This window comes from Talpa europaea (assembly GCF_964194135.1).
Source record: "Talpa europaea genome assembly, chromosome: 3".
NCBI classification, from domain to species: domain Eukaryota; kingdom Metazoa; phylum Chordata; class Mammalia; order Eulipotyphla; family Talpidae; genus Talpa; species Talpa europaea.
The window spans coordinates 106,177,430-106,249,518 of record NC_140069.1 but is presented as its reverse complement, the minus strand read 5'-3'; the positions used below and the strand labels follow the sequence as shown (position 1 = coordinate 106,249,518).

The window sequence follows — 72,089 nt, the reverse complement described above, 5'->3', positions numbered from 1 at the left end:
ACACATATATGTACACACACATTTTTTTGTATAAAGGAAAATGTCATGTTAGTATTCAATGGCATTTACATTAAATTAAATCTATACTTTAGTGGAAGATAAAAAATGTGACTAATTGAATTTTCACCATAAAGTTATATAAATCTCAACAAAGTCAATGAAATTTCCTTAGATTGCATTAACCTGCCTTGGTTAAAAAAATAAGAGAGACCTCCATGGTTTTTTCTTTATCTTTTTCCTTTTGATGAAAATATTCAGATGACTAATAAGGGATGCAATTGGCCCATTTGAGAATGGATTTAGATGAGCATTATTGACACAATTAATGATCTTGTCTCACTAACAAAGAATAGAATTAAAATTGACCTTGGCTTCAACTGATTTACATTTTAATTTGGTTATTTGGTCACAGCTGGAAAATGGGACATGCACAAATAGCCATCTGGCCTGCCGTCTCTGTTCATCCTGACCACTCACTACCTGGGCTTAACTACTGCCCCTCACCTTTCTCTCAAAATTGCCTCAAACTCCCTGAGTCAAAGCCCAATACAACCTCAGCTGTGGTGTTGCCTAATCTAGGCTGTCCTGCCCAGCAGCAGCCATTCACCTGTGCAAGCTTGTCATTCCTGGTGCCTGATCACACCCAGCAGCCTTTGCCAGTTCCTGCTACCTATTTCCTAACCTATGCCTCAATAACCCCGAGGTCTTCTGCCATCACACTTTCTCCTGCACTCTTTGTCTCTGCTTTTCTTGGCAGCAATGGGTTCAGTGGTGGCGCTTGCCTGCTCCCACATATTACAAAGTCAAATCTCAGGCAAACTCTTGGCTTCCCACTGTCTTTAGTCGTCCCTTCAAACTTTTGCACAGTTCTGGCCCATGAGCTTCCTGGGATTCCCATTTTGGCATTCTGATCTTTCTTTGAGAATTCTTTCTCCCTTGCAATCTCAGGAACTTATCCCACCTCCCTGCTCTAGGAACTGATAATAGTGTCGATGCCTCTGCTTTGTGGTGTCTTCTTGTTACTGTCTCTGAGCTGGGTCAGCTCAGCAGGTCTCCTGTCCAGCTGGATTCAAATGGTTGCTCTCGTTACCATTTGTTTATTCACCCTGCACAATTGCAGCACTTTTTGGACAGGTTGATAGTGCTTCCTCTGTTCCCCGGCCTAGTCTTTAAAGCAATATACACCTACAGATCAGGGCTGATAGGAGTAAAAGTAAGTGGAAAAAATGAAACTTAACTGTGAGAAAAGAGTTCTGGAAAAAGAGGTGGGATGAGGAAATCTACGTGGAGTGACTGGGAGGAGTAGGTAAGGATAAATAGGAGTGCATATGAAAGAATGAGTGGGGGGACATGAGTATGAGATTGAATATTGAGTGCTATGCTGACAGTGATTCCACCTATCCAGCTTGTGACTGCTAGCATTTCCCACACATTTAATGGACACAGTTTAGTAGCTTATCCTATTTAATTTTTTAAAAAAATCCTAGAAGAATTAATGAGAATAAAATTAAGAAAGGATTTCCCTAATTCCTTAAATATAGTTTGTGAAGTATATGAGAATAAGACTGTTATGTAGAGCAGCAAAGGAAAAATAAAGCTTTCATGTGAGGTTTTAACATAATTTTATCATATCCCCAAGAATGATATTGTTGGGGCCTACGGAGACATAAATCTTGACAAACAATGACTATAAGGTTACATGATGAGGATGGTTTTCCCACAGGAGTAGGTGGTTTCTTTATGAAATAAGATACAGGTATCTTTCTGAAATAAGGCCCATTTGTATCCCTTGCCAAGTGCAATAAATTAGAATTGTTCCTAAATAACAAATTAGATAGCAATAAATTAGGATTGTTTTTCCACTAAAAAAGAAGGGAAAGCCTTTTCAAAGGTAATCATCATAATAAACCATTATTTGTGTAAAGTTATATTTAAAAAATAGACTAGAGGCGAAAACTTATTAATGTTTAGGCAATATTCAAGATTTATTTTCACAGCATTTGTACTTGTGTTGTCTCATTTCTCATCATACCTTTAATCTTACTTCAAGGTAAATGATGTTTTAAAAGGATTTTGTATTATCTAGAAAATATTTCTATGTTATAAGAAATATTATATATTTGATCATACTTAGCAATTTTCCAGACTGATAATTATTATATCTGCAATTAGGTATTAAAAATTCTCTAAAGTGACTGATACTGTTTTTATGAATAAAGGATTGAGGATTTTGCGGTTGTAGCTATGAGCCTCATTTGTATCTGAAAAGCCCACGAATAGTAACTGAAACTGCCAGATAAGCCACAGGTGATTCTAACACCATATGCCCACATCTGTAGTCCTTACAACTTGCCCATTTAGAGGGTTCTTGCAATATGTTCCTGAATCTGCATGTTGAAGTGGATCAAGAAAATGGATTTTATTTCCCCAGGAGAGCAGTGTCTTACTTGGGGCAGGAGCCATCACCAAGGACTCAGAAATAAACAGATTATAGAAGTGAATAAAATGTGTGATGAAGGTGAAATTTGAACCATACACCTACATACGTAAGTTACTAATTTAACTATTAAAATATATCCATATCCCAAAAATGCATATTCATATATTATGTACTTTCCTTATCAAATTATTGTACTAAAATTTATTTTATATAGAAAATGAAATCCTATTAAAGCATATGGCCAAAAATAAATTTTTAGCCTTTACAATTTTTATTGAAATATTTTATAAAGCACTGAAAGTCAGCACAAAAGGATGTGATTCAACTGATTCATTTCACAGATGAGGAAAATGAGAGCCCAGAGACGGTAACTAAATTGCCAAAGATAGCAGAATCCCAGTAGACTGCAGGCCATTAACTCCTAGGACAAGCCTTCTCCACCTTCTCTTGCAGTTGACTACCTAGGTGATCCTCATAACACATGGAAGAAATTTAGGGGAGTTACTTTAATAGTTCAGTACACCTTAATATTATACGAGAAAGTCTGAAAATACCCCTTTTTTTTTTAAACCAGTTTCTATATGGTAAAAAGAGATTATAATCATGGCTGTTTTTAAAATATTGTCTGCTCCTCCTGATTCTCTCCACTAGATGGAAGACTCTTGTATGATCAAATTGCCCAAGAACAAGGAAAAGCAGGTAAGTCTGAGCTGTAGGTCTAAACTAAAACAAATGAAGATTGATGGTGACTGTAGAAAAATGGATGAAACTTAAAAAAACTCTGTAAGTAAAAAGAAGGAAATTGTGTAAGCCCATAGTATGGTGCTATTTTTATAAAAGCCTAAGTACATATTTATATTTTTATGTATTTTGTTTAAAAATACATACATATGTTGTCAGACAAACACCAAATTCATGATAGTGGTTACTTGTAGAGGAGGAGGACAGAAAGTGTGGAGAAGGATTTCATCTGTATCTGAATTGCTTTTTTTTTTAATTCTGAAGTGCTCAGATAAATAAGAAAAATGTTAAATTTTGACTTGTTGGATGATGCACACTGGACATTCATTACATGATTCTAGCAACAAATTCTTTCATTGTTAAAAAGAATGCTGGACTCAAGTTGCCACAAGAGGGGGACTGCATATTTGTACAAATAAATACATTAGACATATAGGAGTATTTAAACAAAATTTTGATCTAAATCTTCATTGACACAAGTCGTATTAAGAATATTAACAATTTGGCTCCATTGAAGACTTACATAGTCTTAATATAAAATGGTATCTATCCAGTCATTGCAGAAATTCATCTAAGAAATCCAAAGCCTCATCCCAGAAGCCTTGGGAGATAATGGGATGGTTGTGGTTGCTATCATTTTACTCCCCTACTCTGAAAATATTGTTTTTAACAAGGTGAAGAGTACCTCTGACATATTTGAAAGCCAGAGAAGGAATTTAACCTACACAAAGGATATATCACTTGCCTGGGTTTTTAGGGTTTCTTGTGCCTTTATCTTCTCTTGGTTAGTATGATAGCTAAGATTCAGCCTTTTCCTGACCCCAATCAGATTCCTTTCTCTTCTCCCCTTCTACAGAGAACTTTGCATTAAATGATATTAAATCATTCCCAAATCTGGGATCCAAGGTTCAACATTACTTCTCCCCTCATCTTAATTTTAATATATTTAAAGTGATGTATTTCTCTTTCTCAAAAGACTGTATCTTTTCCTGATAAGGTGACTTGATATTTAAATTCCATATTCTCACTTGGAGTTCTGTCATCTACACCAAGTTCTGTTTTTAGTTCTTCTATTTATAGTTTGTAGAATCAAAAACATGTCTTTCTTATTTCATTGCTATTTGAATTAAAATGTTTTTCATCTGATACCACCTATTAGTTTCCCTAAGCAGAAAAGTAAATCAGTTATATTGCTAATTTATTTTTAAAAATCAGTGATTACTAGCTAAAATATTTAACTGCATTCACATTTAAGGGCTTTGAACCATTTATGTTAGATTTCTGGAATTCTTTTTCTCTGATGCAATGATTTAGGGCTAGAGTTGAATTTGTCTGAACAATGACTTTCATTCAAAAATTATATACTCAGCCTAGCAAGTAAGAAGAGATAGTAAGAAAAGGTAAAAATGGGATAAGAGATTACAGAAGGAACCAAGATCACAGAAAAAAGTGATATGATAGGTTTGAGTTAGAAAAATTAGACCAAAAGAGGCAGGATGGAGAAGTTTGTCATAAATACTCAAAGTGTAAAATTTGTCTTGAAATGTAAATTGAGATCAAGTTTCTAAATTAATATCAGTCCCAAGGTTTAGAATTATAATTTCAAGTAGAGTTAGAATGAAGATGTCTTATCCAGAGACCAATTCTACATATCTGTGTTTTTCTTCTGTTTGCTAGCCCTTAACAGAGTACAATGGCATCTCTTAAAGGCAGAAGCAACCATCAATTGTAGCTGTCTACCTTTCCAGAAGAACATACAGTATTTCTGTCTAATGGTAACTTTTGTTGTTTTCATCTGAGTTATTTTATTGTAGGACTGTGAAAATGGTAATTCTGAAAACAGCCAAGATGTTATAAATGAAGGAGTTTTGGTTTTGACTAAAAAAGTGGAACAGGAAATGAAAAGTTAAAGGGAAAAAAAAGTTCCCCTGCCTCTCCTGGACAAATCAAATGTCCAGTTATCAAAGAACACAAGAAATATTGCATAGGTGAGCAGAAGGGGTTCTAAATATAATGTCTAAAATGCAAAGGCTGTGTCAGTTCCCAATTAAACATTCTGTAAGCAAAGCCTTGCTCTTCATTTATTTTCACTGGAAACTTCCATCAGATAGTGAATGGTGTGTAATAGTGGGGCCACCCAGTGGCGAAGGTGGTTAACTGCAGCAAAGGTACATTTCATGGTGCATTTTTCTGTTTTCTATTTCACAAATGTTTACTCTTGAAAGTATAATATATTAGGTATCTTTAAGTAGAAATTTAATAATATAATAAACATTAAGCCCATAACTTGAATATTACTCACAATTTTAATCTTCATCTAAAAGACTGAAAAGTTTGTGAGCAGGCAACTTTTAAAAATAGAATAAAAGAAAAAATATTCAATTCTGCCTGAATTTGTTTTTTTTTCTACTTTTTAAAAACATGGGGATATACTCCTTTTTAAATACTGTTTTTTAAGACATTTTATTAATGCATATAAGAACTGGGGTACAGGCCAGAGGTGGGGGGGAAAAGGGGTGAGAGGATTCACCAGAGCCAGAGTGGGGAGCAGAACAGGCGGAATAACCGAAAGACACTGCTGAGGGGAGCAGCAGTGGGCAAGATATGAGAGGTCTGCTGTGCCATGTCGTGAGGGTCAGCTCCCTGGCCGGAGATCGAACTCATACTGCAGTAGCTGCAGATTGCTTCATAGTGCTCATGCTTAAACCCTTGCGCCACCAGGGAGGCCCCTAAATACTATTTTTGATTTAAGAAAAAATTCTTTACAGAGACTAAAACTGGAAACTTGAAATTAAAACTTTAAGTCTAAAAATATCTCCCTGACTCCACCCAAATTGTCAAAAAAACAAAAATACACTGATACTCAAAATATGAGGGCTTTTGAAGAGAAATGGCTGTCCTTGTGAAATAAATATATATATAAATTTAAAAAGATCAAAACTTCGAGGATATAAAAAGGGTTGCAACTGAATCAAAGGAGAAGTGAGCATTTACATATTAAAAATGTTTTTTTCTTATTAAAATAGCAAAACAAATTCATTTAGAAAAACATGGAAAATTAGATAAACACAAAGAAGTATAATTCTCATCACAAATCCACTATTGATATATTTTTGGAAATTGTTCTTTATAGATGTATGCTATGATTTTAAATGAGAAAGGACTTTGCTAAACATAACTTTTGCTATGCTTTATTTAAACAAACTAGAAATCAAATTGGATTTTTAGTTCTCATTTTTTTTTCTTCTTTTTTTTTTTTAATAGAGGCATGTTTTTATTTATTTATTTATTTATTTGTTCGTTTGTTTTGTTTGTTTATACAAGCACTGGGTACAGTCAGAAGCGCGGGAGGGTGAGAGGATTCACCAGAGCCAGAGCGGGGAGCAGAGCAGGCAGAAGGACCGAAGTACACTGCTGAGGGGAGCAGCGGGCGGCAGGAGAGGTCTGCACGCCATGTGGGACCCTTCTCCGGTGGCCGGGGAGCAGCCGGGGATCGAACTAGCGCCTCAGAGGCTGTGGGCAGCTGCGCAACCCAGCTCTCAACCGCTGCGCCACCGGGGAGGCCCTTTAGTTCTCATTTTTTGCTGTCATAAACAATGACCTGAAATCACTGCCTATAGCCCTTTTAAATTTAGGAAGATTTACAGTGAATAAACTAGTTGGTTAATTTTGAGAATTTTAAAACCTGTCTGATAGTTGCTTTTTAATTTTTTTTATTGAAGTAACTGCATTATAACATAGAATTTTTAGGTGTGCATCATTGAAAATCAATGTGTATATATCACATTAAGTTCAGCACCAAAATTCCAGCTCTGTCCTTCACCATACAATTGTTCCCTTTTACCTAACCTACTACTCCATTGCCCCCTTTCCTCTGGTAGCCATTAATTGGTATTATCATCTAAAGTTTGTTTTGTTTTATTTAGCTCATCCATTTGTTTCCTCTATATACCATCCATAGTGTTTGTCTTTCTCCATCTGATTTATTTCACTAAATATGATACTCTCTAGGTTATCCATGTTGTTGGAAATGGCAGGATTTTATCTTTTTTTAATAGCTGAATACTTTCCATTGTGTGTATATACCACATATTCTTTAGCTGTTAGTCTGTTAATGGGCACTTAGGGTGTTTCCAACTCTTGACTATTGTTAACATTGCTGCAGTAAACATGGGGGTTCATATATCTATTCAAATTTGTATTTTTCAGGTAAATACCAGATGTGGACAGTATATGGACAAACATTTTTGAAGACCACTGTTGTAGGCCCTAAGAGCCACCTATAGTCATGTCAAAAGGTGACCCTGCTTCTGTTCCACTTCTCTTTTCCCTTCTACTCCCTCTCCCTCTCCTTCTCTTGTTCCATCTCCTCCTCCACCACACCACCATACATAGATCTGTATCTTTATATATATGAATTAATTATAAGTACCCACATATATAATGATAATTTGAAGACATTATAGGAAATAATAATAGTTGCTAATGTAGGATGGTTAGATTACACAAATTAGACCACAATTTCTTTTTTTTTAAAAAAAGATTTATTTATTTATTTATGCATAAAAGAACTGGGGTACAGGGCCTCCCCAGTGGAGCAGCGGTTGAGTGCTGGGCTGCGAAGCTGCCCGCAGCCTCTGCAGTGCCAGTTCGATCCCCGGCCACAGGGTGAGGGTCCCACATGGCGCGCAGACCTCTCCTGCCGCTCGCTGCTCCCCTCAGCAGTGTACTTCGTCAGTCTGTCTGTTCTGTTCCCCACTCTGGCTCTGGTGAATTCTCGCACCCTCCCATGCTTCTGACTGTACCCAGTGCTTATATAAATAAATAAATAAATCTTTAGGAAAAAAAAAAACTGGGGTACAGGCCAGAGGTGCAGGGGGTGAGGGAATTCACCAGAGACAGAGTGGGGAGCAGAGCAGGCAGACTGACTGAAATACAGTGCTGAAGGGAACAGTGGGTGAGACAGTAGAGGTCTGCTGTGCCATGTGGGTAGCTTCCTGGCTGGTCTACAGAGGCTATGAATAGCTTCACAGTGCTGTGCTTACCCCCTGTACTACTAGGGAGGCCATAGACTACAATTTCTTATAAAGTTGAAATAAGTAAGTTTTAAATAAAAGAAAATCATAACTGACATGAACTCCCCCCCATGAAAAGGCAATCTAAAAATGGATTCTATTGATAACAAGTAAAAATGAGACCATGTACCCCAAATGGAGGATTTTAAATAACTTTGAAAAAACTAGAGAACTAATACATATATGGTAGGGAGCAAATAGGATAATTACTCATAAAAATCTGTGAAGTACCAATTTAAGTTTATTTATGTTCATAGGTTCATTAGGATTCTCATAAATAAAGGTCTGTTATATAGAGTACCTCAAATTTTTCTATTCCTGAAATATTATCTCTGTAAGCTGCAATTTGGAGTGACTGAATAAAAAATTGTGTTAACCAGAGAATGACTTTCATAACTCAAAATAGAAATTGCAAGCATGTAATAATCATAGGAGATTCCAGTGAGATGTGCAATAACAATTAATAGATTAAAATACTGAGTTTGGCAGAGGAGTTAGCAGAAAGGTGCCTGTGGTATGGCCAATCATTACAAGGACAGAGAAAGGTGTACTAGAGATAAGAATTGGGTAGAATGCTGAAATTCCTGTGGTTGTTTTTCTGGATAGATAATAAGTAAGTTTATAGTTAATTGGGGATACTGCTTTTAGCTGCACCAAGCAGCAATCTGAAAAGTGAGCCCCCTCATTGCTTCCAAACTTTGTCCTATGACCAGCTGGTAGTCTTTTTTGTTAAACTGATTGTACATCTCCTGAATATTGACCCAGGTTTCTATCCTGCAGTTCTCCAAGACACTCTATTATCTATTATTACACGCATTATAAAAGTCATAGGGTGGTTAAGCAAAAGTTCTAGAAAAGCAAAAGTTATTAGTGGTGTTAAATAGAAACAAAAAGCACCATAAATATATGGGGTTTTGTGTCAACAATTCTATTAATTACTAACACAATGACTAAAAAGTATTTTGCTTCACCTTGGGCAAAATACTTTTCTACAGCTCATTTCCCTTCCCTGTAAAATGAATATTTTCATTTTATTGCTAATGTTATTATGCAACAGGGATTATGCTGCACAATAGTGATTGAAAAAAAATGGTTAAGGCAAAATGTCTAGCCTGAGGGAGCTCAAAGTCTAGTGAGGGAGACATACTTAAGAAGAGATAAATCACATGGTAAATTCAATAAATTTCATATGGAAGCACAGAAAAAGCATCTAAGGAGCAAGGTAGGTTTGAATGTAGGGGCTCAGGTTTTATCTTGAGATTCAAAGTTATCACTATATAAAAGTACATTTCACATTTAAAATAGCCACTCCACTACTGCTGCTTTGTCTTCATTTAGGAGTGATGTTAGTTATAAATTCTTGCTACAAAAAGGAGCATTTTGCACTGGACAGCATCAAAGTTGTGAAACATGAATCTCTTCAGGAAGATAAAATCCTGCATTCTTTAAGAATGAGTATTTCAAAGACTATATACTCAAGGAGCTGCCCTATTATTCTGTAAAGCCTGGAATTTAACAAGTTTTCTTAGTCAAAGCTAGTCTGATATAGCAACGACAACATAGTTTACAAACCCTAGGGAGTCATGAAGAGTAGTACACAAAGAAAGAATCTAAGAAGGGAAAAATGTGAACTCAGAAAGGAATCTTCTCAGGATTCTCAAGAACTTTGACCTTTTTCTTGACCAGCTATGGATCTATTTAAAAACCATTGTGCATGTTTTTGGAAACATTTTTCTAGATAGAAAATATTTGGAGTGCTACATGTTTAGAATGAATGAATGAACCAAAGAGGGCTGTACTATATAGTATTTGAGTTGCTTGTCATTCCTTCTTTTCTTACTCTTGTCAAACCAATTTTTTTAAAAGATTTATTTATTTATGCATACAAGAGCATAAGAGATGCAGGCCAGAGATGCAGGCCAGAGATGTGGGGGTAAGAGTATTCACCAGAGACAGAGTGGGGAGCAGAACAGGTAGACAGACTGAAATACACTGCTGAGGGGAGCAGCGGGTGAGGCAGGAGAGGTCTGCTGTGCCATGTGGGTTGATCCCTGGCCGGCCAGCAATCGAACTTGTTCTGCAGTGGTTGGCAATAGCTTGATAGCACTGTCTTTAACCCCTGCGCCACTAGGGAGGCCCACCAATCAATTATTTTGAAAATCCCACATCTAGCCTCAAAATTTTAACACAATTCACTAGGGAACCATTCCCAACATGAAGAAACTACTACATTACTGGAAATGATATGGTAGGGATAGTAGAAAGTGTGCTATAAAAGGGTGAGGCTGTCCTTAAGCATGTCATGGTAAAATGATAAAGAGGGAGACATACATGCCTGGCAGTGTGGGGGCCATCTTATCTCCTGTGGCACAGTTGGGCCTCTCCCTAGTGGCTAAATTGAAAGAGTTTCAATTGGGCCTGAGAAAGGGTGGTAGATGGAGTTCTATTTTCTTAATTTTTATTTATTTTTAGGATGGAGTTTTTTTTTTTTTTAATAGAGGCATGTTTTATTTATTTGTTTATTTGTTTATTTTGTTTGTTTGTTTATACATGCACTGGGTACAGTCAGAAGTGCAGGAGGGTGAGAGAATTCACCAGAGCCAGAGCGGGGAGCAGAGCAGGCAGAAGGACCAAAGTACACTGCTGAGGGGAGCAGCAGGTGGCAGGAGAGGTCTGCACGCCATGTGGGACCCTCCTCTGTGGGTCGGGGATCGAACCGGGGATCGAACCGGGGATCGAACCGGGGATCGAACCGGCGCCGCAGAGGCCACAGGCAGCTTCGCAACCCAGCGCTCAACTGCTGCGCCACCGGGGAGGCCCTAGGTTGGAGTTTTAATGAACATATAATCTAGGGAAAATGTGAGAAGTTGAAAAATGCTGAGGAAAGGAAGAATCATGTTAAATTCCTGTTTGCTTTCTGCAGTGGCTCTCAGCCCACTTTGATCTAGCACATCACATATCTTCTGTCATTTTCCTTTTCTGCTTCTGTCTGCAATATAAGCTGACTGGGTATGCAAAAGGACATGGGACACTTAATTTAATTTGTCTTATAGTTATCTGTGTGCTTGTTTTATTTTCTCATATTAACATTCAAATTGCAAGTACGTGTTACTATTAATTGTGTCCTCTCCAATAATGTCTAGTACAAATATTAATGTAAATGGTGAACTTCAAATACTTTTGCCATTGAACTAAGAAACCTTGTGCTTCCCTGCATACAAGAGACTCTGATTCAAAGCAAGCACTGCATCCAGTAAAACAGATACCCATCATTTCAGGGTGTTATCTCCTAACTGTCACCATTACTGACTGAGTTTATCTCAGTGGTAGTATCTCCTTTAACCATATGTGGTCGACAAAGGAGAGCAGCCACAGAGTTTTAAAGGATGTAGGTGCTTTCCTTATTAATGTATTTCTTAGTGTTTTAGTGAAAAGTGTGTTCTTCTGGGCCTTCTCATGAAAGATTGCAGGGTGGGTATGCAGATATATGATACAATTTAATTTTCCCATTTCCCTAGACCCTTGAATTTCTTGGCCTCCATCATTCCAGGAGAACTTTGGTGTCTCATATGCAGGTCACAGTTGAGCCACATTTATCTGCATGAATTAACACACAAATCTGGATACTTTATAAGTATACCCCTATCAGTTATATTGGCCCATTCTGGAATTAAATTTTACCCTATCGGTCTTATGCTCTTTGAATATACTCAATGCATATTCCCTAGATTTCTGCTGATACAGATTAGCAAAGTCTTGCAATTATTTTGGTTTTAAGTTATTACTTCCTGGATAGTAGTATGTACCTGTCTCCATGGAGCACATTAATATTTAAACCTACTTAATCTATGTAGTGGTTATGGTGGGTTTTGAGGAGAATAAACATTCCTTTTTAAAGATTCTACCCCTGGAAAGGTTATCAAAGAGTTGTAAAGAAAAGCTAAACTTCGGAGGGCAAGCTATTTTCATCTATAGGTTTAAAGTTACTTGGCATTTCAGACTGTCATTTTCATCTGGGTCCAAGCAGATATCCTCATCCCAACTGTCAAGATCCCACTGTTAACCATTCAATGCCTTAACTTTTATGTGAATCATTTGATGGGACTTTGAATCCAACTATTGCTGTAATTTAGCAATATAAAAAAAAAAAACCACCTTTGTGTACGATTTGCAACAATCTCACCCTTTGGTGAGATCTAAAACTAAAGGATTCTTTTTTACTGTCATGGTAGCATTCTGGTCTTAGATTGTGGGACTTAAGCTGAGAACTGAAAGATACGATCTTGTAATTTTTGTCAGTAAGTGCTAAAGTACACTCAGAAAAATCTCTCCAATAGCACTGTCCTTATAATCATCTTAACTGCCATAGTAGTTTAAGTGCAGCAACATTTTGTGCAAGTCCTTGCCCAAGTTGGCATGTCATTACAATCAACCATAGATGATAGTTTCTTTGTACAGTAAATCGTCTCTAATGTCATCTGATAGGTTCTTGCAAATTGTGGCTTTTTTTTTTCTTTTGCAAAATGATATACAAAGAAAGCAGGTCCTCAAATAATATTTTCTTTAATGTTGGCCAGAATTTTTTTTGGTCAATGTTACAAAATGACATTGAATATAATGAAGCTATTCAAGGACCTGTTGTAATGTCCTCATGCCATTTCCCACTGGGAAGGGACTCAGGCAAAGGGCATAAACAAAGCAATTCTCAAATTCTTTATGTCTATCTCTTGGGATCACTACTGATAATAATTCTGTGTAGTCAGGATCCAATCAAGAGACAGAAATCACAATATTTTGAACATAGAGGTTATATTTAAAGAAATATTACTTACAGGAGGGAAGGGAAATGGAGTGATAAAGAGATGTCTAGTAAGGAGCAAAGAGAATTCTAAAGAATGAAGGAATTTCAGATAAAGGGGTCACCTACTGCCCTTAGGGCTAAGATAGACCCTTGCTGAAGTTGCATAGTGATTTTGGCTCATTTCATGTCAGAGAATTTTGCTAAGGGTGTAAAACTGCCTATGGAGTATGAGGAGAACCTGTAATGATGGAGGATGTTGTACTTGTGGTATGGAACTGTGACGTCACTTGAGGGGGTTCCAGGAAAAGTTGCTCTAGGAGTTGCCTAAAGTTACCTGAGAGGCTTCCTGGAGGCACTACACACTGCTGGCACTGAGAGCTGCAGAAGCGACGTATACTGGAAAAACCTCCATAAAGGAGCTCAGCAAACTACATAGGTAGAGAAATCTCTTCTTCCTTCACTGTCCCGCCAGTGCCCTCTACTGACAAAGCTTAATTCCATGACAACTGGAAAAGGAGAACTATTTACTGGATCTTATAACACTATTATCACAAAGTAGGCAATGAAGAGTATTTGTGAGCCTTGGGGAAGCAACATAATTGGCTCAGTAACCAGTTTTCCTTTAATTGGAAAAACTTCACAGTGAGGATTATATTTTATTGGGGGATCTGAGAACCATTAATAAATGGCCCCTTCAAGGAGCTGATAAAAACCATGGACTCCTTCTAGAAAAATGCACATGTATACATAGGTACAGTCTGTACACACTTTAGGGTATATGTGGTTGATGTCTATCTCTGACCTAACTAAAAACGCCCAATTAGGCCAATGACTTCTCCAGGTTGCCCTTAGCTTTATTTGAATGCAGAGTAATAAATGTAATATCCCCAAGCTCAGCTGAACTCTATTTGTTTTTAGCAAAAATATAAACATTTAAGAGATATAGTCAATGATATTTAGATAGTTCTAAAATTTTTTTTGGAGGGAATTGGTGAAAGATCTCTGTAAACAGAGAAACTGAATGCCAGACAATGGACAAGCAGTTGTGAAACAATTGGACATTTGGACATGGGTAGTTGTATATAGAAGGCATTGGGTATCTACTGTGACATGCTATGCTTTGGAAAGGTACATTACAGTAACTGACTTAAAATAGGAGACCAATGTTCCTTATCTCCTGGTATTGATGTTCAAATGTACTCTCCTCCCATGTTGACTCAGGGCTGGTCTTTATCATCAATAGAGCACCATGCATGTGACAGTGTATGATTTCTGAGGCTAAGTCATAACAGGCATTACTGCTTCTACTTTGATCTCTTGGATCCCTATTCTCAGGGAATCCAGCTGCCACCATGCGAAGGCACTCAGTCTTGTAGCGAGGCCCACCTGGGGAAGAACTGAGACTTCATAGCAATAAGTAGTCTAATGTGGCAGCCTTATGAGTGAACCACCATGGAGGGGGGAACCTCTAGTTCCCATGAAGCCATCAGATAACTGAATGCCAGTTGAAATCTTGACTGCAATTTCCTAAGGCTCAAATCAGAACCATGAGCTAAGCTGTTTCCAAAATACTGATGCACATTTTTGGAGGTAATTTTTAGTTTTGCAGGAGTAGACAAATAATATTAGATTTAGCTAACATTCTCTAAATGGTGAAAAATAACAAGGGATTTTCTGTCTCCCTTTCCCCCCAACTTTTCTGGTCACCTAAAGGAGAAGTGAGGAAAATGCTACTTAGCTATAATTTTCTTCAAGCATTATCACAGGTTGAATCATCAGAGAAATCAGACTTGTCTTAATCAAATGGCCTCTAAGTCCTAACTAGACAGATGGAGACTGTCAAACAGGAAATTCAACTGCTCAGCCAGTTTATGAAAATTTCTGTTAATACAAAATTATAAAGATCATTTCAGGGAAATTATAACATGTCTGAATGCTCATTGTGGTTACAACAGTTTGTGAGGGATATGCAAACTAGTGTCCCCCAAAGGTGAATCAGTATTCCAAGTGATCTGGAAACTATTCTTTAGAATGGTTAAAAGATCTAGGGCTGTTTAGTCTGGAGAAGATGTAAAGAATATTTAATCCATTTTAAGGGCTGGGGTATGGAATTAGAGTAAGGAATATTTGAGATTGAGCAAGAGGAGAAAAGTGGCCTAATGATAAATTTAAGAATGTAGATATTAATTCAGTTATAACAGCCAATATAGGTCAATATAGGTCATGTTGTAAAAGAAAACTATGGTACTTCCTTTTCTGGAAGGATCTAAAGCCACCACTGGCTGATTGCTCATCAGATATGTGGTAAGAGTGATTCTAGTTTTTATTATTTCTTTTCTTCTACTGGTTTTGGGGTTTTTTTGTTGTTCTTTTTCTAGATCTCTGAGCTTCGAGATTAGGTTGTTTCTTTGAGTTCTTTCTTGTTTCTTGATGTGAGCTTCTATTGCTATATATTTTCCTCTTATTACTGCTTTTGCTGCATCCCATACATTTAGGATATTAGTGTCCTCCTTGTCATTCAATTCAAAGAATTTTTTAATTTCTTCTTTGATCTCCTCGTTAGTCCAGTGGTCTTCCAGTAGTGTGGTTTTTAATCTCCATGAGGTAGGATAGGTCCTTGCCTTATTTTTATGGTTTATTTCTAGTTTGATGCCTTTATGGTCAGAAAAAATGGTTGGTATGATTTCAATCTTGGTGTATCTGTTGATGTTTGTCTTGTGCCCCAGTATGTGATCGATCCTGGAGAATGATCCATGTGCGCTTGAGAAAAATGTGTACTCCATTTTTTTTTGGGGTTTAGTGTTCTATAGATGTCTGTTAAGCCCAAATGCTCTAGGTCCTTATTTAGAGCTTTAGTTTACTTATTTTTTGTCTTGTTGATCTATCCATTGTTGATAGTGGTGTGTTGAAGTCTCCCACTACGTATGTGTTTTCTCTGATGTCTGTTTTCAGAGAGGACAACAGTTGTCTGATATATTTTGGTGCTCCTTCGTTTGGTGAGTATATGTTAATGAGTGTTATTTCTTCTTGAAGTATTGTCCCCTTGATCATAATGTAGTGACCATTGGGGTCTCTTTTTATTTTTTTGAGTTTGAAGTCTGTTTTATCTGATATAAGTATAGCTGTTCCTGCTTTCTTTTTTGGTCCATTTGCTTGTAGGATTGTTTTCCATCCTTTAACTTTGAGCCTATTTTTATCTTTTGTAGCTAAATGTGTTTCCTGGAGACAGCAAAAGGTTAGGTTTTCTGGACCTACTAAACATAGAGCTTCCATATGATCCAGCAATTCCACTCCTAGGTATTTACCCAAAGGACACAGAAACATCAATTCCAAAGAACACCTGCACCCCTATGTTTATAGCAGCACTATTTACAATAGCTAAGCTTTGGAAACAGCCCAAATGCCCAAAAATAGATGACTGGATCAAGAAGATGTGGTACATATATACCATGGAATATTACTCAGCATTCAAAAAAGATAAACACATGCAATTTGCAGCAACATGGATGGCGCTGGAAGGGATCATGCTCAGCGAAATAAGCCAAAAAGAAAAAGAAAAATACCGGATGGTCTCACTCATAGCAGAAATCTAGAAAACTTAAATAAGGGATCAGGAAAATGAATAACTATAAGAAAGTTAAAATCAAAATCAACAAAAAACTATGAACCAGAGACACTTTTTGGGGGTGGGGCCGGGAGGGGAGGGATTGGGGTCAGAATGGGGCATGTGCAGTTGTATGGGGGAATATAAAAATAAAATTTATTATTTAAAAATAAATAAATAAATAAAAAATTAAAAAAAGAGGTGAAACACTGAAAAAAAATTTAAATAAACCCTTTATTAGCCTTTAAAAAAAAAAAAAAAGAGTGATTCTGGTAGTACCTGGAAAAGTAATCTAGATGATCTCTAAAATGTTGTTCCCAAAAAACTTTTTCTCTTGAAAATGTCTTGTTATACATGAATATCTTAAATAGGACAGTTCAGTGTAGTAGAAAGAGTATATTATAGTGGAATCAGAACTCTCTTTGAAAATCACCAGCTGTGTGATTTGGGGCAAGACATAGCCTTTTTGAGCTTCACTGTTCTCACTATGTCCCATGGCTGTTCTAAGAATTCATTAGATGGCACCATTCAAATAACCCATTTGGCATTTAATGTATGTGTGGTTTTCTTCCTTCTATTTCTATGATATGGTTCATAATCAAACATCTGTGACCAATTAAGATTTTGAAAGTGCAGTGTTAAAATGAGCTAATTTTCCTCAGTTTCAAATGTAGCAGTAAAAAAAGAAAACAATAAACTTGATTAAGATTTGATTGGATGCTTTGTGACATAGCATCATTTTTTTTTTTTTTAAGACAAGCATGGTGAAAGTAGAAATAAGGAATCAGAAGTCAGATGGGCAACCTCTTTGAATTTTACAGTTGCAAGATCAGCACTTAACTAGTCTTTCCTCACAAGAGAGCTATCAAAAAGAATCATAAAAAATGCCATAAACTGTATTATTAAATATCATACAAGTATCTTATCTTGCCGGAAGACATTCTAAATTTCAGTAAGACAAGCTTAGTAACAAACACGTTACTGTCTTTAAATTTTAAAGAGAAACCGGAATATCAGAGTCAATATATATTTTTCCCACCTCTTCCTTCTAACCCAAAGATGAAAATAATTGGAAGTAAATAAACATTCCACAAATACTGGAAATTAATTTCGGTGACTTAATAATTTTCTTTAAATTTCTATTTTACTTTGTTAACAGGGAGAGCTAACCCCTGGGCAGAAATCACCCTAAATTACTAAACTAGCTACTAAGATGTGTACTGAATAATTAATATTGTTAAAGTACATTTGGTATTAACATTCACAAATACTTTACTATCTATTATCATTATACTCCTAAGCATTCTCATTAAAGGCTGTCTTTAACATACAATAATTGAGCTGTGCCATGGGTAATTCTTATCTGCAACATTAGAGCACTAAATAGGCAGTTCAATCCCCCCGGTATCCCCCACACAGGCAGCTCAATGTTCATAGTCACCTCTAAGTAACTGGTATTTTGCATTCTCAATACTATTTTTCCTACCCCAAATTCCAAATCAAATAGTACCCATATTCTCGGTTTACCATTTCATACATTGCTATATACATCCCTATACAGCACAAATGACATCATATTTACATACTGTTTTTACTGTGACTATGCTCAACAGCATCAGACTGTTGACTCTGGTGGTTGTAAATTTTTAAAAATTGTGATAGTACATTATCTTTATAACTACATTTTAATTTCTTGAATGACCATTCTATTTTTAAATTTTTTTTTCCCCCATGCTAGTGAACCACTGCTGGACTCGGCTTTAAATGGTGTTTATCACAGTAAAATGCACATTGCATAATATTAATAATTATTAATGCCAAGTGAGATGCCAGGATTCCTGGAAGTATTCCTGGAAGTCTGAGCTGCAGCTTTTGGTTGTGTTGTTTGTGGGGACTTCTTGGTTTAAACAGGAAGTTGACAAAAAAAGAAGTATTAGGATAGACAGCTTAGGCCTCATATGGTGGCAAAATGATGCCATAAAGGATCCAGCCTCTTTTAATTTTTCTGCTTTGCCATTTTTTGGCAAGTAGGCCTTTGTTCTGCTTGTTGCTTCATGACAAAACTATGGCTGTAAACCCTCTGGCATGACATTCCTCCAAAATGACAGGTGTAGATCAAGAATGAGCCCTGGACTGCAGAATTTAATCATGTTTTTCTGGAAGCCCTAGTAGCAACTTCAGCTTTCATCTTATTACCTAGAATGTTCTCAAAACATTCTTTACTATCAATAATGGTCCTAGATATAAGGGAGTCTGAAAAAGTATTTTTACCTAGAATTAAAGCTCTATAAAGATGAACAGATATTAGGTGGACAAAAAGGTCTGCTACAGAAACCCTGAGTCTAGCAAGCTGTCATTCCATGCCAGATAATAAAGGGGGGCTTCACTCTAACTTCAGAAGAGCGTTGAGAAGGTATGACTAAAATATGGTCGACGTCTTATCACAAAGAAGGAAATGAGAAGTGTGTTAGGGATTCTGCTGCAGTACCTGGTGAGAGGAAAAATTTCCTCGTGGTTAACTAGCCAGGGGTAGCTCTAAACCCTTCTCTTTCAGAGAGGGAAACAGATCACTCCCTCAAGGCCCCCAATATTATCTCTAGCATTCTCCAGTAATTGGAAGCCTGGAGCTGTGAAAACGCACGTTTAACTTACTTTACTGATGCCTAAACCCGTGCAGAAACAAGTCAGTTTTGGGCACTGGACTTAACTTTTGCGTTTCTATGTCTCAGCTTTTATAAAACAAAAATAACACCGCCATTCCTCATCTCCCTCTCTAACACACAGTAGGTGCTCGGCAAACACTTGTCAGTTTTTGAGACAATGAAGATGATGCCGGAATTGTCAGGCCTAGTCTCCCAGCCAGGATCGGATTTCAGGCTGCAGGGCAGCAGGGCAGCGCTGAGCCCCAGCCCCTAGACCCCCCACGGGTTGGTGTCTCACGAAGCCGCAGCGGGAACTTCGCAGACTCTCAGGCAAGCAAGCGAGAAGAGGCAGGGCAGGTTTGTTTAGAAAAAGTTTATTGAGAAGAAAAAGAACAGAAATAAAGTGGGACTCCCAGGCCAGGGAACCAGGCCTGGGAGGGGCAAGGAAGCCAAAGTGAAGTCGTGTCTCAGGGAATGTATACTTTCTTTCCCTGATTATTCTAAAGCTCTACCAGTCTATTTGTGATTGGTCAGTTTTTGGCTGTCTCACTTAATTTGCTACTGAGTGGGAGATCTTCACATTCCTTAACTAACAGGTCTGTCTTTCCCCATTTGTTATATCTTTATCTTTATGGTCTAGCCCTCCCGGTGAGCATCTTTACACTTTATCTTATCATCTGAAGAAAACCAGGACCATCCTTAACAAGATTATCTGTGGTGCTGGGATGTTTGTTTTTCCCAGTGGAATTGGTTGCATTTCCTTGCTCGTCCTTATCTCTGAAGCCTTCCTGAATTCTTCAAAGGTCCCCTCTTGCACTGTCCTAAAACTGCCTAATAACCCTAGCTTGCCCTGTCTCAAAGAGAACATTTGAGGGCCCGCCTTAGGCCACTGCTGTGTCAGAGGCTGCATTGGATGCTCCTTTCCTCATCAGCACTCAGCTGGGTGGGCATTACCGTTCACATTTGGAGAAGTAAAGGCAGGCTCGCAAGGTTGGCCAGAGTCACAGGGAAGTAGCCCGACCTCACGTTTAACCGAGACCTCTTCACGCGGGCTACTCCGCGGCCTCTCCTCCACCAGAGCTGCTGGGCACCGTGCTCTACAATCGACGCAACAAATTTCGAGACGTTTGAGTATCAGGAAAGACACTAACTTTTGCAGAGAAAAACCACTTCCAAGTCTTCCGGATGTGGTTAAGACAGGATGCGCTAGTAGCAGTTAGGCCAGAGTGCGGCTGGTGACCGAAGCCGAGCGAAGGGTCAGGCCAGACGCGCTCGGACGCGCCCAGGGCGCCTCGGGCCGCGCAGAAACCCTGAGCTGGGTGTCCCGGGACCGCCTGGGCGCGGCGGGCTGGCTGCCGCGGGTCGGCCGGGCCGCGCGTGACGCACTTCCGCCCCGCGCCTTCCGGCTTCCGGGGGGACCCAGACCCTCCCCACAACAAAACCTGCGCGCTGTCGGCTGGGCGCTGGTCTCCGCCCTCCTGCCACCTGCCGCCGCTCCCGCCCCCGCCCCGGCCGCGCCCGGTCCGGCGCTGCCCGGCGCTGCTCAAGGGTCAGGCGGAGATCCGCCGGGCCCGTTGGCAAACTTCTCTCGCCGACACCGCTCCGCCTCGCGAGACCCGGGGCCGGGCCGTGGCCGCAGACGAGCAGCAGGAAGGGAGCGGCCGCCGCGGAGGACGCCCGGCCGACTGTGTGCCGGCGGCCCTGCTCGGGTCCCGCGGCCTTGTCTCAGGTATCCCTGCCCCGTCTGGCCGCGCCGAGGACCCGGCCCGGCCCCGGCTCTCCTGGCCGGGCGGTCGCGTAGGGGCCTTGTTGCGTTTCAAGTTGGGGGTCGCGGCGGGGGCGGGGCGGTGGCCGGGGCTATAGCTCCTCACCCCACGGTCCCTCCCTTCTCATCTCTTTCTGTCTCCCCCCGCCTCCCTTCGCAGTACGGAGCCTGCCACATTCCGGACCTGGCGGGGAAAGCTGCACCCACGGCCGGGCCCCCGACCCCTTCTGCCTTGGCCACTGGCCGTCCATGGTACCGGCAATGGCCTTCGCATCGCCGGATGCACTTGTGACTGATCGGGACGTGGAATATTAAGAACCCAGTCGCTTCCGACCCCATCCCAGTCGCGCCGGCAGTAACCACCTCGGCTCAGTTGGGCTTAACTGCTGCTCCGTTTGACTCTGTCCGACTTTGGGGGCACCATGGACCAAAGTGGGATGGAGATTCCTGTGACCCTCATCATTAAAGCACCGAATCAGAAATACAGTGACCAGACTATTAGCTGCTTCTTGAACTGGACCGTGGGGAAACTAAAAACGCATCTATCTAACGTGTACCCTAGCAAACCAGTAAGTGTGTCTGAAAGCTGGGCGCCACTGCTCTGGTCAGCAGCTTTTCGTGTCATATACTCCCCTTCTCGCTGCTCATCCCCTCCTCTTCTTGAATCAAGAAGGTTTTTTTTTTTGTTTTTTTTTTTTTGGTAGACTGCCAAGTATTTTGAGTTCGAGGTTCTGAGGTCCTGTGTGTCTCTCGAGTCGCCGAACCATCATTATCTTCCTGATGAGGTTCAGTTAATTAGTAAGATTATCCAGAAATATCAGGGGACATACGAATTGACAGGCATAAAGAGAGACTATTTTCCTTGAACTTAAAGTCTTCAACTTGAATTGGGAATGATGCGGCCTAAAAAAAAGAATCGTTCACGTAAAAGCTGCTATTGCTTCTTTATTAGACTAAAATTTTACATTCTACACGTCGCCCAGAAATTTGCCCACTGGAGCAATTTTTTTTCCTTGGAAATGTGACACCACTAAAAGTTATGCTTTCAAGGCAAGCATATGCTTTAAGAAGCAAAGAGTTACATGTTGTAGATTCATTTTCTTCTGTCCCTTTCCCTCATTTTTTCTTGTAGAGGACACAAAATTTCATTAATGTAGAACTCTTTCTACACCCTCCACCATCTTTTTATTCCTTTTATATATGGCCATATGTAATACCGTGTGGCAGTGTTTTTCATTCTGAAATGACTCTGGATATTGCAGAGATAATAAATAAAATACAGACAAACAGTACAGCTCCATCTGTCCCCAAAGTCAGATTTGAAAGGACTCAGTTGATAATTAAGAAGTCTTAGAATACTTTAGAAAAGTGTAATGTCATGCAGAGTATATGAAAAGTTTTTTGCCATTAGGCAATTTTAGCTGGCAGTAAGAATCTGTTGGAAAGCAGCTATGCTTTCTAGGTTTAACACTTGTTTTATAAAACCCCTAAGTAAAGAAGACACTTGGTCTGTGTTAAGGTATTAATGTATTAGGACTACCTCAGTGTTAAAATATTTAGCTAGGCATTTAGACTCTAGAATAACTACAAAAATAGGGCAGTTATTACAAAAACAGGATGTTTAACTTTTCTGTTCCTATGTCTAAGCTGCAGGACAGAAATACAACAAGCTAGTGGAACTTTCAATTATTCAAATCCTTGTTTGACAGTTAAGTTTTATACAGGGACAGCAATTTTAAAAAAAATCTGTTTTACAAAAGATTTCCTATTGCATATGATTAATTTTACACATTTTTGAAGTGGAAGACAGCTTTCAGAATAGTCAGAAATGAAAGTCATACTTCCACAGTACTGTTCATAACATAGCTGAATACTTTATCTGCTTGTGTGAATATCTTATACTATTAAGCTGAAGGAATTTGGTATACATTATGATAAGCTAAGAGTTAACCACTTTTCTAGAGTTTTTCCTTTTTTAAGAAGTATTTAAGAGAGAAGCGTGAAACCAATTTGCCTTACCTGCTCTTGCAACTGATGTGCCTCAGCACTAACCTCTAGTGGAGAATGACTCTCAGTGCCCATGTAGATCAGTCAGCTGCTGGAAGACGGATCAATTGTAAACTTCTCTCCACTTCCCTCCCAGCCTTCCTGCTGTTTGTACATACTGGAGATACTTTTGAAGGCTTTACCAAATAACAAGATTACTAAAACTTAACCTCGTGATAAACCTGACTTTTTAAAAATCCTCCTGCAAGTCTTTTTCAAGTGAATTTGACCTCTGAAGTTTACTTCTAGACTAATGAGAGTCGGTAGATCTGGGGAGCAGGGTTCATATGTTTATTTTCATAGAACTCCCCTGAGAACTTTGTATGGTTATTAGATTTGACAAGTTTGCGTGCCAGCTTAACTTATATGAGAATTGAAGTATTGCAGATGTTGAACTGTTTGTTGATATTACAAAGGAATTGGGGTCCTAAAGGTCATTTTGTAAGATTATTTAAATTTGACAATTTTATAAAGGAAGTTTAGAGTGTTAAGACTACCTCGATCACTATTTAACATTGATTCTGTGTTTCATTGTCTCAGTGCCTGTTTGATGTTTAACAGAGGTCATTTCTTATGACTGATTTCTTGCATATCTGACTGGTAGAGGTGGGTGAAATTAGAAGCAGAGTAGGGCTCTAGTCCTTTGTAGAAGCAGGTATCTCCAATAAGAAGTAGAAAAGCTGATAACTGTCAACACTGCTGTAATTGGGTATAATGGGTCAGGGGTAGGTAGTGACTTCTAGGAAAATAAGTGGGAGTTGCTTGCGGGAGAAGAAAAGAGATTTAAAGTTCTTTTAGGATCTTTGTAAGGATAAGTCTTGTTTCTACATGCTATTAGTAAAATTCTCCAAGTGAACAGTATAAAACCTTAAGGTAATGGTCAAATACTGACTTGACTTAATTAAAGATAATTTGTACTTGGGTATTTTAAATCAGCTTTCTGATAACATCCACAATATCAACAATCCCTCTTTGAATACATTCACAATAAATATACCCCCTTCTACCCCCTGCAACACTTTCTTAACCTTGCATATATTTATTAGTCAGGATTTTATTTACTTGACGTTTGAATGTATACTAACTGCAACAGTGATGAGTTCTTAGTGGAGGATATAGACCTGTCAGTAGAAAGCTACTATTATGTGACTAGATTATGCGAGATGAGTGTATTGTGTGCTATAGGAGTGCATGAAGGGAATGTCAACTCTGCAGTCAGAATAAGAGAACATATAGCTGTTTCAAGAAAAGGTTCACAGAGACATTTTTCCAAAAGAGTTGTTGTAACAATTTTGAGTAGATAATAGCTCTTTATTTTGTTTTAGAGCTAATACTGCACTGACGATTCTAAATCTTTATATTACTTAGTAATATAGTATTGAATAAGAAGATTATAGCGGAAGGTATCTTCCAGTTAGGAAATATGGCAGTCGCCTTGTTTATGCAAAGGTTTACAAAGCCATCATTAAAAACCTCAGATGTAGAATTGAACTCTTTTGGAGTTTTGTTTAACTTTGAATGGTATTGATAATTGATTTAGGATTTGGTTTAAGAACTAAGTAGTACATCAATTTCATGTTGCTAGTATATATAGATAATTGTGACTTATACTCAAGTAGACATGTCATCACTTCATTACTTTAGGTTTTTGTATTCTGAAGTTGGCCTGTTGTGTGAAATAATTATTCTGAAATTTAGGTAATTGCTACTAGTGTGTGAAGATAGCTGTCAAGGTCACTTTTATTTGAGTAGTTTCAGACCTTGATCTAGTTTGGACTTAGTTAATGGAGAGGTCAATATCAAAATGGTTGAACTTACCTGTTATTCAGAAGAATGGGCTGTCCTGAAAAAGACTTAAAAAGTAAGAATCTCGGGCCTCCCCGGTGGCACAGCGGTTGAGCGCTGGGTTGCGAAGCTGCCCACAGCGTCTGCGGCGCCGGTTCGATTCCCCGGCTGCTCCCCGGCCACCGGAGGAGGGTCCCACATGGCGCGCAGACCTCTCCTGCCGCCCGCTGCTCCCCTCAGCAGTGTACTTGGGTCCTTCTGCCTGCTCTGCTCCCCGCTCTGGCTCTGGTGAATTCTCTCACCCTCCCGCGCTTCTGACTGTACCCAGTGCATGTATAAACAAAAACAAACAAAGAAATAAATAAATAAGTAAAAGCATGCCTCTATAAAAAAAAAAAAAAAAAAAAAAAAAGTAAGAATCTCTCAGTCCAGTTGCGCACCTCCTTATCTATTCTTTCCAACTATTTATAAAAAATAACTAAGATGAACTTGACTTACCTTGACTTCAGTTTTGAAGACAAACCTTTCTGGGTTGTATGCCTGGGCCCTGTTTTTTAATTTTAAAATTAAAAATGCCTGTTGAATATGTCCCTCAGTTCAGGGTAGATTTCCTCTGTCTGGGCACATGCTGTTAAAATAAAGCCATCAATTTCATTACTTAGGTTTTCTAGCTTTCCTGTTCAAGAGGGAGATTCATGCTGCCCTTACAAGTTGTTCCTTTGCTCTGAGGTTCCATTGGAATGAAAGAAACAAGAATAGAACCAGTTATATAGGTTCTGTTCTAAGACTAACATTCTGTAACTAAATTGCCTAAAGTTCAGACAAATGTGCTACCTTCATTGTTAGTGGAAATAGCTTGTATAATATAATTTAAGGTTTATATCTGTATCATTTCTGTGATTTCCTGTTACCTAGGTCATTTTAAAAACTTGCTTGCTTAAGCACTTCAGAACTGTTGATTTAAAGGGGATTCTAATTCATACATACAATTTTTGTCTTATAAGACATTAATTTAAAAGGGCTTCATGTCTTCTAGCAATAGTTCAAGTTTTTAAAACTGACTAAAGGATATAATTGAGTTGAGTGTGAAGGTTGATGAAAAGTTAAAAACTTTTGCCTGATCACTAAAATTTGTTTTAATTCCTTTGTAGTCTTTTCCTAATGTCTTTTTGGGAAAATAGCAGTACTATGTGGTAATGTTTTAATTATGTGTCAGCGCTTTTTAAAATAGAACTTAAACTAGAACTTTTTGTTTAAATTTCTTTACCTAATAAATTTGATTTCAGTGCTTTTATTTAAGTGTTATATTTGGTGTTCTGATTTTAAGCTACCTTTCACTAAGTGATTGCTTTACTAAGTGAAGTATTCTCTGAAGCACTTTATGTTTTATCACATTTATTCCTCATAGACACCTTATGTTGTAAGTTTTATTACTAGCTTTATTTTATGAGTGAACAGAGACTTGGTGATTTTTTTTTTTTTCTTTTGGCCCAAGTTCATAGAATGCTTAGTAGAATCAGAATCTACTAGGCTGGTCTGACTTGCAAGCCCCAGATCTTAACCATTACAACTCATGATATTATATGTGGTGGTTATATGTTCATAAGAAGAAGAAAGGCATTTAGGGCACTTTATCATCTCAGTTTATACTTGCAAATTAGAAAGAACTATATAGGAATGAACTATATAGGAAGAGATATATATATATAGATGGTTTGTCATCTAAAGTGTATAGATGAAAGGATATGTTAGTTTTATTACTGTTCAACTTAATATGTGGTTATTTTGTTTATTTTGATAAATTAGAAGAGGGAAGATAAACATCATAGCAAAGCACATTGTTTTGTTCTATCTCTTTACTTCTCTGCTAGGTTGTGTAACAAGAGTAATATATTTTAGCGTTCTCTACTGTACGTATACCTGGTTCGTGAGTAGCCTGTGAGTAGAAACAGCTAAGCATGGAATAGATCGCTAGAGAAAATGATTATTTAAGCTCTGCTCTGTATGCTGGTTTTACTTAACTGTTGTTGCAAGGAGGTAGGAGATAGAGTTAGGTAAACAACTTCTTTCACTGTGTCTCTGAATTTCTTGGTACTTTAGATTGGGGTGAATTAGTGGGAATGGGAGGGAGATATGTGCCAGTACAAATTTACAGAATTAATTTCCCACAGACATGGTATTTTGTGCACCTCCTAAGTCCCAGCTCTTTAAAATTATTCAGCACTGTGACTGAACTATACAAGTACTGAAATGCTCCTAGTTACTACTTGTGGAGGACTTGGGTTAACAACTAGTTACTACTTGAGCTAATATGTAAGTCCAAGGTTGCTTTTACTGAGGTACTGGATTATATTGAAGTTGGATAGATAAGGAACATGATTTTTTAAACCATGCATACTTAACAAGTTTCAACTACATGACTTTTTAGAAATACAGTAGTTGACTTCAATAAGATTCCTGTATTTTAAATGCATTAAAGTTGCATATTTTATCTATTTTGATAGCTGATTAAACATTAAAAACTCAAAATCTAGATAATATATATAAGATAAAGATAAGATATAAGATAAAGATCTTTCCCCAGTTTAGGGTTTATTTTTGCATGTTATACTAACAGGTGAACTTTCTTCACTTTGATTTTAAACAATATCTGTTATATAGGTAGCAGAGGTTTTGGGCTGCATCTGCCCAGGTCAAGGCAGCTTTTATTTAGAGTGATATATATTTGTTTCTGGGGTACTCAGAGTACCACCAGGAAGTTTTCAACTTGGTAATTTAGCTGTCCCCCTCCATCATATATCACCAGCTTCCTCTAGAGTAGAGCAGTGGATGAAGGTGATGAAGGTACATGTAGGGTGACTATTACTTATAGGGTCTAGACAAAAGGAAGATGTTGGTGATATTAACAGAGATGGTCAAGTATATTTGTATGTTAATCTGTATAGCTATTATCTCAGCAGTAGAAACTTTTACTTAACAATTTAGTTTATTAGCTAATTTAGATTTACTAATCTAAATTTACCAAGCTAAACTATTAGTTTATTTAGAGTTACCAATCTTGAGTCTCCTGACTTCTTATATTTTTTTAATTTTTTTTAAAATACATTTTTTTTTTAAGATTTATTTATTTATTTATTTATTTATACACGCACTGGGTACAGTCAGAAGCGCGGGAGGGTGAGAGAATTCACCAGAGCCAGAGCGGGGAGCAGAGCAGGCAGAAGGACCAAAGTACAGCAGCGGGCGGCAGGAGAGGTCTGCACGCCATGTCGGACCCTCCTCCGGTGGCCGGGGAGCAGCCGGGGATTGAACCGGCGCTGTAGAGGCCGCGGGCAGCTTTGCAACCCAGTGCTCAACCGCTGCGCCACCGGGGAGGCCCTTATATTTTTTTAATTGAAGAAAAAAAATAAACCTTTGTTGTATTAAGTAACTGAGATCTTCGGGTTTGTTACAGTAGCCATCATTACCCACCCTAATATGGAAATGGTTTTCAGTCAGTGCAAAAGATACTGTTGTTTGTTGGACTAGATAAATTAAGTTGTACACTTTTATAAGTTAAATTGCATTCTAATTGAGCTCTGATAATTTTTACTTTTCTTTTAAAAAAAATTTATGCATATAAGAGCTGGGGTGCAGATAAGACATGTGGTGGGTGAGAGGATTCACCAGAGATGGAGTGGGGAGCAGAACAGGCAGATGTACTGAAATACACTGTTGAGGGGAGCAGCCAGTGAGACAAGAGAGGTCTGCTGCACCACGTGGGTCAGATCCCTGGCCAGGGGATCTAGTGCTGCAGTGGCTGCGGATAGCTTCATAGTGCTGCGTCTTATTCCCTTGCATCACTGGGGAGGACCCCAGATCTTTACTTTTCTTAATACTGTGTGGTGATACTAAAATAACTAGTTGAAAATTGAGTCAGTTGATTACTGTGTTATTAATTATGTAGTCAGTGGTTTTGCAGATATTTAAATAAAATTCATTGATATTTGAACTAAAAAGGCAATTTTTAACAAAAATTTTACATCTTACAGAATTTAGGCATGTGAAAATTTCTTTTTCTTTGTTTTCAATACAATAAAATTAAAGAATTATTTTCCTTTTGAAACTTCTGGTTTTCTGAAGATATTTGACTTCAGGTTATGAACAATTTTCTTATTGAGAAATGATTTATATTCTATAAAATTTGCCCTTTAGTGTGTACAACTTAGTGGTTCTTAGTGCTTCACAGAGTTGTGTAATCATCACCAGTATTTAATTCCAGAACATTTTCATCACCCCAAGAAGAAGCTCCCCACCTCCTAGCAGTCACTCTACATTCTCTGTTTTCCCACTCCTTGATAGCCACTAATCTGACTTCTGTCTCTGTGAATTTGCCTACTCTGGAAATTTCATATAAATGGAACCATAAGTGGTCTTTTGTGTCTGGCTTCTTTCACTTATCATGTTTATAAGGTTCATCTATGTTATGACATGTGTCAGTACTATACTACTTTTTATGGTTGAATAATATTCCAGTGTATACACACACACAAACACACACACACACACACACTCAGAGGACATTTTGCATACAGTCATCATTTGCTAGATATTTGGGTTATTTTCACTTTTTGGCTATTTATGTGTGTGTTCATATTTGTTACGTTGTCAAAAACAATTGATGGAAGGGTAATTCAAAATTATAGAGGGGGAGAAACCTGAAAGAAACTAAACCGCTAATAGTATCTTCTTGTACTGTTTTTGTTGTTGCCATGCATGTTATACAGATAATTTTAAAAAGTTAAATACAGAAATGTAATCTCTACATGGCAATACATTTAACAATGTCAGTATAGTGACATAGTTATGAAAGGAATTATTCCAAGTAACTTTGAAACAATGTTTTGACTGTATATACCTGGTGGGATATACCTAAGGACAGAAAAAAGCCACAATAAATTTACTTTTATTTTGAGATATCATATGATAGGAAAAAGCTAATAAGTACATTTGCTGATGGCAATATTTGTTAATGTCATTAGCAAGCAAGAATTTCAGGGTGAGAATGGATCTGAAATAAGTAAAAACCATGTATTACATAAGTGGAAATAATAATATGAACTCTGGGTTTAATTTTCTACTTTGCCCACTGAAGAATCTTTGAAGTAGTGACAAGTAAAAATAAACACTTCTAGATCCCAGATTTTGGCCGTTAGATACCATTTCTGTTAAAAGGAATAAAGACTCCTGGAGCAGTCACTGATTCCAGGGGAGGGCTAGGAAGTTTGTGAGATGAACTGAAAGCAAGGAACGTATTAGAGATGACAGGGCATGTCTAAATGACACAGGAGCCAACTTTCAGGGGTTCCTTTTGGCCAAAGATGTCTAAATGACACAGGAGCCATTTTAAAGGGTCCCTATTGGCTAAAGATGGTGCACTTTGAGGACCCACCAAAACATGACAGTATATTGAAAAGCAAAATTCCACAAGCTTTTAATGATACTTAAACCAAAACTCATTTGTCACTGTAGAGTTTGCTTGGATACTTACTCTGAAAATGGATAAAGAGAATGAATTGAGCATCTTTGTTGCCTTGTAGATTAGGTAACCAAATAATTGATGAGGTTTTTAGTAGAATCATAGTTAACACAGAAAGTATTATAGAATTAGAAAATAATTTTCCATCCATAATTAAATAATGGATCATAGGTAGTTTGATATAGGTAGTTAAAAAGGTAAGGTGAATGAATAGGGGGGTACTTTATAAGGAATTGCTTAGGCTGACAACATTTGAACCCATTGACCAATTGTAAAATCACTGAAAGTAGATCAGCCAATCCCCATGTGCTGAAAATGATGTGAGACAATAGGAAGTACACAGTACTATTATGAAATTCTTTTGTCAAACATGAAAGAACCTGAATCTAATCAATCCTCTAGATGTAAGTACATTATGCAGGGGCTGAAGGACATGCTACATGATACCAGGAGGATACAGTCAGTAGAACTTAGACTGCAGCATGATTTCTTAACAGATAAGTGACATGAGAAAATTTAAAAGAAATGGAAACTTGAAAGATTAAAACAGATATAAACCCCCAAATCTGTGTGAGAACCTTGTTTGGATTCTGATTCAGAGAAGCCATCTCTGAAAAGACATTTTTGAACAAATGGGAAAATTTGAGCTGTTCTGGATATTAATAATAGGGATTATTATTTATTTCATTGAATGTGGAAGCATTGTGGATTATATATAAACAATTAAACACAAATACTTAAAAAAATTGTTACAGATACATACTAATTTTTACAGTTGAAAAGAAATAGCATATAGGACTTGCTTCAAATTCTCTTTTTTCCAAAAAAGGAAATTGGAAATAGATGAAACAAGAATAACAGAATGTTGATAATTGTTGAGGCTAAATACTTGGGAATTCTTGCAGATGGTACCAGGAAGTACATTTTATCCTTTCCACTCAGTTTTTGTTAGAGAGTTTTCATAATAAAAAAAAAAATTGCAGGAGAGGACAAATGTCCCTTATACAGAATGATGACATGACATAGAACTATCTATAAAATGTTCATTAGACTGGTTAAAAAAAAGATAGTCTGTGTCGACTAGTATTTATCAAAGAACCACCTTTAGATTCCAACTGAAGTAATAAGTATATAATGGAAATCTATAAAGCATTTGCTAATTAATTTTTCCATTATCTACTTAGCATTCAACTTATATAATTTAACATACATGCCTTGTTAAATATTTACATGTAGTGATTAATGTTTCAAGACTTAAGCTATTTATCTCTTTAAAAAGAAGCTCTTATTTTGTGTTATTTTGTGTTTGATTGTTTATATATAATCCAGGAGAAACGTGATTGTACCTGACAGTTAAATATCTTAGAAGAACAGTTATACCTTAGGATCTTTGGCACCTAAACCTCTCTGACATCTTTCTCAATATGATCATTTCTGTTATGGTTATTGTTCACATAAGACCCTTTTTAGTATTTAGGCTGAATATATAGTCTGTTTAAAAATTGATTTAGTGTTGCTTGGATTTAACAATTGTTGATATATACTAATAATTGTTCTAGTAGAATTCAAGGAACTATTTCTCAGTTATTTAATAGGCCTTGTGGAAATATACATAAATACTTTAATTTTGAATACTTTAATGCTAGCTTGCAGTGTGAACACTTAATAGATTTATCATAAGTACAAAATAGAGCAGAGATAACTAGAACATATTACATATGGTGCATTGCATATAGAGATCTCTGGCAGCTTTAATCTCCATGTACTTGAGTTGATTTTTCTTTAGACTTATATTTGCAAGAAATGTGCAGAGGTGTTCTTGAGAGTGTCAAGAATAATCAAAACTGCAGTAGTTACCTAAAGCTGGAACTAAATACATATGACTTTTAATGAAAGCCAAAAAATTATTCTGGTGATATCAGTAAAATAGAAAATAAATCTTATGTAAACTTTTAGATTAAAAATACTAACAAAACAATTCAAAATAACTTTGGTGACTTTCTTATCCCATTGTGGACTATTAATAGGAGACCAGCCATCTTGTCATTTATAGTCTTTGAAGATTTTTAATGATTGTTCTACATGCATTGCATTATACTGAAAAGGAAAACTTCTAATTTACCTTTGTTCTCTGGTTTTAAAAATGTATCTGTATTTTACCTTATCTACAATAGACATGCTACTATTTTGCTGAGTTCTTAAATGTCTTAAATTAAGTTTGGAAAAGCAAAATTCTTAAATTATGTGAGTAATCTACCTATTTGAGTCTAATGGGAGTCTTACTCTACTCACAGTTACAGTTTACCCATGCTTAGACTTGTTATTCCAAATTTCCAATTTGTGTATTTAGAAAAAAATTGAGTTCTTTCCTTTGTCCCTTTCATTTCTTAGTCGACGAAAGACCAGAGATTGGTGTATTCCGGTAGACTGCTTCCCGATCATCTGCAGCTAAAAGACGTTCTCAGAAAAGTAAGCTTTTTCTACCACTATATGATGCCAGATACATTCAGAGTATAAGAGGAGATGTGTTTTATTGATGTCCAACCAATTAAGTTTTTAGATACTTATAATCAGCCGTTTTGGGTAGCATAATAGATAAACATGAAGTATTGTAGAAAATATATTTAGTGATAGATTCTGACTGGCATGGGTAACAGTTTTGAATGTCCAAGCACTATTGATTTATAAGTTGTGTAGGAGTAGGATGTTCAGGTAGTAGTATAGGATTTTCATCGATGATAATCTCTTCTTTGACATTTTAATGCAAGTTGGTTGGCTTAGGAGTTTAATTTCAGGACAGGAAAAAGAAGGAAGCCCAGTTGGTTCATCAGTCAAGAAGCTGAGTGCTGGGCCTCCCGGGTGCACAGCAGGTTGAGTGCAGCGCTGTGAAGTTGTCCACAGACTCTGCAGTGCAGGTTTGATTCCAGGCTGACCGGGGAGATACCCACAAGGTGTGGCGGACCTCTCCTGTCTCACCCGCTGCTCCCCTCAGCAGTGCTTTTGGTTGTTCTGCCTGTTCTGCTCCCCACTCTGTCTCTGCTGAATTCACTCACCCTCCCGCTCCTCTGGCCTGTACCCCAGTTCTTGTATAAAATAAAATAAATCTTAAAAAAAAAACTGAGTGCTGGGGCTCAGATCTAAATACATTTCAATTCACATTTTTGGCAGTCAGTTTGAATGCTAGTTAATTTTAATGGTGGTAGCTTTTAGTTCATGTTCATTTGTAGAGTTTATACTTTTAGAAGCAGATGCTGCTTTTTGTTTGGGAATGTAGCAGAATTAAATACTAGTTTTTATGTAATATATAATCTTTGACTTAACTCTTAATGTTGTTCTAGATTTCCCTGATTTATATCCTCTCCTGTGTATTTATCATCACTTGTGGGGAACCTTAAAAATCTTATATTAGTGTATTTCTCTGTTAAGGTAGTTGACATTTTAGCTTTGCCAAAATGACTTTTTGTTGTCATTTTCATTTTAATCATGTAGTTTCAGATTACCGAAGTGATTTAATAACTCCTCTTTCCCAAAAAGAGGAATTTGCAGCAGATTTTTTCTCTTTCTCTAAATAGACTTTATTATTTTATTTTTTTTGAGTAATTTTAGGTTCACAATGAAATAGAGCAGAAGTACAGAGATTTCCCATATAACCTATGTCTTCACCCATGTGCAGCCTCCCCTGCTACCAATATTCCACACCAGCTGGGGAGTTCATTTGTTATAGTTGATGAACCTACATTGGCACATCATTGTCATCCAAAGTTTACATTAGGATGCTGTATATTCTGTGGATTTTTACAAATATATGATGACATGTACCCATTTATTATAATATCTTACAGAATAGTTCCACTACCCTAAAAATCCTCTGTGTTACCCCTGTTCATTCACTCTTCCCCCACTTATAAAAATCTTTCTGGTGTGTGCTCTTTGAAATACAGATTTATCATTTTAACCCTAGAGTCTCTACATGAAAATTATTTAAAGGTTTTGGCTGACAGGAATGGTTTAAGAATTAAGAATTCTTCAGTCAAAGGACTGTTGTGCCCCCTGTATAAAACATTTTGAATGCTATGTTTACATTTTGAATAGACCTTTGTACCTCCCTTTTTAGGTCAAATGTGTTCATTAGATTTACCTGTTATATTTTATAGAAATATTCTCAAAGTGAATGAATATTATGAGTAGTGATTAATATGACCATTGAAACTAAGTTTCTAAGAATAAACATCTTATACTTAGATGCCTTTTAATGTTCTGTATTCCGAAGCTGAGGGGATAGTATAAGTCAGGAGTGTCTTCTGCCTACCTCACTAGGTATGCTTCATGTCATGCTATCTCTTGGAATGCTTCTCTCTATCATTTAGCTATTCCTTCTTTCCCCAATTACTTTTTCCACACTCCTAAAACACTTGTAGCAGCTTCAACATCTCAGTTTTGTACAAAAGATTTTTATGTATTTCTCTAATTGTACTCTAATGTGTTCTTATTTTTGAGTAGATTGAGCAATATCAATCTACTTAGGGGAGGTGCTGACCATTAGCTTGGATTCACTTCAAAATTAAGGACAATTCTATTTTTATGTAGGCAGTTGCTGAATTTTTAGTTTCTGGTAGCTTCGTTTCTCTTTTTCACACTGGGTATCTTTTTTTTCCTGAACCCTTCATCATTCTTTTTTTCTGAAATGTTGTATCCTTTGTTCTTCTCTTCTTGCCTTTATTCTCTTTCCTTTCTCCATCTTATTTACTTACTTTGTCCCTAAGCATATACACTCATGAAATTACTAAGCTAAAATGCCAATCCTAATCATTACTAGAATGTTTTCTTTCAGTCATAGTTGATTTATAGAAATACATGGAGTATTTATAGTATATAGTTCAAATACATACTTTGCATTTGTGTATAAGTGTTACAGATAAAATAGTTTTGACTTAAATAAGTAAAAATATACATCACTTTGCTAAGATTTAGGCAAGTGAGAGTATGGTAAAGTTATTTGAGTTTGTCACAGCTCAAGTAATGGGGATATTTCCACTACTCAATGTTCGTAGGATTAAACTTCATTGTCACTATTGCTGATCTGATATTAAAGTGGTAGATGTTTTTATAGTGAAATAATAGATTGTGTTGCACAGCATTACAGTATTGTTTGCTATAAGACTCCCTGCTATGCAAAATAATCACTTTTTTGTTGAAATTTCAAAATAAATTCACCGTTTTAGGATTTTATTACTTATAAAATGGCTATGCTAGTAAAGAACTTCAATTTTGAATTAAGTGTTTCAGTTTGGCTACCAGCTTTTGAACTGTGTCTTCTAGTACTATCCTTTAAATGTGATCTTCTTTAATTTTAGCAAGATGAGTATCATATGGTTCACCTAGTATGTACTTCTCGGACTCCTCCCAGTTCTCCAAAATCCAGCTCCAGTAGAGAAAGCTATGAAGCATTGGCATCCAGCAACAGTTCTGTGAGTTGTTTTGGGAGGAGTAAACATTGAAGTTTTCTGATTATCCTTTTTTTGCCTCTAAAAACTAAGTGTGAAACAGAATAATTAGAGCTTGTAGATTTGAGATTGTGTTTTGAACAGCTTGAGTTGGACATTTGAACTTTGTTTATAAAGATTCCTTGCTCCTTGTTATCCCTTGAAACCTGTTCACTATGAGTTGTAATTTGCTTCTGGCAGATCAATAATAGATACAATGTTTATGAGTTTAGTTACTAAAACACTCAAAACAATTAGGATGTAGTTATGATGTAAAGTAAATCTAGGGCCAGTAAAATGTCAGAACTATTTAAGATATTTAATGTATATTTTTTCCAGGTGATTTATTTAAGTTTTAAGTGTGTTAAATCTTCTTGATGCAGTTTGCTTGCTCAAGAATTCTGTTATCTAAAGTGATGGACTTGTGTATAACTTCTAAATGCAGGAGAATAAGTTACTTAACCTATTAATCTCTTTCAGAATTAGGTTTTTATTTCTTCCTCATTTTTTTAGCTGACTAAAATTGTTTTGAAATTTTTTTTTAATTGCTGGACTTTTCGACTTAGACATTTTCTTTAAGTGTTAAACTCTCCTGAAGCCTTTCATGTTGTATTATCTTTTATTTCCCACATAAATCTTATTTGATAGACCTTTGGAGGTAAGAGAAAATGATTGGATATGTGGAACCTTCCTTTAAACTTCTGGATAGGGACCTTTTATATTGCTGAATATACATTCCTTTTTGTGAAGATGTAGCCAAAACTTTGAGGGCACAAGTGACAAAGATGACAAGTAATTGAAAGAACTTCTAGTAGATACTACTTAACTACTTTTTTAAGGAACTAGATTTTCTATTTGCTATATAAATGTTAGTTGCTATATTCAATGGTAAGTATTTTCTAGTACCAGTCATGGGAATTTAGCTTTCATTACACTGAAATAAGTTTTTGTCAGTAAACTGAAGAGCCTTTTTATATTTCATATCTTGCTTTAAAAGGCATAGAACATTGACTTTGGCAGTTGAAGTTTTGTTTATATTCTTTGGATACAGTTCTGCTACTCTAGTTTTTTTTAAGAAAGGCCCCCCCTCTGACTTAATTGACTAATTGACTTAATTGACTCATGATTTCTCAGCCATGATTACATGTTATCAGTACATATAATTCAGCTTTTTCAAGGACTATCATGAAAATCTAAAAAGCATCAAAAATTAAGTTAAATTTGCCTTTATTTTTTGTAACTGAGAAATTTCAGTGGGATTCAAAAATATTTTAAAGATCAAATCAGAAATGAGTTACATAATAAGGTCAAAAATCATTAGTTTCAGAGACATTTATCTGTGCTGCCATATAGCTAGACTTTTTTCCTAATAATTTTTAAATGAACACCATATTATGATGGTTCATTTAACGAAAAATCTTGCTAAAAAACGAAGTCCTTTCCAGTTTATTTTACTAAGAATCAGTTTCCCTAGTAAGACTATTTGGAATCCATTTAATGTGGAGTAGCATTTTAATGAAAGCTTTTGTTCATTTTGCAAAAGATCTGTGTCCTTGAGACCTTTAAGATGGCAGAATTTAGGAAGGTAACCATGCATCAGGAAGGCAATGCAAGTAAAATACAATTTTAACAAACTTGGTAGGATTTTAAAATTATATTGTATTCAGTTTTTCAAAGGTGGAAAGCTGTAATTTTTTAAAAATGTAATTGTGTTTTAAATTTACATAAAATATTTGACACTTTTTAAACAGGAAAAAATTAGAATGTCTTCAAAGAAGGTTATATTATTTAAGGTTACTAAATCTGTGAGGTACTGGCATCATGAAAATTTAAAAATTCTGATTGTGATCTTTTTGATAACATTATTAAAAAAAAAAAAGTACCATAGTATTGGTTGTGGTTTTGTAGTAGTTTTAAAACCAAAAGGAATCTTGAAAACTTGGTCAATCTTATTTTTTATAAGAAAGCTGATACTCTTAAGAGTTAAGAACCTTTAAGTTTATGTGTTTTGTTAATGTCAGAGATAATATCAAATTCTAGATCTTCTGATTGCTGGCGTATCCTCATTATTTTAAACCAACATTTTAAGCCAGCGTGTTCTACAGCACCTGGCACATAGTAACTGTTTAAACAATACAATCATTTATACCATTTATTGAGAACTTTTTATGTGTTAGACATGTGAAAAGTGCTTTGCTTTAATCCTCACAACTGAATATGCTATTTTTGCATACAGTTACTCTACTGTTCAGTATTTCTAGTTGATAACTGTGAGGTTGGATAATAAAGCATTTTTGATTTCCTTAACTCTTTAGTCTCATCAGAATTAAAGTATCTATTTTGTGCATAGGATTCAAATCAGCAAATTTCTAAAATTTAGTTATTTTAAAAAAGGGATTTAATAAATACATTTTTAGCAATGTATTTGACTTAAACCGCCTTGAGAAAATAATTATATTTTTGTTTGTAGAGTTCAGATCATTCAGGATCAACAACTCCATCAACTGGTCAGGAATCCTTGTCTTTAGCTGCCAGTTCTTCCTCAGAAGGATTAAGGCAACGTACCCTTCCACAAGCACAGACTGACCCAGCACAGAGTCATCCGTTCCCATATGTAATGCAAGGGTGAGTAAAATCATGGTGACTGTGGGAAGACCGCTTTTTTTTTTTTTTTTTAGGTATAACTGACATGTTATATTTGTGGATCTCTTAAAAATCTGTTTCTCCTGACTTTCATGGTAGCCCCTCTGAAGCAATCCAAGTATAATTAAAGTTTATTCATAAAATTATATGTTTTGAGATTTAGAGGGTTTAGTAGAGCAGTGCACTTGAAAGATGGTAATATAGCAGCAGCATCAAGGGCAGTACTTCCCAATTTTTATTTTTATTTTTATTTTTTTAAGGTTTATTTTTTTATGCAAGAAACAGGGTACAGGCCAGAGGTGTGGGAGGGTAAGAGGATTTACCAGAGACAGAGTGGGGAACAGAACAGACAGACTGATGAAATAACACTGCTAAGAGGAGCAGTGGGCAAGACAGGAGAGGTCTGCTGTGCCATGTGGGATTCTCGCCAGCTGGCCTGAATTAAACTGGCGCCACAGAGGCTGCAGACAGCTTCACAGTGCTGTGCTTAATGGCCTGCGCCACCAGGAGAGGCCCTCAATTTTTATTTTTTTTTAAGGTTTATTTATGCATACAAGAACTGGGGTACAGGCCAGAGGTGCAGGTGTGTGTGTGTGTGAGAGGAGTTACCAGAGACAGAATGGGGAGCAGAACAGGCGGATTAACTGAAATACACTGCTGAGAGGAGCAGACGGTGAGACAAGAAGGGTCTGCTGTGCCATGTAGGTCACCTTCCTGGCTGGGAATTGAATTCATGCTGCAGTAGCTGCAGATTGCCTTATAGTGCTGAGGTTAACCCCTTGCACCACCAGGGAGGCCCTGCTTTTCTGTCTTTAATGCTCATGCTGATTACCAGATTCTGATTAGTAGGTCTAATGGGTCCTAAGAGTTTACATTTCCAGCAAGTTCTCAGGTGATGCTGATGCTTCTGCTGCATAGACCACACTTTGACTAGCAAGGATCTAGGTGACTAAAAAATTTGTTCGTAGTCTTGCTGTAGCTCTATCCAGATTAGTTTTCTGGGGAGCAAATGGGTGAATGAGGGTGCTTTTGGAAGAATATAGCAATCTTATAAGTTCCACAGCTATATCTGATCAGATAAGCTTGGTAAAACTGACAGAGTAAAACTGTGATGTATTATGAGGACTATATTTACGTATATTAGTGCGTGTATCCAGAGTCTTTGTTAAAGGAGTTTACTTAAGTTTGCGGTGGCTACCTTATATTTACTAATTACAGCAGACCTCTTGGGTTAGGCAGTTCCTGTGGGAATTACTGCCACCAGCCTCAGTACATCTTTGCCAACTCAAAGAATAGGACCTCGGAGAATATAGATTGTACCTGGTTTATGTCTGAAACCAGAGTACTTTGCCCAGGAACTGTTATTTGTTACTTTTGAAGTAAAGGAAACATGAGTATCAGGTAGTGATAATTGTTTTACATTGCATATTAAACTGGTGTGTGGCTCTGCTCCAGGTCCAAGATGGTGAGATTGAAAATAAAGAAATGGCTAGAACCCCAGAATGGAAGTAGGTCATATAACTGAGTAGCAGCCATTGATTGCTAATTAAGATAGCATGAGCATCCAGATAATTTTTTACTTACATTAATTCTTAATGGAGAAAGACAAAGGTGAGTGTATAGCAAAATATAAGAAAACTTTTGTCTCATATTTCTTGATTATAAGCTTCTCAAATTAAGTATTTAGATAAGACCTTAAAAAGCACCTGTGAAACAGCTTTTATTTTCAGGAAGTGATTGCTACAAACCAAAACTTACTAACAAAAAGCAGTGTTCTCTGGGTTTATATTATGGAGTAGTAACTTAAAATACATTATATTTTCATTTCCTGGCTTTTAGTAGAGTAAGACAGTTCAGTTCCTCTAAGTTTATATAGAGTGATTTTACTTATTTATTTTTATTCAGTGGTAGTGATGCAGAATAATAGGAATGCTATGTATGTAATAAGCCTGGAAGCATACATAATGATATGTTAACAATGTTATCTCTTATAATAAGATCTTTAACTCTTTCTTATACAATGAATAGATTTTACAATAAAACAAAGCTTATGAGATTGCGAGTATTCAGAATAAGACCATAGATATCAGGAAAAGATTAATAATTTCTCTAAACTAGGCTATTGAGGAAATCAAATAAGAGAGAGAAAGGCATTTAGCTCTTAACAATATATTAAACAGATTAGAAAAATCTGATATAGTGTTTATTTTGTAAAAAGTAACAAAATGATGAGCAACAGAATCTGAAGATATTTAAGGATGACTTGACAGAAGTGATAAAGTAAGTTCCTTACTTTGCTCCCAAAAGGAACCTGTAAAATTGACCAAAGGGACAGTACACTGAGAGAGTCCTGAGACTCAGGGTAAGACTGAAGTACCCCTAGGACCTCAAAGATCAACACATATTGCACCAGAGGTGGCATGGAGGAGGGTGAAGAGAAATACCTGAAGGCTGCTATCAAGGTTGGGGGACACAGATGGCAGGGCAGCTGGTCTAGTCAGGGACCCTGGGGAGGGGAGATTGGAAGCAGTAAAAGGTACTTACACATCCTTGATTCAGGTGCAGCACATTTGGAGGAGTTGGGGTGCTCTACTCAGACTGAGGCCCTGGTAAGGAGACCAACAGAAAAGATAGCCTAGACTGTACTTCCTTTCTCCCTCCTTTTGACTGTTTTGACCTCATGAAGTGTAGTAACAGAAGACAGACTAAGTTGAAGAGCTGGGACTCCAGAGAGGAGGGATATTGGCAGTGCCCCAAATCTAAAGCAACACACCCTCCTTTCTGCCTCCTGACCAACACACACTGCCCAGCACATTCTCAACCATATCTGGACCCTTCTCTCCTCTCCCCACTCTGCCAACACATCAAATTCAAATACCGCTCAGTACCTGTGGAAGTCAGTGGAGGCAAATAAAATAAAATAAAATAACCATAATAACTCTGAGGAAAGTAAAACTATTTCAACTCTCTTAAGTTGCAGATTTTAAAAAATAGGGAAATTTAAAATAGCAAAATGGGCAGACAAAAAAAAAAAAAAAACAAAAACCACATGACAACTCAAGAATTCAAGAGAATATGAGATCAGAAGGAGAGGACAACTCTCAAGAATCCAGCCACAAAGACGTGGAAAATTGTATCTCCCTATTAGATAGAAAGTTCAAATTGCTATAATAAAGAAACTCATAGAAGGAGCTTCGGAAAGGCAACTTAAAGTGATACAAGAAAACTCAGAAAAGCTAATCAAAGAGATCGCATAGAGCTCAGGAAATAAATTTACAATCTTAGATTTAAAGTTAAAGAATAGAATTGAGCCTTTAAGAAAAATAACAGATTTAGAATATGAAGAACTCAATAAATGAGATGAAAAGCTCTTGAGGAAGGTAAGAAAGAAGAATGGACTAAATGGAGGATCAAATCAGTGACCTTGATGATAGTAATGAACACACGACTCAGGTTGAAGAAGAGAGAGAAATAAGATGTTAAAAAAAAGAAAGACGATGAAGCACAATGGGATCTGACTACATTAGGAAAGGTAACATAAGGATAAGTTATATCCCAGAGGATTGAGAGAAAAAGAGAGAGAGAAAAGGTATTGGAGAGCTTATTCAAAGAAATAACAGAAATTTCTCAAACCCAAGGAAGGAACTGAACATACAAGTCAGCAAAGGTTAAAAGAACAGCTCGTTATCTAAATGCAATGGGGCTTACATCAAGACATCGTAGTTAAACTATCAAGAGTTCAAGACAAAGAATAGTGAAGGTTGCAAGGGAGAAAAAAGCAAGTAACTTATATAGGTACTACCATCAGGCTTTAATCAGACTTCAGCAGAACCTCTATGGGCCAGGAAAGAATGGAATGATGTATTCAGAACACTCAAAGATTGAGGAATCTCCACACAACTCTCCATAGTGATTGAACCAGTTTGCACTCCCACCAGCAGTGCAGGAGAGTTCCTTTTTCTCCACATCCTCCCCAACATTTGTTGTTGCTAGTTTTTTTAATATGTGCTGGTGTGAGATGGTATCTCATTGTAGTTTTGATTTGCATTTCCCTGATTGCAAGTGATGTTGAACATTTTTTCATATGCCTGTTGGCCATTTGCATTTCCTCTTCAGAGAAGTTTCTTTTTAGCTCTTCTACCCATTTTTTGACTGGATTGTTTTCTTTGTTTTGGTTATTTTCTCTTTTGCTGCACAGAAGCTCTTTAATTTGATGTAGTCCCAGCTGTTTATCTTTGCCTTCACTATCACTGCTTTGGGTGATGTGTCTGTAAAGATGTCTTTGAGGTGCATGTCATGTAGTGTTTCGCCTGTATTTCCTTCTATATATATTTTATGGTTTCAGGTCTTATGTCTAGTTCTTTAATCCATTTTGAGTTGGTTTTTGTGCATGGTGTGAGGTAGTAGTCAAGTTTCATTCTTTTATGTGTAGCGACCCAGTTTTCCCAGCACCATTTATTGAACAAACTTCCATATGATCCAGCAATTCCACTCCTAGGTATTTACCCAAAGGACACAGAAACATCAATTCCAAAGAGCACCTGCACCCCTATGTTTATAGCAGCACTATTTACAATAGCTAAGCTTTGGAAACAACCCAAGTGGTACATATACACAATGGAATATTACTCAGCAATCAAAAAAGATAAACACATGCAATTTGCAGCAACATGGATGGAGCTGGAAGGGATCATGCTCAGCGAAATAAGCCAGAAAGAAAAAGAAAAATACTGATGGTCTCACTCATAGCAGGAATCTAGAAAACCTAAATAAGGGACCAAGAAAAAGAATAACTGTAAGACAGAAAAAATCAAAATCAACAAACAACTATGAACCAGAGACACACTTTGGGGGGGTGGCGGGGAAAGGAGGAATTGGGGTCAAAATAAGGGGGTTGCAATTGTATGGGGAATATAAAAATAAAATTTAAAACAACACTCAAAAATAAAAACTGCTAATCAAAAACACTATATCCTGCATGACTCTCAGATATGGGGGAGAAATAAAGGCCTTCCCAGAAAAACTCCTATTGAAGGAGTTTGCCAATACTAGACCTCCCTATATGAAATGTACAAAGGAATTCTGATCTAAGTTGAAGAAAAGAAAATCCATAAAAAATTGAGCAAGGTAAAAGAGTCAGAAAACTAAAGACAAAATGGCAGTAGCAAGCACTCACATATCAATATGACCTTTAATGTAAATGGATAGAACTTACCATTCAAAAAAGCACAGTGTGGCCCGGTGGATTAAGAAGCAAAACCTAGCTATATGCTACTTGCAAGAGACTCACTTAAGCTATAAAGACAAACATAGACTCAGAGTCAATGAATGGAAATTAGTACTCTAAGCCAATGGAAAATTTTAAAAGGCAAAAACTGCTATACTTATACCAGAGGAAATAGACTTCTAGCCAAAAAAGATTAGAAAGAGACAAAGACAATAAAATGATCAGTACAGCAGAAAGTTATATAACAGTTATCATTATATATGCTCCTATTATAGCGACATTAAAATATATGAAATAAATTTTTAACAGACCTAAAGGAAGACATTGGCAACAATGTGGTATAGCAATATAGACAGATCATCCATACAGAAAAATCACTGAGGAAATAATGGCCTTCCATGACAAATGGACAAGGTAGGCTTAATATTTATAGAACTTTCCACTTCAAGACACCAGAATATACATGGTTTCCAAATGCTCATGAACATTCTCAAGGACAGACCATATGCTGGGACACATTATGGTAAAGGATTGAATTGGATTTTAGTGGGGATTTTGATATTGTGTGTGTATATACATATGTTAATTTTCAATGATGCACACCTAAAACTTACATAATGTTATAATGCTATATTACTTGGATAAAAATGTTAAATTTAAAAAAGTAAAATTATTGATTGTGGTACTCAGAAATCTGCCAACTTAACAATATCCTGGGAACCTCACTTTGAGAAATCCTAATGTAGGTGATTATGGAAGCTCTTAAGGGACCAAAGCAGTATATGTATAGCACCACATAGACTGTTCATTTCCAGTTTCAGATTTGTAAGTCTTGACCTACTGTTCCAGACTCAGACATTGTACTGTCACATTTATTTACTTTAACTTCAAAAACTCCTGATTGGTTTATAGAATACCCATTGTTTTGTACATTCAGTCATTTTCCCTAAAATAGTGAGAACTATTATAATTGATAAAAATGAAAAGCTACTCACTGTAGCCATCTATATTGTTTGCTTTTTTTTTAGAAGTAAAAATTATTTGTAGCCCTCCCACTCAAAAATAATCATTATTAACATTTTTGTAATAACTTTCCACTTTTTGGAATGTACTTTTTAAAATTAGAAATATCATTCCATTCTGTCTCATAAACATTTCTGTCAATAGAAAGCAAAATGTATAGCCTGGACATATATCCAGACCAAATATAAATCCACAACATATAAAATCTGTATGGTTTTTCATCATGTAGATATACCAGTTTGTTCACTCTTATTAAAAAAGGTGTATACTTGGTTTTACTGCATAATGAAGTCAGGATCTCATTGGCTTACAACAACATCTTTATTTTCTTGCTCGTGGTCTGTTAGTCATTTGGGACATTTCTGCTTCAGGCTATAGATTGAGTTCAGATCTGTTTCTTGCTTTTTATTTTCTGTGGACCATTAGCTCCCTAGGACCTGTTCTTCCCATGGCAAATGACAAGAACACAAGAGGGCAAGATAACCAGTGAGTGCATAAAAAAACCTCTACATGTTTTACATTCCTTAACACCTCACATTTCATTGGCCAAAACAAGTCACCTGGCAATAGCATTCGGATGGGGAGGTATTGCTGAGTAACATGCTATGTTGGTGACAACTGAATTTTCCTGGGTGGAAATGGTGAGGTAAAGCTAATTTTCAGTATTTGCTGATTTCTGTGGTGTTACATATTTTCACCATGAATGATTTCAAGATACCAAGGTTGGGTTCACAAAATTTTGAACTTGAGCTGTTAGCTTTGTAAGCTGATGTGAACCAGCACAAGCCAACTCTGTCAATGTGTGACAGTGTACACTTGTACAATCTTGTTATAGAATAATTCAAGAATTGGGGCAATCTTCTATCATAAATGTTGGGTTGTTGAATATTTTTTGCCCCACTAAACATAAATATCACCACAATCAGTGTTTTTAACTCTACTTACATCTTAGCAGTTACTCTTTTAGATTATGTTTTGAGAAGGGGAATTTCCCAGGTCAAAATGTTCTTGAGTTTTGGAGGCTCTTAAAGACTATTTAAAAATTGCAGTTAAAAAAATACCAGATTACTCGCCCATTAACAATTGTTGTCAGCCTAATTCTCTGTGTTTATAAATACGTGCTTACCAGTGTGATAAATTGGAATGTCCTTGCTTTAATTTGAGACATGAGAAAGAGCTATCCTTTTTGTTTTGTGAAATGCTTGTTTGTTGGCATGTTGATATTTTAAAAAATTCATTTGTGACAGTTCCTTACCTAGAAGGGTATTAATCGTTAATGCATACTGAGCATTTAACCCAAGTCAGGCATTGTATTAAGCACTTATGTGCATAATTTCATTGAACTTTACACCAGATATGTGATGTAGGTACTATTTTCTTCCATTTAATGGATGAAGAAAAGGAGGCTTACAGATTTTATACTTTGTGTTCATAGAAGTCAGTAGCAAAAATAGGTTCAACTCCATGTCTGACTTGAAGTTAACAGTCCTGTTGACTATTGCCATTTGTTTTAATGTGTTTTTTCCCTAAGTGTCATTTGTATTTTGATCTCATTTATAATGGTGGTTCTTTCTCATCTAGTCAGATCTCCTGGTCAGATTGTATGTATTGGTGACTGAATAAACAAATATGTGTAGTGACCTTGTGACTTTACTCAATAAAGTTTACTTTAGAATTTGCTGTACACTAAGCACTATAGACAGAAAAATGAACTATGTATTTGCCCTTGCTAGAGTAGGTCAAATAGGAAAGTTACTGTCTACTGATGTGCTATCATGTTCTTAAACAAAGTGCTGTGGGAGCCTGGAGGAGGGAGTGACTATCTCTGCTTAGAGGAATGGGGAGTGCTTCATAGGGATAACATTTGAGGTAACTTTATGAGAAGATCAGCAGAGAGAGCAAAGCAAGTGCTGAGTCTTCAAAAGTCATATTCTGGGAACAAAATGGAGATTCCATGTAGTCCCTGCATGGTTGTATAGACTAGTGGGGAAAGGAAGAATTGCTTAGAATAATTTGCTCCTTATTGTTGAAGTTTCCAGTTACTTTTATCTCCTTTTTAATTCTTAACCTTAAAACATACTAATGAATGTGTTTTGGAAGAAACCCTCCCAACAAGTATATATTTGTGAATATACTGTTTTTCAAATTCTTTGCTTTTGCCATAATCTATTATATCTACCATTTCATGTGTCCCCATGAATTTCCTTTGCTCCCCTTTTCTATGCCTAGTTTTATTTTATAGTACAGACTATATGAAAAGGAAAAAAAAAACTGTCAGAACTTGTGCCATCCAAAGATTTACTCCCACACATACATATAGCAGCAATTTCCTTAATGTACCTTCCCAAGACCCAGAGGAAGGGATGAGGTTATCCTCTTTGTTTTCCTTGCATAAAGAATATAACTTTTTTTTTTAATGGATATAGACATGTGCATATTCCAAATAGTTAACATTTTCTGTGTGTTACTATTTTTATTTGACTCTTTGCAGGAAGAGACCCTCCTAACAGTTATTTTGAATTACAAAAACAATGTTTATTAAAGAATTTGAGGGGGAATGGGAAGATGGTGGCAGATGCTGGGCTTACCTCCTCCACATACAACTAGATTGAAGCAGAATAAAGCCAATAACTCCTGAAGGAAAACAGATGATTATAGCACACACTAGGAGTATTATCTGGAGGAGGGGGCCACAGTGAGCAGTGAATTAAAGAGGTAGCCCACACAGGCAGGCAAGGAAAGTCCTAGCATTCCATTGGGTCCTGCAAGTAGAAGTGTAGAACTGGCAAGGCCCTTACATGGTAGCCCTCAGTAAATTCATTGAGCCTGGGCACCGGCCCTGGAAGCAGACCTGCTCCTGTAGACACCCTGCATACCTTGTCGAGCTCTGTGGAAGGTCCTGCAAGTGGACTCACTACACTAGGACTCTGCACACCCCAGCAAGCCCCAGTATGGGAACTGGATGCAATCCTACTGGCAGTAGTCCTGAGCAGAATTCAGTGAACTCCTGCACAGGACCTGGAAGCAGACCTGCTACTTTAGGCCCATGCATACCTTGTCAAAATTCCGGGGAAGGTCCTAGAAGCAGACTAGCCACAGCAACACTCTGTAGATCCTAGCAAACCTCAGGATGGGACCTGGAAGCAGTTCTACCACTGGTAGCTCTTGGTAGGATTCAGTGATCCCAGGGACAGGACCTGGAAGCAGTCCTTGTAACTGCCAAAGGTGATAGATTAGTTTGTTTGTTTGTTTGTTTGTTTTTTGCTTTTGCTTTTATTTTTAGAATATCACTGTGAATTTATGGCTTTAATATGTTTGTATCATGTTGTGTGGAGTATCTGTCTACTGAATGGATATATTCATTCATCTTTACACTCATTGTGTACCATGTCAAAGATGGGAGCATGTTCAGTTTGTTTCCTGTGTCTACTTGATATTTTAGTAATTTTGGTAATGTCTTATACTCATAAATGATAAGATATCTGAGGCTCATCTTGATTCTATTCCCAGGAAACTCAAATGAGAAATAGTACTTACAGTAAAAAAATTTTGTGGTTCTTTAGGATTTATCCTGTTAGAGATGTAAAGATAAAATGCCATGTTTTGAATTCAGTGGGGGTAATTCTTCTCTGTGTGATTATATCATCAAACTTGATACAATTTCATTTTTTTGTTTCTTTAAATTTTTTAATGTCTGTTTTTTTTCTTTTTGATTTAGCTTTTTTCTTAATTATATAAAAGTTCTATGGTTCCAGTCTCAAATCAGAGGCCTACTTTCATTTTTTATTCCCCTCTTCAGTTCTCTCCCTCCACACAATAGGTAACTACTTTTATTATTTTTTTGGTTTATCTGTCCACTGTTTCTTTGTGAAAATTTAAGGAAGTGTTTGTGTATATACATGAACATTGGCTATATATTCACTTAATATATATGTATATGCACACACACATAAATATAACCTACTTGTTCTAACACAAATGGTAGCATAATATCCATATTCTTTTGTATCATGGTTTTTAACAGACTATTCAGGGAGAGGTCACTACACAGGAATATACTGAAATCTTCATTCTTTCACCTCAGCGTAGTAATTCACTAAGTGCATAAACTGTGATATGCATTCTCCTATTGATGAATATTTAGATGTTTCCTGCCTTTATTCTTAGAAAATGTTAATGTTTATAGCTTTGTGCATATATTGTTTCACACTTTTGCCAGTTTATTTAGGATGCATTCCTAAAGTAGAAATGGATCAAAGAACATAGGTCAGAAAGTAAAATGCCTTCATAAATGTGGATTAAAAACAGGCAATTTTTTTTTTTTTTAAATGGCTTGGAGAGAACCAATGGGTAAAAGTTTAGTGAGATGAGTTCAGATCTATACTGGAGAGTTGTGGACCACAGACTATGAGTGTTGCAGAGACAAACCAACACGTTCTTTCTTTCTTTTTTTTTTTCTTTAAAGTGGTAACATCTACTTACATACAGTCTCTGAAAAGCTTAATTTCTTTTATTTTTTTATTTTTTTATTTTTTTTATTTTTTTTTAATTTTTTTTTATTTTATTTTTTTTTATAAATTTTATTGTTATATTCCCCATACAATTGCAGCCCCCCATTCTGACCCCAATCCCTCCCCTCCCGCCCCCGCCTCCCTAAAAGTGTCTCTGGTTCATAGTTTTTTGTTGATTTTGATTTTCACTTTCTTATAGTTATTCATTTTCCTGGTCCCTTATTTAAGTTTTCTAGATTCCTGCTATGAGTGAGACCATCCGGTATTTTTCTTTTTCTTTTTGGCTTATTTCGCTGAGCATGATCCCTTCCAGCGCCATCCATGTTGCAGCAAATTGCATGTGTTTATCTTTTTTGAATGCTGAGTAATATTCCATGGTATATATGTACCACATCTTCTTGATCCAGTCATCTATTTTTGGGCATTTGGGTTGTTTCCAAAGCTTAGCTATTGTAAACAGTGCTGCTATAAACATAGGGGTGCAGGTGTTCTTTGGAATTGATGTTTCTGTGTCCTTTGGGTAAATACCTAGGAGTGGAATTGCTGGGTCATATGGAAGCTCTATGTTTAGTAGGTCCAGAAATCTCCACACAGCTTTCCACAGTGGTTGGACCAGTTTGCACTCCCACCAACAGTGCAGAAGAGTTCCTTTTTCTCCACACCCTCGCCAACATTTGTTGTTGCTAGTTTTTTTAATATGTGCCATTCTCACTGGTGTAAGATGGTATCTCATGGTAGTTTTGATTTGCATGAAAAGCTTAATTTCTTAAACTGTTATCAATACAGACAAATTTTCTGAAACAATGTTTTGAAGATTTGACAACTTACTCTTTTTTTTTTAAATAATAAATTTTATTTTTATATTCCCCATACAATTGCAACCCCCCCATTCTGACCCCAATCCCTCCCCTCCCGCCCCCCACCCCCCAAAAAGTGTCTCTGGTTCATAGTTTTTTGTTGATTTTGATTTTCACTTTCTTATAGTTATTCATTTTCCTGGTCTCTTATTTAAGTTTTCTAGAGTCCTGCTATGAGTGAGACCATCTGGTATTTTTCTTTTTCTTTCTGGCTTATTTCGCTGAGCATGATCCCTTCCAGCTCCATCCATGTTGCTGCAAATTGCATGTGTTTATCTTTTTTGAATGCTGAGTAATATTCCATGGTGTATATGTACCACATCTTCTTGATCCAGTCATCTATTTTTGGGCATTTGGGTTGTTTCCAAAGCTTAGCTATTGTAAATAGTGCTGCTATAAACATAGGGGTGCAGGTGTTTTTTGGAATTGATGTTTCTGTGTCCTTTGGGTAAATACCTAGGAGTGGAATTGCTGGATCATATGGAAGCTCTATGTTTAGTAGGTCCAGAAATCTCCACACAGCTCTCCATAGTGGTTGGACCAGTTTGCACTCCCACCAACAGTGCAGAAGAGTTCCTTTTTCTCTACACCCTCGCCAACATTTGTTGTTGCTAGTTTTTTTAATATGTGCCATTCTCACTGGTGTAAGATGGTATCTATGGTAGTTTTGATTTGCATTTCCCTGATTACAAGTGATGTTGAACATTTTTTCATATGCCTGTTGGCCATTTGCATTTCCTCTTCAGAGAAGTTTCTTTTTAGCTCTTCTGCCCATTTTTTGACAGGATTATTTTCTTTGTTGTTGTTGAGTCTCATCAGCTCTTTGCAGATTTTTGTGACCAGTCCTTTATCATTAGTGTTGTGTGCAAAAATGTTCTCCCAGTTGGTGGGGTTTCTCTTTGTTTTTGTTATTGTCTCTTTTGCTGTGCAGAAGCTCTTTAATTTGATGTAGTCCCAGCTAAAAACAGGCAATTTTGACATGATGGTAAGTATTATATGATAAGGTTCCCCCCGCCTTTTTTTTTAAGTCCTGAACTATTATCTTTGTCTTTAGTTTCTCAGTGTTATTAGGAGAAAGGGGTCTGGGAGTGATTTATTGTACAGAAATTGACAGAGCAAGATGTGAGATTTTGTCCATAGTTCATACTTCTTTTTTTTTTTTTTTAAATGTTCAACATCACTTGTAATTAAGATTTATTTGTTTACACAAGCACTGGGTACAGTCAGAAGCGCGGGAGGGTGAGAGAATTCACCAGAGCCAGAGCGGGAAGCAGAGCAGGCAGAAGGACGAAGTACACTGCTGAGGGGAGCAGCGGGCGGCAGGAGAGGTCTGCGCGCCATGTGGGACCCTCTCTGGTGGCCGGGGAGCAGCCGGGGATCTAACTGGTACTTCAGAGGCTGCGGGCAGCTTCGCAACCCAGCGATCAACAACTGCGCCACCGTGGAAGCCCCATAGTTCATACTTCTTTAAGGGAATTTTCAGAAGCCAATTTACTTGGGTATAAGTGAACGTATTTAAAGGTATTTAACTTTATAAAGCTTTTAAAAAAGGTTTGTTCCAATTTATACTTCTAGCAATGAAAGTGAGATGGTTTTTACTTCTACCCCTTGTCAGTACTGTTTTTATTTTAATTTACATTTATTTGGTGTCTTAAAGATGATTTCTTTTTCTGCAAGTCCATAGTAAAGATATTTAACTACTACTTATCAGAGAAAAATAGTAAATAGAAAATATTTTTTCTAAGTCCTGTCTCTTTAAATTTTATGTCCTTAAATAAGTTGATTGCTTTTCTGTGCTTTCTTCTATTGTTTATGTTAGGAAATTCCTCTCTGCACAGGTTTGGTGAATAGTCTATTATGGGGGTTTTTTGCCCTCTGGTTTAACTTTTAAAAGTTTTTTTTAGTCCTTTTGAGACTTAGTTGAATATTGGAATGAGATAAAGCTTTAAACTCTCTTCACCTTTCCACCAATCAGTTTTTCTAGTACAAAATGATAATTTCTATCCTGTTAATGATGTACACTCTAGAATATATTAAATTCTAATGTAATGTTTCATTGATAAGTTATGTATTTTAATAATAACCTCATAATTTATTATCAAATAAATCCTTTGTTTCTTATTTTCTGGGGAATGGAGTGAATTACATCTTGACTGAAGAATAATTATCACAATTGAAAGGTGTAGTATGGCAGCTTTGGCCTGGAGTATATCTTAGTAATTATAGTGTCAAGTAGTTCTTATCTTATTGGAGAGGAAGCTTAGAAACATTTAGGAAAGTTAATTATATTTTTGACAACATATTTTCAGTAATCGACTGATATTCTCTGCTGCAGGAGAGTGAGTGGGAAGGTTTAGTAATTTTTTCCAAGTGATTTATTAGTGGCCTTTTCTTCCCTTGAACTTTCAAAAGAATGGCAAGGTCCAGCCTCTCCATTTTGCAGTTGAAACAATGGACTTTTGTGAGATATATTTTGTCTTAGTGATAGAGATTGGAGGAACTCTACTTTCAGGGTAATGGGTTTTTCCTTAGTTGGAAATACTAAAACAATTTAAAGTATATATCTAGATACAGACTCATCGTGTTGTCAATGCTATATTCAGGTATCAGATTTGCTTAAAGTACAAGCAAACAACTCTATAAGGAAACTTCTGTTATTACTCCCTTTTTAGAGATCAAGACACTGAGACAGAGAAGTTATGTGTGAACTTTCACGAGCTTTGCTAAATTCATAGACGTTTATCCTATTTTAACAGTGTATGTTCTGCTAATCTTGGTTCTTTAGAAAATTTTTTATAGATTTTTTATGTTCATTTTTTATTTGCAGGTTGTGGTTGCTGTATTTTAAATAATATTTTATTACTATGTACAATATCATCTGGCTAGTTTCTCCATTCCTCAGATAGTTTATCACAAAACTTATTTTAGGGCTTTGATTCATAAAGAAGAATATTAAAAATGATTTTTTTTACTTTTTATGCAGAAATGAGAAGATGATAAACGTTAAGGCTTACCCCACATTTTGTGAATAATTTGCTTTATATTCCCATTAAAACTGCTTGAAGTGTTAGTTATTCTGTATTCTTGAGGTCAGGAAATATCTTATATAAGGCATAATGTCTATTTGAAGAATATTGATAGTATTTTTCTTTTCAGTAAGACTTGATTTATCAATGGATGCTTCTGGTTCAGAAATTAAAATTTAAAGAAATGCTTTCAACTTCTAGAACATTGAAAGACTTTATCTCTTTATTGCAGAAATGTAGACAACCAGCTTCCTGGGCAAGCTGTTCCTCCTGGATTCCCTATGTATCCTGCTTTCAGCCCACTGCAGATGCTGTGGTGGCAACAGATGTATGCTCATCAGTATTATATGCAATAGTGAGTTAATTTGAATTCATGTTTTTTCTCACTGTGTTATTTGCTTTACTTGCTTTTTCATCCTAAGTAAGTTGATTTTGGATTTCACTTACTGATGCATTTTATTGATCATTTAAAATTGTGAAAAGGCATTTGCAAACATCTCAGTAGTTATTTTATTTTAAATTATTTGACTAAAAGAAAATGAACTGACAACCAGTTCACGTCAACTAACCTTTTCTTGGCTTCTTCCTCATTCCCTTATAGTTAGCAGTATTCAGATGGTTTCTGTAGTATAGGATCTTATTTATTTGAAAGGAAAAAACTTAGGAAAGTTTCACTGGAAGGGGGTAAATCTACAAAAAGAAATAGGAAGTAGAATGAAAAAGGGAATAGATAAAAATATCTGTGGGACTCATATATTGATGTAGGATTCAGTTGTGGTAAATAATGCTATTTGGACTGTCAGTATTTTATAAGTCTTGCTTCTGATCAGCATAGAACATAGGACCCAGTACAGTTTCTCAGCCTTCACTCCTCTGGACTTCTTATGTATTCATTTAATATTTCTAGTTTCTCTTCAGTATTCTCCTCTATTTCTGTGAATCTGTTATCTTCTTCATTCTTTTTATCTTTCTGATAACACATTTTGTGTTTTTGATAACCCATCTTGCTCTCTTCTTCTAAACGGAAACATTCCTTGTTCAGTTTGACAGATGTTTCTGTATTTACTATGTGCCTCATGGCAATCATTCTGGTAGGAAAAACAGCATTCAGTGCTGGCCTGGTCCTTTTGGATTTCTGTCTTCTATGATCTTAGTTGTTTGCATTCTGTGAATGGATACTAATTCCTCCCGCCTGTGCTTTGTCCTGTACCTCCACTTAATAATTGTTGGAAGATTTCCATAGGAAATTAGTCTTTCACCTGAATTCAGTATGTTTAAAATTTGACCCCACTGTCCTCTTAAGTCTGTCCTCCTTGACTTCTTGAGAGTGATGCTGTCTCTTTTTAATAATCCTGTAAGCTCTTAACCTTAATCAGCTTTGATTTTGTCTTCTCTTATCCCTGAATCCAGCAACTTACCAAGATGAATTAATAAGTTGTTTCTGTCCTCTCCAACATCTTACTTCTAATATTGTGCCCAGATCTTTTCTCATTTTAGACCCATTTTACTGCAATTGCTCTTTGTCCTTTTAGGCTCTTCACATGTTTTTATCATACCACTGCCAGGTTAACTTCCTTAATACATAATTGAGTCAGTCATTCCCCATCTCCCAAAATAGCTCATGACCCTCTTGTCTGCTGTGAAGTCTGTACACTTATCCTTCATCCAGGCCTTCCCCCATAAAACTAACCTGCTTTATGAACCACATGTGCCAGTGCTCTATTGCATAACACCTTGGTTTCAGGCAGACTGTATCTTGCCTGTTGCCATGGTACTAGCTATCATTAACATGACTGTTTTGTGCTCTGTACTCCACTGGATGCTTTCTCATTTATAAGCCACATAAAAACTGTATAATTGGGGCTCATTGGTTTCTTGCTACTATATGTAAGTATATCATTTAACTTCTGAACCTTTAATATAAATCTGATTATCCCTGAAGGCAGGCAATGTTTTAGAAACTAAAAAGCCATATGCGGAGACAAGGTGTTAGCATTTTTGCTTATAGAGAATGCCTTAGAAATTCTATTTCATTTTGCTCTTTGCTTCTGCTTTTCAAACTTTTTGTTGTAGAAAACTTTCAGCATATAAAAAGGTAGAAAATAAATAGTAAAATGAATACCTATGTAGTTGTCGCTAAGCTTCATGTTTATCAATTCATGTCAGTCTTGTGCTATAACTTCCTCTCTATGCTGGATAATATTAAGCAAATCCCTGATATATTGTTATTTTACTGGGAGCCTTTTATAGGAAAATTTATTCTGACTTAAGCAACCAAATAAGCAAACATCAGAACCACACTTCTTACAAATGTTCCAGTTGGAATTCCTGAAAATCAGGATTGGGTTGAGGGCTTGTTATCTGGGATCTAGATAATATTTTAATATATTAATGCAGATCATTTATCACTGACTATAAGGATAGGGTAATAATGTAATTTTAAACAAATCTATTAAAACATGAGTCTGGGGGAGAGGTGGTGAGTGGGGGGGTATAACAAAAGGGACAACGAAGTAAAAAGATTTGGAGAAAGGTTTGGTTATAAGTAATTTTGTGAGAGAAAGATAATGATTACTATGGCTGTTTTTATCTCTTCCACCTCTCCCTTCCACCTTAGAATACCAGGCTAAGAGAACATACTTGCCCGAGCTGTTCCTGCCATCACTCTTGGCAACTTTTCCACTGGGATTTGTGCTTATCTATGAGAAGTGGTGCAGATGTTGTGATATTCCATATTAGGCTTATGAAAAATACTTATGGCTCCCTAGGAAATTTTGGAAATATAGTATGACAAAGTTTTTTTTTTTAATTTTTATTTTGGTGACCATTTCAGTCAAGCCGCAGTTTCAGCTCAGGCCACATCAAATGCCAGCCCAGCCCAGCCTGCTGCTTCACAGCCGCTACATTTGCCACATGGTCCTGGAGAAGAGCCCCCACCAGCTCCAAACCTAGTTGCCCAAGAAAATCGACCAATGAATGAGAATGTTCAAATGAATGCACAGGGTGGTCCAGTGCTAAATGAGGAAGACTTCAATCGAGACTGGCTAGACTGGATTTACACATTCTCCCGAGCTGCAATTCTCCTTAGCATTGTGTACTTTTATTCTTCTTTTAGTCGATTTATCATGGTAATGGGAGCCATGCTACTGGTTTATTTGTGAGTGATATTCATTAACATTTTGTAAATTTCTTTTAATTACTTTCTAAAACTGTTAGCATAGACTCTGGGATATAGTAGCTAGTCTGTCGTGAATGTTGAGTGAAGAAATATGAATGTTGAGCTTTAGCTATCTTGCACCAAGAGCAAAGCAGGTTATGTTGAGTAAGAATGCTTATCAGAATTAATTGTTGGTAGCAGATTTTTCCTTTATTGTCTTTTATAGAAATTGATAATTTAATTAGACGTGTTCTGTCAACTTAGGAATTGAGAGAAATGTATGATGCACTTTTATGTAGTTTGTCCTTTTAAATTATAGTTATCAGTAGCAAGTCCTATAATTGTCAAGTTTTTCTTCATAATTAGACTGACTTTCCCTGCCTCCCTTTTCCTTAAGGAACGGATATCCATTTGAATTTTATTTTGTGAAATAGCCAAAAAAAAACTTTATTATTTCTAATGTATCTTAGTACCTAATGTAGAGCCAGTTAAAACTATGATAGACTTTTAAAAAAGACTTAAATTGATTTCAGTTTTGCTGTCATTTTTTGAGAGGGATGAGTTCCTGGGCCTGACTTAGGAGATTTGGTTTTTTCATTTATTAGAGTTCTAGTTGTTTTTCTCTTGTAAGACATTAATGTTTTATAGTGTTACAGGTAAAACAAGTTGTGACTTACTTTCTTTTCTCTTTATTTTACTGAACAGACACCAAGCTGGATGGTTTCCTTTTAGGCAAGAAGGAGGTCAGCAACAGGCTCCCAATAATAATGCTGAAGTTAACAATGATGGGCAAAATGCACAAAACCTAGAACTTGAAGAAATGGTATGTTGATGGGGTTTTTGAATGCTTTAAATTTAGATGTTTCCTCAGCACTGTGTGGGATCAACATAATAAGAATCTTGTCTAATAAGTGTTTAAGGAATGGTACATGAAGAAAAATGAACATTAAAATTTGATAGTTTCATTCAGGAGTACTTAGAATATAACATATTAGAGTTAAGTGAGAAAAACTAACATTCTTCCTCAAAAAGCCTAGAAAGAAGATTATGCACATGGTGAGAATATACAATATTAAATTGAGTTATCCTTTGGATGTGAATACTGATAAATTTGTCAAACTTTGGACTTGACAAAGATTCTAATAACTACATGTGTATCACTTCCATGTTACATACTCATTTCCCTTCTTTTTTACAGCAAAAAACTTAACTCTCCTTTTTTTGTCATGAGTTAGTGATAGCTGTACAAATCACTTAGGAGACTATTTCTTGTTTTGTTTGAAAGGAACGACTTATGGATGATGGACTTGAAGATGAAAGTGGAGAAGATGCAGGTGAAGATGCCAATGCAATTCAAAGGCCTGGATTAATGGCATCAGCTTGGTCTTTTATCACCACCTTCTTTACTTCACTGATACCAGAGGGACCTCCTCAGGTTGCCAATTAGACCTGAAAAACTGTACTAGCTACAAAGGGAGGGCCTGACTTTAGGAAAGTATTTCAAATAACAGTGCATTTTCAAAAAAATCTATTACTTTCTTTTCATCATCATGTACAGAGGTGTGTTTTTTCCTCTAAGCTTCTTATGCATATGAATATTTTAAGCACAATGGACTACTAAATGTGTGATTTTTTTTTGACATCCTAACAGAACAGAGTATAACAATTTTGATCTTCCAGGTTTTATTAATTTCAATTATGTGTATTATGTCAAGACAGACTTATTTGTGTATCTTATTTCTTTAAAGAGCTGCTTCACATATAAATGTCTGTAACTAGTAGCCCAGCCCTTCAATGTGTAATTTGAATAAATATATCTATTTTCTGGGAATTGTTCTAAAAGTTTGAAACAAATGACCTCATAGTTTTTAATAAAGAACATTATTTACCTGAAATGTGCTAGTAGCTTCTTGCCCAGCCATAAAGCAATAAAACTTCTCAGTAATTTAATTTTGACATTTGAATAAATAATGAAACTTTCTATTCCAAGGGCATATATCCCATCAATTGGAATTAGTACTTAAAAAAAAAAAAGGCAGCTCTTTAATGGAATTAATAGAGATAAAATGTTTGATACAGGAAGTACTTTTATAAAATAAATGCTGGAAATCATTTTCTGTAATTTTTTTTAATAAAAGGTCAATTATGGTAAGCTGTCTTATGGAATATTTGTTTAAACTCTCTAATAATGTACACCCTCAATGACTGTGACTCAAAAGGGTTAGTGCTGTTGCACTTTATTATTTTTAGCACTAGATGGTGGTGTAACACCGTATTATTTCTACTGCCATGGCTTGCTGAGGAATTTGCTTCAGAGTCTTGGAAGTGAAGACTGTGACTTTCTCTACAGTGCCCACTGGGGCAACTGGCCTGGTGGGCATCCAGAGGCAGAAAAATGCTTGTTGGAATATTATTAATAGTAACAAAATATGGGAAACAATACAAATGTCCCCAAAAAAGGCATGGTTGTATAACTGAGGTGTATCTACTCAGTGGAATGTCATGCAGTCTGCCTAAATGATGGTTGTAACCTTAAAAATGCAAATGGGTCTTTTTTTTTTAATAATTGACCTCTTATGCATCCATTCTTAAGAACCTGCTGCAGGATGTGTTTCTAGCAGAAAAGAGCAGGACTCCAGACATTTGTGTTAAGAGTTACAGGCAACTTTCTTTATTTTTTTATTTTTATTTTTTTATTTTTTATATCATTGTTCATTTTTAAACAATATTTGCTCCCCCCCACCAGGTGTAGTCCCCATAGAATTTCCTTCACCAATGCATCCTTTCAAAAAGCTATACTTACTATGTTCATGGACTAACAAATAATAAAGAGTAAATTTTTAAAAAGGATTCCATTACTGGCATCAGGAGGTCCTTCAGTGGAGAGGAAATCCTCAGGGTGATGATGAAGGAAGATCTCAGGATGGTGGTCACTATATATTGACAACTGAATTCTTGTGACCCAAGGACTAAATTTCCTGGCAAGACCTAGCCAAAGCCTTTTCAGCACTTGTCTTAACTATGTGCCATTAAAGTTCCTGTGCAGCTTCTCTGAGGGCTAAGAGAAGATTGCTGTGAATTTAGAAGCAAAGATGCAAAGCAACCTCTTCCTCCCTCTGAAGCTATTTCTGATGACCATTCCATACATGGTCCAAAGTACAGTTCTGTTAAATGCTCTAATTTGTTGGCCCTTATGATCCAAGACTCATTCATGACCTCAATCATTGACACTCCCAGAAAGGGCTCTTGCGAATTCTCAGGGCGGCTGAGGCCAGACTGTGACTCAGACACTTTGTTATCTTCTTTTAAGAGCTGTTATTCAATAGAGTCTGTGTTATCCTTCTCTCACGGTTAGGTTTATGCTTCCTAGTCAATTTTTGTTTATAAAGAAAAGCAGTGAGGGGATTAACCAAAAGTCAAGAAGGGTAAGTTCTTGGGAATGAGCACTGTGGCAGCGGACATATGTGATGGGCAGTATTACTTGGATAAAAAGGAAGGCCACATTTGCCAACCTCTTTTATAGCAAAGTTGTGGCCAGTTGGCTGTTTTCACCAAAGAAAACAGGTCACTTCTTGAGAAAAGCAGATATGAATTTGCTATACCTTCTCGTATTTGCAATACTTGATTAGAACAGCAATAATAACAACAACCAAACTAACAACCATCTAAAATATTAGAATTATATGATGGAAACAACCTAAAGTCTTAAGTTACTGTTGGAGGTGTCAAGCAGGGTTCCTGAGCAGGCATAGACTGATGCCAGTGAGAACAAGTGTGTGTGTGTATTAAACTAATGAGGTTATGAGATCTGTAGCCGCTACAGTATACTAAGGGGACTTATAAAATAGTCATAATATCCTAAATTGCATGATGCGTACTTGGGTTTTAATTTTATTGTTATTATTTTAATAGCACATATTTTATACCTTTCTGTATGTATGAGATAGAAGAAATACAAGAAATTAAAGGTATGTGTGATATATTTCACAATATTTAAAGTCACCTTCTTCTGTATATTATGACCATCTATCTTAAGTTGAAAGTCCACTCAGGCTGTTATATATAGGAGTATAAATTGGAACTGTATTTTGGAAAAGCTTTTCGTAATATAGCAACAACTTCGATAATATTCTTTGAAAAAGTAGCTCTACTTCTAAGAGTTGAACATATGGATAAAATCCTAAATATTTTATGCAGAAAGATGCTCATTGCAGTATTGTTATTAGTAGTGGAAAATGAAAAGAAAAATCATGGTTTGTTAGTGTATTAATTCAAGGGAATGTCATGCAGCTTTTCTAAATGATTAATATTGTAAAGAATATATTGAAATCTCAAAAATGCATATGATAGGCTAGATGAAAAAGAACAGGATAATGGATAGTAAAACAATGTAAAAAAATTCATGAAACAAAAATATATGTGCCTAATTCCTATCAAGCCTATCCTATGCCTCAGTGTTAGGCATGATGGGTGAACTTCATAGATTTTAGAATGACTTTTTCCTGTGTTTTAAAATGATTTTATATTTTCTAAGTTTTCTAAGTAGTGCAATATTTTTATTGTTTTTGTTCAGAACTACATTTTTACTGTTTAGGATCCAGAAACTACTTAAATGTTCTGAATGAAGAGATAAAAGTGCTCCGTAAGACTCCTCCTACAGTATCCATTCCATGAAATACAGATTTTAACATTTTACTAGATATTGTCCTGGATTTTTCCTATGGCTTAAATATGTCCATTATATCTTCATCTCAAGTTTTTCTGCACATCTATATATCTGTGTCCACACAAAGACACAAGTACAAATCATTTCAAAGTAAGTGAACTCACATTGTTATATATACATTATTATATAACTTGCATCTTATTCACTTAACATGCTTTGGATTTATTTCCATGCTGGATAATTTCAGTTGTAATTTATTATTAAATAAATCAAAAATAAAGTAAAAAAAATAATTTAGACATAATCCAATGTATGCACTTTATGTTTAGGAGGAAAAAAGCGTAAAGTTCTAGATGACATGTTTCCTCCTAGATTAGTTTTTAAAATTCAAACACAGATTTACTAAATATGATTCAATTCAGCAATACAATTTGAACAATTGAGCACAGCTGTGTGTGAGGAGTGAGGAAAGAATGAAGAGTCAGGGTCATGAAGGGGTTAGGGACAAGGTCCATTCTTGTTTAGGTGCTAGATTGTAACAGATAGAAATGGCTAACTCTTTCTCAAAAGAATGAGAGATGACCTCTAAAGTTTCTTCCATTCTTTCATCATCTGGAAAGAAATGACAAAATTTTTCTGTTATTATAATGCTTCTTTCTTCCCAAGACTTTCCAGTCATCAGAGCTTTCTCATGAAGACAGAAGAGTCATGGATGAAGTCTGTTTCTAAGAAGGGAGTTAATAAGCATATCTCCTTTTTTCCCACTGAAAAACCAAACCACTCTCCCTTAGCATGGTAAATTCAAACCTTCACTTTCTGTTGTTTACTCTCTGTTAAGCCTCCATGTCTTAAAGCAGGAAGACATTTTGCCATTTCTCAAACATCTTTCTTGCCTTACCACTATTTTCTTTTGGAAGGCTGCCAGGGTGATGGAATTTGAGATCACAGACAGGATGGACAAAGAAAGAAAGGTACAAGAAAGAGGTAAAAATGTCCTTAATGAGCTCACGTATCTTGATGAAACCTCTAATTGAATGAGAATAGATTTTGTTGAGAAGCTTGTACATGAACAATTAATTATTCATGGCAGAGGCATCATTAGGATTTCATTTTATTTAAAGGCCTCTAAGTGATTTACGAAATTGGGTTAAGCAGGAGAAGAATTTCAAGAAAGAGACAAGGGAAAGCTTTTCATTATATTGACTTTTTCTAATATTTTCAAGATAGATATTGTGACTTGACACATAAATTACACTCCAACTGAAAATCTTCAATGATTTGCCTGGGCAGAGTATTCACATGGGTGGACCTGGGCTAGGGTATTCAGATGGAAGCAGATTGACAAGAGTTTTGTAAAAACTAGGACATTTATTCCAGAAATCTATAATAATTCAATTTGAGTTTTGGTTGCATTGGGAGTGTGAGGAGTCTCCTTGAGATGACAACAACCAGTGACACTTGTACTCAATGATACTTTCCCCAGGGTTCTCTGGGAGGTGAGCACTTGCTTGTTTACAATAATTGGAAGATCAGACACTAGTAAAACCACTAGAGATCTGGAAACTTATAGTTCCTATGGCCTGTTTAGCTTCAAAACAGGTATTAGATTTTGGTATCAGATTGAGTTTTCAATATGGTATTGATTCCGAATATAGAAGGCTAGGGTAGTTTAATAGACAGCTGTTACATACTGGATCAATTTCAATGGGCAATTTTCAAGAAATGTTGGTTGACTTAATTCAAGAGTTTTTTTAAATCTATTTTGTTTGTATTTGTATTCCAAATCCCTAAGACAATGCCTGGCACACAGGAGGGGCTCATAAGTATTAGTTGTTGAGACATTTGAAGTTAATTAGTAAATCAGGGCACGTTTGTGTGGGGAACATCACATCCACCAGGGATTGCAAGTGGGGGCATAAATTGGTAAAAGGTATACTTCTTTCCTGTTTGGGAACTAAATAGGCAATAATAACTTTTGGATAGCATGCGTTAGGGTGAGCACCCTAGGGCAGCAGGGTGGAGTGGTAGTGAGGAAAATGGTGCTGACTGGAGTCAAGAAGCATTGGGTTCAAGGTTTTTGCTGGGTCCTGGGCCAACAACCACATCAGTAGTAGCCACACTGCCCACATGGAAGATCTATATGTTGTGGTAGGAGAGAAAGAATCAATAAACAATGAATACAACAAATACATTCTACACCCTGGTAGAAGGTGATAAGTGCTAGAGAAACTTTCTTTTCAATAGCGGTAGGCCTGATGTGATTTTATTTATGAAAACTTACTTGACACATTTTCAGAAACCTGTTTCATGGAAAACAAGCTCTTCTAATAGCTTTATGTATTTTCAGCAATACATTCTTACAATCACTACCTGAGGGTGAATTCTTCAGAATTCACCCAGCTTCCATATGAAGGTAGCTCTAAGTTTTAGTAGCCAGCTTTGCCCAGCAGCTCTCATTTAATATCATGACCAAAAACATATTTTTGTGTTTACCTCTGCCTCTGTATTACATGTAGTGGTGAGAACGCATGCTGTTTTCTTAGCTTGATATGTACCACAGTCAGAATTCTATGACACAGTTTACATGTTTTACAGCTAACTGTTTAGGTCTTGAGAATAGGCTTCCTCTCTTGAAATCAAATACTTGGCTTTCAACACTGCTTCTTTGATGTGAGGAGAGGTCTTGCACCTGAAGCTGGTTTAAGGTCTGATCCTGAGTGAAACAAACACTGGAATTGAGCAAAGGGAATGTTTTTTTGGTAAGCTTAGTTTGTAACCAAATGGAGAGAATTGGTTTTCATACAAGCAGGTAACATTTGTGGGTATGGGAAGGAAGACTTTTTGTGACTGAGTTCCAAGATGGTTCCACTCTGAACTGGTTTCCTCCAGCTTATTAGTAACCTGTGGTTTTTGCCTCATAATTCCTAAGAATTATTACAGTATTCTGGCACCCCAGTGATAGTGTACAATGAAGATTTGGGCTTTTGTTTTCTTAATCATTTGTTGGGAAAAATAGAATGAGCTGAAATGCTTTTCTTCCCTTAACTCTGTGCTGTATGATCCTCCCTACCTCCCTCATCCATTGTCAAATGGAGTCTTGGACTCCACCTCCAATTTTTGGCCGCAGAGCTGTGGGACTGTAATTAGATCGCAGGGCAGGCTGCATGAAGAGTCTTAGCAATTCTTTAATGAACTGCTGCAAATCTAACAGAGAAGGATTGCTTCAGAATATTTGGGCAGGGCCTCCTCTGGTGGCGCAGCGGTTGAGCGCTGGGCTGTGAGGCTGCCCCTCAGCCTCTGCAGCGCCGGTTTGTTCCCCGGCCACCAGCAAGGGTCCCACAAAAACAAACAAACAAACAAAACAAAACAAAAAAAAACCTACAGAATATTTGGGCAAAAGAATTCCAGTTCCTTTTATTCGATGTCTTTTTAAAAGATTGACGTATAGGCCTCCCCGGTGGCGCAGCGGTTGAGCGCTGGGTTGCGAAGCTGCCCGCGGCCTCTGCGGCGCCGGTTCGATCCCCGGCTGCTCCCAGGTCACTGGAGGAGGGTCCCACATGGCGCGCAGACCTCTCCTGCCGCCCGCTGCTCCCCTCAGCAGTGTACTTCGGTCCTTCTGTCTGCTCTGCTCCCCGCTCTGGCTCTGGTGAATTCTCTCACCCTCCCGCGCTTCTGACTGTACCCAGTGCATGTATAAACAAAACAAAACAAACAAACCAGCAAACAAATAAAGCATGCCTCTATAAAAAAAAAAAAAAAAAAAAAGATTGACGTATAATTGACATGCATTATTTTAGTTTCAGGTGTACAGCATAATGATTCAATGTCTGTATGCATGATGAAATGATCATCACAATAAATCTGTTTATCATCTTGGCAACTTTAAAATTTGTAATGCTATATTATTGGTGGTTGTCTCCATGCTGTATTACATCTCTTTGAATTTCTTATTTTGTAACTGGAAATTTGTACCTGTTAATCCTCTTTACCCATTTTCTCACCCAATGTCCACCACTTCTCTGGTAACCGATAATCTGTTTTCTGTCTCTGATTTTAGTTTATTTTTGTTTAAGACATTACAGTTCTTTATCAAAGATTTACAAATGGTGAGAATGCCATCAGTCATGGAACTCCAGAAAACTTTAAGTTAAACTTGAATTCCATCTTCAGCTTTCTTTTCTCTTGATACCTGTTTAAATATTATGCTGGCTTAATTCTTAAAATACATCCAAGAATCTGCCCACTTCTCAGCTCCACTGCTACCACCTTCACCTTAAGTCCCTATTGTCTCTCCTGAGATACTTCAGTAGCTTCTTCTCTGATTTTCCAACTTCTACTAAACCATTAGTGTTTATTACCTTACCAGCTGGTGATCCATTTAAAATATATTTGGAATGTCCCTCCTCTGCTCAGCACCCAGTCTTGACTCCATATTTCCTTCAGAGTAAAAGTCAGAGTTCCTGCAATGACCTATCTGAATTCCTTTCCTATTGTTCTTCCTTTGGTCACTTGTCTCTAGCCAAACTGGTCTTACTGTTTCTTGATCACCTCTGCAGATTCCCATATCAGGAGTTTTATTCCAGCTCTTCCTTCTTTTTGGAACTCTCTTTCCTTAATTATCCTTTTATCTCCCTAAACCTTGGCTCACAATGCATCTCCATCAGGCCTGTGCTCACCACCCTTAAGGTCTTCTTCCATACTGCTCTATTCCCTCCCAGCCCTCATTACCATCTAGTTTATTATATATTTTACTAACCTGCTATGATCACTGTTTCTTCTATGACTCCCCTTGCTACTGTGTAGCAGAGAATTTCATTTGTTTTACTCACTGATGAATATCACAGTCCTAGAGAGTGCCTGGTGCATAGTGAGTGCTATTTGCTCTGTAGATAAATGAATTTTTGTGCCTCCATCAATTTTCTTTGTACTGATCTAGAACCAAAGATCTTAAAATCCCAAGACAATAGCAGAGAATGGCCTGGGGTCATTAGACTTTTCTAGATATCATCTTCACTATACCTGCACATGGAGACTGGGTTGTATATCTGTTTTGGGGCATGGGACCTGAGAAAGCTTGTATCAGGCAAATTGCAGGCACATTTTCTGTTGATAGCTAGGATGACTGTCGGAACGGAATCCTGGTCATTGTCCTCAAGATCAGGAAGTTTGGATTGCAGTACAATTCTGAATGTCCTGAATGGTATCTCAGTGCAACAAAAAATATCAAAATATAGGTGAACTTCCCTTCAGAAGGGAAGAGATAGCTGGTACTGAATGTGATTCTGAGAAAGGGCCTTACGGCAGATTATGAAGTCACAGTGAGGGAGGGAGAAAGGGGAATGATCTGGAGCAATTATAATTAGATAAGTTCCATCCACTAATCTTGGATTTGTGCACACTATGAGCAAGTAACCAGGAAAGATGCTGGTGAGAAGTGAGTAGGAGACCCCAGCCAGTAACTCAAATGCTCTTCCACATTAGATTACTGCTGCACATTGGGCCAAGGTTTCATCTTCTAACTTCTGAGACTCTTTGTTTTGTGGAAGAAAATAAAAATAACCCAAAATAATGGTATAGTATTCATTTATTCTCTGGGAAAAATGATGTCAACTAGGTCTGTACCTTAAGCCAGGTTGATCTGCAGAAACACCATGATAGCATTTGGCAAATAGGTATGCATGGGTGTTTCAGCTCCATGGGCTTAATTTTTGGATCTTAAATTCCTATTTTTGTACCAGTCATACTTGCTTTAACTTGTCATTGGCTTGGTCTCAGATCATCAGCCCTGTTTTTGTGACAAAGATTTTGTGTTTGAATATCTTGTTCTAACATTGATTCTCAGGTGGATTGAGAACTAAAACTCTGACCTTTCCCCCTCCTGATAACTCCAAATAGACTCAAACTATCTCTGGAGGATCAAATACCATTTGGATTCTGGTCACGCCACTTTAGTTATTTGACTATTTGCATTTCAATGAATGGGAACAACGTTGATTCCCAACCACCATCGGTGGTCATGAAGTTTCCCTGAATGTGCTGAGAAATCTTGTTCCTTGTTTGCAGCCTGGGTCAGTCTCAAACTTACTGGAAGTTTGAAGAGTCACCCGTAGCTTGGAAGGATCATCATTTGCTTAGGAATGAAACCAGTTTTCATATCCCCTGAGGTAGGCAGAATAATGGCTTTCCAAAATCTTCCACATCCAATTCTAAGAACCTGTGAATATGTTGTGTTACATGGCCCAAAGGATTTTAAAGTAACAGAAAAAAATTAAGTTGCTAACCAACGTAAAATCAGGAAATTATTCAAGATTATTGAGGTGGACATTCTGCAATTATAAATGCCCTTTAATGTGGGAGAGGGAGGGAGAAGAGGAAGTTAGTATCAGAGAGATTAGAAGATGGTCTGCAACTGGCTTTGAAGATGGAGGAAGAGACCATAAACCAAGGAATGTGGAAGTGGAGGTAACCTACATGTAGGAGGCCTCTTGAGGCTAGAAAGGAAGTGGATATTCTAGAGTCTCCAGAAGAACACAGTCCTGGGGACACCTTGATTTTAACCCAATGAGACCCATTTTTGTTTTATATCCTCTACAACTGCAAGATAATAAAATTTGTGTTGCTTTAAGCCACTAGTTTGTGGTAATTTCTTTTTTTTTAAAAGATTTATTTATTTATTCATACAAGAGATGCAGGGGGTGAGAGGATTCACCAGAGACAAAGTGGGAAGCAGAACAGGCAGACTGACCAAAATACACTGCTGAAGGGAGCAGTGGGCAAGTCAGGAGAGGTCTGCTTCACTATGTGGTTTGCTCTCTGGACAGCCAGGGATCAAACTCATGCTGCAGAGGCTGTAGACTGCTTCATAATGTGGTGCTTAACCCCTGTGCCACCAGGGAGGCCCAGTTTGTGGTAATTTCTTAAAGAGGCAATAGAGGATGCATGCCTCAACAACAAAAAAGCCCCTTTCTATTCCATGATGAATTTGTGCAAGCTGAAAAAAAATCCATTTTTAAATATGTAAGGTTAAATTGCTTGGAAACTTGATATGCTTGAACTGCAGAATATAAATATAACTTTGTGCACATCCTTAATTAAATGCTCCAATCAAATATTTAAATATGAAAGTGCTGTTCAAAATATATGGCTGTTTCAGAGACTTTTGAAATGCATTTCCTGATAAAATGCACAATCTCTCCAGAAGTGTATAAAGTGCCATTACCATAGCCCTTGAAAATACTGAGTTCCTATTTTTAAAATCGTTGACAATTGTTAGATAAAAAATTGTTTGTCATGTATATAATAAATATTCATTGAGTAGTCACTCTGTGCCCAGAACTACAGTGAGCAAATTGTTACTTTAATTTGAAAATGTCTAGTTGCTCTTTGAGGTTGAACATCTTTTCATAAATGCAGTATTACATCTTATATATCCTTTTTCTTTTTATTTAGATTATAAAATTTAGGGTTTTTTTATGTTGCACTACTTTTTTTTTTATTAAGGTAACACTGGTTTACAATACTGTAAATGATTCACAGGTAAAGGTTCACACTTTTTCAGATATGTTACCATACAGTATCCCCCACGAAGGCACCAATAATCACCATAGTCTGTTGGATACCACTCTGTGTTTGTCCCCTCTGGAAGCCACAACTTTACAGGGAGATCTCTAGAGTTGTTTTGGGAGAGTTTTGTCTGTTCCTTTGCTTTCTTTTTTTATATTTCACATGAGTGAAATTATCATGTATTTGTCTTCCTCCTTCTGACTTCTTTCATTTGGTATAATCCCCTCCAGTTCCATATGTGTTGTGATAAATGACAAGATGAGTAGTATTCCATTGTGTATATATACCACATCTTCTTAATTCACTGCTCTGTACTTGGCCAATTAGGTTGTTTCCATGACTTGGCTAGTGTAAACAGTGCTCCAACAAACACAGGAGTGCATCTCTCCCTTCAAATTAATGTTTTGATGTTCTTCATGTAAATACCTAGGTGTGGAATTACTGGATCATAAGAAGGATCTAATTTTAATGTTTTTAACCTCCCCCCCATACTATTTTTGAAAGGAGCTGGACCAGTCTACATCAATAGTGTATGAGGGTTCCTTTATCTCCACATCTTCATAAACACTTGTTTTTGGTCTATTTTTTTAATTCATTTTTTTAAAAAGGTTTATTTATTTATTCATACAAGCACGGGAGGGTGAGAGAATTCACCAGAGCCAGAGTGGGGAACAGAACAGGCAGACCGAGGAAGTACACTGCTGAGGGAAACAGCGGGCATGGCAGGAGAGGTCTGCGCGCCATGTGGGACCCTCGCCAGGCGGCCTGGGATCAAACAGGGTGCTGCAGAGGCTGCGGGAAGCTTTCGCAGCCCAGCGCTTCAACCTCTGTGCCATCGGGGAGGCCCAAAAGCAAACTGCTTTTGATGGTCTTTATTAAGAGCTCAAGAGAAAACAGCACTTGCCAGACCAATAACAGCACATCCAGTGCTAAGGTGTGTGTTATTTCCTCCACCAATGACACTCAGTGTCTTTGGAACAGCAGCTGCAGTTAGAGTTGCCACCTGATTAGGTTTATGATCATCCACTGTTATGTCTATTGCACTGGTCAAATCAGTGAGTTAATAGAGGTGTTGACAGTGCAGGAATCAGCTCTGCATCTTTCAGGTTCCCTATGTCATCCCTCCAGGAATGAGGTGTTACTTTAATTTCATGGGTAGAGGCAGTACAGCTCTGTCTAGCTCCAAAACCTGTGTTATGTTTACTGTACTCATTCTTACCAGTGAAAGATGTATATATTTGGCATGTAAAAGGAGTTTACATACTATACTGATGTCACATTAAATCACATGGTAAGAAAAGTATTCCCTTTTTAATTATCTTTGTAAGTATGTCCATAAAATAGCGTCAGCATAGTACTAGGGGGTTTCCAACATCTCTCACCCCATCCCCTCACGCTTTCATATCTCACTTTGAAAAACCAAAGAGCAAGCTTCAAACCTGGAGTCATGCAGTCACAGTATCCTTGATAAATACATATATCACATATTAATCAATATGTTATGTATTTGAAAATAAATATTATGTATTTATTGAAATTTGTGGTTGGGAGCTTGCAGTTCCTTTTATTATTCATTTTTCCCACCACAGTTTAAAAGGACAAGCTTATTAGGAAAAGGAGAAAAAGAGAGGCACCTGCATAGTCCAGGCAGGTGGGATTGCTGTTGCTCCTGCTTTGCAAAGGGAAAGGCTTGAAAGAAGAAACACCTGCATAGTCATAGGTGGGCGAAAGAGCTCTACAGTTCCTTTTCAAATAGATTCATTTAAGTAGAAAAGGGAAATCAGTAAATTTCAAAAAGAAAAATCAGTTGGTTAACAAGTATGAGAGTACGGGCAGAAATTAGCGCCCAAATTGTGAATGTGGATGTGAATTACTAAAGTTTCAGAGTGCTCTCTTCAGTCATGCTTTTTTTCACTAGGCAAAAGCATTTTCCTTGAGAGAATATGTTTCATCCATAGCTCAGTGAACGAGGGTCACTAAAATATGAACTATCTGAGCATTCTTAAGCATAACTGAATCAGCTTTATTTTTCCTAGATAGATAGACATTTTAGTGGCTCATAGCAAAATGTAATAAACTGAATAACTATAGACTTTAATGTAATCTCATACAATTCTCTTTCATCCCAATTACTTTTTTGACCTTTTTTAGGATATTTCTTGCTTTAAAAACATACACAATCTTCGGTTCTGAATGTCTTCTGCCTGAGCTAGGCCAAGGAAATCAATAGATCAGAAAGAATTAATATCTTGCTATGTCTTTCATTTGTAATATGCTGTCCCAGGAAAGGCATTATGCATGCCTCCCAGGCATAAGGAATGTTTCCTGAGCATTGTTTGCAAAAAGCTCCTCATTTTTCATTCCTATGAATTTCAGAAGCTTAAGAAGATCATTTATTTCCTTTAAATTAATAAACAAATCCAGGGTTAATCCTATTGCTGCATCAAAAGTGTGGGAGAGTGGTTTGGTCTGACATAGATTTTATGTTAGAAAGAAACTTCTTTTGAAAGTAAATCTATAATGTGTTTCAAGGTAAATGACAATGTCAGTTATACAGTATAAATAGAAGTATCCAGAATTATATAGTCTCCAGATGGAAATTTACCATGATGTCCAGTTTCCCCAAACCACTTCCACATAAGTGAGTTTACCAGATGATTATGCTATTAATAAATTAATGCATTCATTCAAGATTAAATAACAAAACTACTGTTTATTGAATGTCTGTTATATACAAGATTCAAAGCTGTATTTGGGGTAAACAGAGCTGTGTAAAACATGCTGTTAGTTCTCAGGAGACTCTGGTTTAGTAAGGAGGAAAGCTAGCCTCTAAATCCCAGTACAGTGAGATAGGGATAAAAATAGAGAGTATTAGGTGTGATGGTGGCCCAGAGGAGGTGGTGTTTTTCTACTGGGAGGAGTCAGGGAGGTAGTCCCTCCTTCTAGGAGGAGGAGGAGAAGGGAGATGAGCATGGTCATGAACACTGAGGAAGAGGTAGAAAAACTCCAAAGACAAAGGAGTGTCATCTCAAAGGAAACTGACTGGAAAGAGGAGGGGTAATTCCAAAGTATACTGAAGTATTTTCTAAAGTCATTAGTATTTTAGAAAAATCATTTTAAAATGGGGCTTCAGGCTAATGTCACATCCAAACAGAAAGTTGGAAGAGGGAACGAGAAGGTGGAAGGATAGAGCTGAGTCTGTTCTTTTTAAAAAATTTCTGTAGAAGTTCCTCCTACAGACTTTAACTGACATCATTAGCTAATCCCATATAAGTGCAAAGGCACCCTGAGACTCAGATTAGTAGCTTTCCCTCTCAGGCCTGAAGAAGAAAAGAGAAAAGGTGGCTATGGATAGTTTGTGAAAAGTCATTGTACAAAGTTTAGCACAAAGGTCTTGTGTGTGAAGCCAAAATCATATCATTTTAGCAACAAAAATGTCTAAAGAGCTAAAGGGGGAGAAAGCATTTCCTCTAAGTTCTTCATTTCGTAAATGAGACAACTTAGGTTCAGAGAAGC

General features: G+C 36.8%; 1 protein-coding gene across 1 annotated transcript; it reads left to right on the top strand.

Annotated features, from left to right (window-relative positions):
• Positions 1–21,490: 21,490 nt before the first annotated feature.
• Positions 21,491–57,791, top strand: HERPUD2 (HERPUD family member 2; the record flags this gene model as incomplete). Its single annotated transcript, XM_084229577.1, has 8 exons — positions 21,491–21,637; positions 32,809–32,886; positions 35,772–35,885; positions 38,371–38,525; positions 53,420–53,542; positions 56,021–56,344; positions 57,050–57,167; positions 57,630–57,791. The coding sequence occupies 8 exons, from the start codon at positions 21,491–21,493 to the stop codon at positions 57,789–57,791; spliced, it is 1,221 nt and encodes a 406-aa protein (XP_084085703.1).
• Between the last annotated feature and the right edge of the window lie 14,298 nt (positions 57,792–72,089).